The sequence below is a fragment of the Micromys minutus genome, assembly GCF_963924665.1.
Source record: "Micromys minutus genome assembly, chromosome: 23".
Taxonomy (NCBI): Eukaryota; Metazoa; Chordata; class Mammalia; order Rodentia; family Muridae; genus Micromys; species Micromys minutus.
The window spans coordinates 30,719,089-30,791,177 of record NC_137958.1 but is presented as its reverse complement, the minus strand read 5'-3'; the positions used below and the strand labels follow the sequence as shown (position 1 = coordinate 30,791,177).

The window sequence follows — 72,089 nt, the reverse complement described above, 5'->3', positions numbered from 1 at the left end:
ATTAAGAAATGCATTGTAATTTCATAATAATCACGCCCCCCCCCCCAAAGCATCTTCCATTAAGGGTTGTTTTGACATTTCCACTGCTCATTTTCACAGAGCCCTAACCTGTCACCATGAGCTTCAGACTCATGATTGCAATGGACTCGGGTGTGACAAACCTTCAGACTGTTTCATTAAGGCCAGTTTGCCTGGTTTCACATAAAAAAGGGGACTGGGAAATGCCGGTCCCTGCAGATCAGAAAGCAGCCACATGAACCAAGCTAAATGAGACACCTCTGATTTCCCAGGCATGACAGATGACTGAGATGGATGGGGGGGGGGCGCACAGCTGTACCCCAGCTCACGGATAGCAGAGATTCAGAACCATGGAGCTCTGGGGTTACACGACCCACACTTCCCCCAGGAACGCGCCATGTTCTTTTGAACAGGTTTTCTTACCGTTTCTAAGCCTCAGTTTCCTCACGTGTAAAGCAGAGATAATAGCGTCTAGCTCCCTGGGTGAGCTGTAAGGACAGAATTGGCTCATGCATGGGAAGGCACCGGCCAGGGTTGGCGCCAAGTAAACACTGCGAAAGTTAGCCGCTAAGCCCTTCTGCTGGCTACAAGCACCAAAGTTCTTGACTTTAAACTACTAAAGCTCTTGGCACGTGGGAAGTGCATCCTGATGCTCAGTCACGTGGCGTTTCCTTCATCGCTGTGTGCTCACACAATCTTTACGCCTCTAGATGGCTGAATGTGGCTTAAACAGCCCTTGAAAGACTGGAGACAGTGTTAGCGCAGTTCGCAACGAAATTGATTTCTAACCAATATTTACTTAAGCCAGGTCAATATTTTTAAAAGCTCAAAGAATTAGGTCTTTTATTATAACAATAATAACTAAAATTTTTGAGACAGTTTCTCTACACAGCCCTAGATGATCTGGAACTTACTCTATGGACTAGGCTGGCTTCACACATAGAGTTCCGCCTGCCATCGTCTTCCAAGTGACGGGATTAGAAGGCATGTGGCACCACTCCTGCCTAGGTGTTCTATAAACGAAGAAAAATATTCAACTTATGGAAGTCCTTTGTTTGGATGTCGGATGTCATCCTGGAACTTTTCATTTTTATAACGGCACTGTTGCTAAGAGACCACCCAAACTGCATGGTTCTAATGGGAGGGTTTAGATACGCTGTGAGGTGTGCCAGACTGTAGGGATAAAGGCACTGTCAGTCTAGAGCCCCAGTGGTTGCTGTGGTTGAGTCCTTCTTTGAGCCTTTAGATTTCTTCGTGATGCTGAGCATGGGAGACCTGCGGGCTGAACTGAGGGACTTTCTACACCAGTGACCCTGAGTCTTGTAGCTAGGATAAGGTTTTCAATTTCCTTTTTCCAATTTTATCACCTTTGCCATTGTTTTTTTTTTTGTTTGAGGAATTTTTTGGTTTGTTTTGTTTTTCTTAGCCTTGACTCAATTCAGATGGAAGGTATGACTGTCGTTTGGCCAAAGGTTCTACCGAATATTCTGCCAGTGTTCCGTTCTTTTAGCCTCAATAGAAATAAGAGAGACCAACAGTTTGCTCAGCCACAGGGCCAGCTGCTGAGTACTGACTGTGTGGTTGGACACGAAGCCCAGGACTTCATGGAAGATTCGATAAAGTCCCTCTTGGCCCTGCTCTCTGTCTTTCAGTCTACCTTGGCTCTGAGGTTTTAGGTTGTTCAAATGTTAGACATTTAGTTCATTTCAAATGACCAAGCAAGAAAGGGGGTGGTTTATCTACTCACCCGACTAGTGCCCCGAGTCTCTTGTATTCATCTTGAAGACTGAGCATGTAAATATATAGATCAACTTGTCTCTGAAAGTGTCCCTCACTGCTATCTTCTTATGATCTGATGTTTGGTACCGTAGACTTGTGCTCTTAAAAAAAAAAAAAAAAAAAAAAAAAAAAAAAAAAAAAAAAGAAAGAAACAGTTTAATTGGCTCTTTGTTTTTGTTTCTGAAACATATGGAAAGTGGTAATTCACAGTCTTTCTCCAGTCTTGCCCAGGAGGTTGCATCTGTCCTTGTAAGCTGTCTTTTACTCCTACTGCCTTCAACTACAACGCTGGCTACCTCGGGGCCTCACACATCTCCCCACAATTCAAATGTGTGCTTTGCTCCCCACAGTAATCTCCCTCATCACCTTCGTTTTGCTTTTAAGCAACAGTCAAAATTGCATGTGATTTCTTGCAAACTTTCTATTTAGTCCTATCTGAAAAAAATATGTAAGAGTGAGTTTGGGAGCATATGAGATACTCTCTCTCTCTCTCTCTCTCTCTCTCTCTCTCTCTTTCCCTCTCTCCCTCCCTCCCGCCTCTCTCTCCCTCTCTCCCCTAATACAATTACAGCATTTCTTCTTTCTTTTTTCCTCTCTTTAAACCATCCCACATACTTTGCTTCATCTTCCTTTCTCTGTTTCAAGTTCATGGCCACCCTTTTTCATTCATTGTTATTGCATTTTACACACACAAACACATGCAAAGGCACAGATGTGCTATGCGTGCATACACAAATTTCTTTTCAATTGTGTGTGTGTGTGTGTAGAGATGACTCAACCATTAAATGTTAGACTCATAACCAGAGAGAGATGGTTCATTTTGTGGAACCATATTTAATAGGGGCAATTTTGTTGCATGTTACAGGGTGTTTCTGGTTGTGATTAATTCTTCAGGTCTGATCTTTTTGATTTTTTTAATCTCCACTAAAAGGGAATGACAGCCACCAGAGCTGGGCTGTCGACATTGAAAGTCACTTTCTTCCTTGCATGAAGTGGTTCCATTGACAAGATGAAGCTGTGTATGTTGAGGTTGCCACCCACTGGTGGAAGCAGAGCACTTCCATTTTAATGAGCAAGTGGGGTTGGGTGATGGGGGCCTTCTCCCCCCTCCAGTGGGGATTTGCATGCTGAAATTCTTTCAAAGACTGGTTTCAAACAAGGAATTTCACAGTTAGTATCTTGGCTGGAGAAAGAAAACAGTCACTCTTAGGAAACCATTTGAGGAGTTGTGTTTACATCTCCTGGAACTTCTACAAAGCCAGAAAGTGAAGAGTAGTTGCAGAATTAAAAGGGCCCTGCAGTGTTTTATCATTGTTTGCTAGTGAGATCTAAGATGAAAGCCTTTGTAGCTTCCTTGGTCCTTGGTCCCTTTGTTTTTTTTTTTTTTTTTTTTTTTTTTTTGTGTGTGTGTAGGACTGCTATTAGAGGCTAGCGCTACCTTACCAGGAACAGAGCTGCATGTGTGTCTAGAAATCAAACTGTAAGCCTTTAATAATGATGCTTTATGACGTGTAAGAAAAAAGCCCACCCCTTTAAATCATAGCCACATTAAAAAAGACAGGTAGAAAAGGAAGAAAGTTCAGTGAGTTTGCCACAGTTTTCGTCACTCCCCTAGCACAGACCAAAATCCAAATGCACGCTTGAGAATTTATGAAGTGCTAGAGACTCCTTGTCGGTCTGGGTGCAAGGATACCTGCTTACCTCACGTCACATCCCAAACACTTTCCAGATGTGACGAGCTGCACATTATACAAATAGAAATGTATACATGAATGTGTAAGCAAAGCAAAAAATGCCAAGGAAAACATAAAAAAGAAAACTTCTTTGTGTAAAGATCACCCATGAAATAAATAAGAAAATACCCTTTGCAGGCCCAGTGGCCGAGATGAGAAACACATCTCTGCAAAAGGCCTGCCATTTGAAAAACATATCTTACCTCACAGTCAAACTAGGATGTATGACTACTCCCTCCCTCCCTCCCTCCCTCCCTCCCTCCCTCTCTCTCTCTCTCTCCCTCCCTCCCTCCCTCTCTCTCTCTCTCTCCCTCCCTCCCTCCCTCTCTCTCTCTCTCCCCCCCTCTCTCCCCCCCTCTCCCTCCCTCTCTCTCTCTCTCTCTCTCTCTCTCTCTCTCCCTCTTTCTCTCTCTCCTCTCTTAATGTGGCCAGGGCCTTAAACTGTTCCTTACACTAAAGGTTTTATATATATATACATAAAAATATGTGAAAAATAAACCACAATGTACACAGTTGACTTACATTTGATAAAGAATCTCTCACCTACCTTATGTGTATATATAGTTTTAAAGATTGGAAGGGTATATTCAAAGATTTTAATTGATATTTCTGTAGTGTAAGCACAGAGCATTTTTCTTCACTCATTTCTAACTTTTTATTTCAAGACAATAACATTCATAGACATATCAAGACTAAACATCTGGAGTCTGCTGTGTTAGTTAGGTTTTGGTTAAGGTGTCAAAACATAGCACTAGCCAATAGCATATGAATAACTCCTGTCTACTTTCTCTACAAAATGCTGGAAAGTATAGTTTACTATCTTCACACTGATAGACAATTCATTTCCTTTGTAGAATATTCCAGACATTTGAGCATCTCTTTTTGTGGCATTTAGCACAGTAACTTCTTCACACATGCAAGAGTGGTGGGAGGGGATGGAGTGCTTTGAGCATCAGTACTTGTCAAGATATATGAGTCTCCAGTGAGGAATGAACACTATGTTCAAGAAGCCACTGCTTTGTGTAACACCCCATTGGTTTTCGATCACAAGATGGCAATTTCTTGTAAAGGAAAAACTGGAGAAAATAAACAAGAAGGAAATAACCTCATATGTGAGAGTCTCTTATTAACACATCCTGTGCTTTAGCAGCAATTTTACTGATTATGCGAGCTGTTAAATAGTCCATTCGCAACCCAAATGTAATTATAAAATTAATAGAAACAGAAACTAATTCTTCTCAAGCAACCCCAGAACTAAATTAAATAACACCTTTGACCCGAGGAGCCTGCGTTTTCTGATAAAAGCTTTCAAATATCCGGCGTGTTAAAAGTGTTGCCTGGGACGTGAAAGATGATACTAGACAAAGAATGACGCGGTTTCAATCATCTTTTTAATAAAGGAGAACGTACAGCTCTCTGTGCACCTGCACCCTGCTTGGCTTGAGTAGTGGTCAGCACTAATATGTATTCAGAGATGGGAGATGCGTCTGCGGGACACAGAGACTTCTGTACAGATGAGCTTGTGTAATAGCCGGCTGTGTGGCCCGCACTGCTTTCCCTGAGAGGCTCACTCACGCCCTCTAACCAAAGCAGCTAATTGTAAAACACTAATGCCTGGCACGGAGCTCAGGAACACATGGGAGTATTCAACCCCGAGGCGTGTCAGGAGTTGATTATGATAAAAATTGCTTAATTATTTATTAGTGGTTGCTTTATAAATTACTCTGGTTTGGCTGGAGGGTGTAAACTCTGAGGTGAAAAAAAAGAAGAGCTTGGTGGGGGGTGCAGTTAATAGGCAGGGGATTTGGTGATATTGAAGGTTAATTTTTGTTTGGTTTGTTTTTCTCACCTGGAAGCCTTTGAGATGACTGTGTATATATCCCGGCAACAAAAAAAAAAAAAAAAAAAAAAAAAAAAAAACCAAAAACGAAAAAATTCTAAAGGAATGTGAAAGATCAGGTTTGTGTTTTTATGTTTTCTCTGGATGGGCAATGGAAGATGGATTTTTTTTTAGGGAATGGGAAAAACATAAAATCCTTATGGATATCAGAGCCTGAAAGGCATGTTGAACATGGGGTGGTGGCTGGGGGCAGGGAAAAAAGCCACCAAATATTTGTAACAAAGCAGGTAGGAGAGACGGGAGAATTTTCGATTTGATAAGATAAAAGAGCCAGAAGGAGAGGAAAATATTGAATTTTCTGCTCCATAGAAACCCACCGTGCAACAAGCAACCCCTTAACTGATAAGGAAACCCCAGGTGCTGGTGCCAATCTGGTGGGGGAGATCTAAGTGGCAGATTGACCTACTTTCATGATGGATACACATTGTCCCCCCAGAAATTTCCTAAGAGCAGATTTGTGTAGACAAAACACATAATAAGCACTGACCATAAAATGACAGACACAGCAAAAGGCTATGTCCGACGTCATCACAAAAGGCAGGGAGGACCGAAGAACCTTTCCGTGGTGCAGATTCCAGGGGCTGGGACAAAGACGGAAACCATTAGGCGGCACTGATTGTATTCGTCCGGTTGCAACGGGAGAGGTTTTCCTTGCTCCACTAATGAGCGCCGCTGTAATGAAATTCTCCTTTCACCTCGCTTATTCATCCATTCATTAGAATAAGGTTTATTTTTCCCCCCTTTACAGAGTAAATATGCAATAAGATCAAATAAATTTTGATGATTGCCAACAGATGGTGAGGGGCTCAACTCCAGGACCATCTGATCTTTTGCTTTTTGGTTCTTTCCGGCTGTTCTTTCTATTTAATTACCTTCCCCCCACTTCCTAATCCCTTCCATGTAATTCTACACCAAGATCGGGTCTAAGAGTCTGTATTAATTTTCCGCAACCTCCACAGCTTTCTGATAAGATATTCTTTCTTTGTAGCTGGGTTGCTAATGGCCCCAAACAACCTAGTTTCTGCAGAACCTTTCAAACCTACTTGAGCCACGTTTTTTGCTCGATTTATTAATTCGGTTTAATGCTGATAATTTAAAACGCACTCTTACAATTTAATCTTCATGGTGCATCTGACACAATGGCTCAGCCACTAGTAATTTTGCATAATCAAGGAGGAATTTTAACTGACCTCATTTAAATCCTTCTCATATGAGGCATTTATTCCTTCCCATCATGGAATCGGACCTACTAGAGTGACATTTGTATTTCAGTAAGAAATGTCTACTCAAGTGAATGTGTCTTTTCTGAATGGGAGAGAAGGTACTGGAGAGATGTGTGCCTTAATGGTATTTCAGGGACGTATCTAAACAGTAGGGATTTCTGGAAGCCCAGAAAGTCCCCCTGAAGCAATTCTCTAAGGACTCCACAGGTGTATTTACATACATAATCCACACCTAGATAGATTTGTTTGTTTGTTTTTTAAACCGTAACAAGAACATCTTAATGTTCAGTTCCATGAATGGAGATCTTCCTGTTTCCTGCTCAGTTTTCTCTAAAGTTTTTTTTTTTTTTTTGCTAAGGTAGAATAATGCCGTCCTGCGATTCAGGATACAGAAACATCCTCGACCACAGATGTATTCTTGTACTTTACTGAGCAGTAAAATTTTAACTTCATCCTTTGTCTTTTGATGCAGAATCGGTCCACTAAAAACTGCGTATTATGCATTTATAATAAAGTAAGGCTTAATGTTAAAGATACCAATGTTTTGTGAATGCCATTTAAAAATAATCACTTTTCTTCATAATGAAAGTAATATATATTCATTTAATGCTTCTGAAGGCTACAGAGAGATAAAAGGACTCATTGTCTGGCTGAATCTATTGTGTCAGTAATGATGGATATAAATGTTTTTGTACATATGCTTTCTGGGTTTTTATGCACATCTACATCAGACATAATGTTTGAACTTACATTGTGTATAATGAGGTGTGCAGAGAACCACCACACACCATTCACACATATGCTGTGCACAAGAGATGGTTTAGATACATTTTTAAAGTTCTACTTTTAGTTTAAATTTCTTTTTTTATTTATCTAATGAGTGTATGCTCTAGAATAACAAAGAGAATCATTAAAATTTGGTATTTTTAAATCAACTCCACTTTTTGTGTCTGTCATATTATGTATATTTTTGTTCCAGTGACTAGTATTTTGATAGAATATTTATTCTTTACCTATATATTAGATATACATATGATATATAAATACATATGACTTACACTATTTTTAGAAATACAATATTATATAGTTATATAAATTTATATATTTTAAATAATAAAATAAGTATATAATATAAATTTATGTTTTATAAATATATAAAATATAATAATTTTACAAATATATTTGTAATTTAAATAATACCAAAATATATACATATATTTTGCAATGCGGCCTAATTTCAAACCAGGTAGATTCTGATGTTTATTAACAGAGGCAGCTATCCTGTATAAAAAGGGGAATCATGTAGAACACATGGCATTTTGGATCTGGTCTGAGATTTTCTAGTGTAATATTGACTGACTGGGTATGATATTTTTTTTCCTCATTATGTGCTAGTTTCAAAGTGTAACATCTGCACTAGAAGCAATTTCATTGTTCCCTACTTGTTTATTTTAAAGCTTGGGTTATTACTTTTTTCCACATCGTTAACTATACTTTGAGAACATTTAAAATAACTGCCCTGCCATCCATCCTGTGGCTGCCTCACGTTATGTTAACCAGTCCTCTATTATCAGGCATTTGCTTAATTTCCAAGGCTGGTATAAATAAAGCCACGACAACTGGCCTGAGACATGATGTTAGGCCAACTCTTATTTCTGCACATGTACTTAAGGCTGTTGAGAGTCAGTCACTGAGATCCATTTACCCTCTCTATTGCTGAGAACACGTAGTAAGGCAAGTGGTGACCTTATGTCCACCCACTGGAGCTTGTCTTTGACACACACACACAACACACTCTCTCTCTCTCTCTCTCTCTCTCTCTCTCTCTCTCTTTCAGACCTTTGGCATCATATCTGTTCAGATGGTTACATGGGTAGTAGTAACAGCTCAGAGTGTATTTGAATTTTTTTTTTTTTTTTTGAGAACTTGAGCTTTCTTGTTCTTTCTATCAGCTTTGTCACGATATGTCTCAAAGTTAGAAGATGTCTGTGCTTCCTGTGTTGTTTCTGTGGATGTACACAGCTTGCCTTCAGATGTAGGATGCTCTGGATAGCTGTGCTGCCCCTCAGTGGTGTAGGATGCCCCAGATAAGCCATTCCGGCCTTCAGGTGGGAGCTGCTCTGGACCAAGCAGTGGAGAGAAAACTAGAGTTGCACTCCTCTTTGCCAAGACCTTCTTATGGGCCCTGTGAGCAAAATGACTGAGGAAAATCAAAGATTTTTAGTTACCTACGTGTAGGTTGTGAAATAAAATATCATGGAAATATAAACACTTTTAAGCCTTTGGCTCTATACTGGTAAGTTTCTTTCCAAAAAATTTAACCAATTTATACTTAAAATAATTGTATATAATAGGACAAAATGGCAATTAACAGATTTAGAAAAGATCTTTGACACTCCTAAATCTGATAGAGGGCTAATATCCAATATATACAAAGAACTCAAGAAGTTAAGACTCCAGAGAGTCAAATAACCCTATCAAAAATTGGGGGACATAGGTAAACAAAGTATTCTCAACTGAGGAATACCGAATGGCTGAGATACTCCTAAAGAAATGTTCAACATTCTTAGTCATCAAGAAAATGCAAATCAAAACCACCCTGAGATTTCGCCTCACACCAGTCAGAATGGCCAAGATCAAAAACTCAGGCGACAGCAAATGTTGGCCGAAATGTGGAGAGAGAGGAAATCAGTCTGGAGGTTTGTCAGAAAATTGAACATAGTGCTACCTGAGAACACAGCTACACCACTTCTGAGCATATACCCAAAAGATGCTCCAACATATAATAAGGACACACGATCCATTATGTTCACAGAAGCCTTATTTATAATAGCCAGAGTTGGAAAGAACCCAGATGTCCTTCAACAGAGGAATGGAAACAGAAAATGTGGTATATTTACACAATGGAGTACGACGCAGCTATTAAAAACAAACAAACAAACAAACAAACAAACAAACAAACAAAAAACACATGGTAAGCATTCACTGATAAGTGGATATTAGCCCAAAACTCAGATTACCCAAGGTAAAATTCATAGACCACGTGAAGCTCAAGAAGAAGGAAGATCACCAATGTGCAGATGCTTCAGTCCTTCTTAGAAGGGGAAACAAAAATATTCACAGGAGGAAATACGGAGACCAAGTTTGACTGAATGGCAGAGACTGAAACAAAGGCCATCCAGAGACTGCCCCACCTGGAGATCCAACCCATACACAGCCACCAAACCCAGACAATATTGCTGATGCCAAGAAGTGCATGCTGACAGGAGCCTAATTCAGCTGTCTCCTGAGAGGCTCTGCCAGATCATGACAAATACAGAGTTGGATGCTATCAACCAACCATTGGACTGAGAACAGGGTCCCCAATGTCTTTTTCAGTTAGAAAAGGACTGAAGAAGCTGAGGGGTTTTCAACCCCATCAAAAGAACAACAATATAAACCAACCAGATACCCCAGAGCTCCTAGAGACCAACCAAAGAGTACATATGGAGGGACCCATGGCTCAAGCCACATATGCAGCAAAGGATGGCCTTGTAGGACATCAACAAGAGGAGAGGCCCTTACCCTGTAAAGGCTCAATGCCCCAGTGTAGGAGAATGCCAGGACAGGGAGGCAGGAGGGAGTGGGTGGGTAGGGGAACACTCCCATAGAAACGGGGAGGGGAAGAGGGTAGGGGACTTAGGGAGAGAAAACTGGGAAAGGGGGTAACATTTGAAATGCATATAAATATGTCCAATAAAAGAAAAAACCTGTATACGAAAGCACCTTTTGTCCAAATTCTTGCTAGAATTATTTTCTTGAAAGAGAAGTATAGGCATATGAACTGTTGTCTATGTTTTCTGCCCTTCCCTCCTCCCTTCCCTCCTCCCCTTGCCTTTCTCTGTCTTTTCCTTGTATTCTCTTGTCTTCTGTCTGCTTTCTTTTCATCCTTTTTTTTTTTTTTTTGAATTGGTGTCTTTCATTTGGCCAAGGCTGACCTTGAACTTGTCACCCTCCTGCCTCGGTGTACAAGGTGCTGGAATTACAAGTGTTCCCTGATGTCCAGATTTATCCTCTTCCTTCACCAAAGCAGCTGTACCTTCCTTGTTTTCATGTTTCAGTATCTGCTTCCCTATGTTGTAACGTGTTCTTTGGACCTGCCTCACTGAAAGAGTGCTTAAAAAATAGCCATCTAAGACCTGTTTGTATTTTAAGATTTAATGGAAGAATGTTCACATTTGTGAAGACAATTTTTTTTTCAATAAGACACAGGAAACAGGAAGGATACAAGAAGGCCCCACACATAGGTGCTCACATTTAACATATCTGAAATTGGTACTTCTTCTATTTTATCCAGAACACAGTGACTTTTGTACTCTAGCTGGGACCAGTGCAGTTGCTTTCATAGCTTCATCTCCTTAAAGATGAATTTATCTACTGGAATCCAGTGTCCAGGTAGTTATGTTTACTAACCTGTAGATGTTTAGGAAGATACCGATCTGAAGGCTGCTGGGACTCTGTGAGCTGAGACTGAATCCTTTTCCCAGTATTAGAAGGGGGATACGATTTTATAATACCAAATTTTAGAGAGTAAAATACACAGGAGGCAGATGAACCAGATAAAGGGGGGAGCTTGTGGAAGAAAGGGCTGAAAGTCACAAGTTTCTGCTGAGGAGCTTCCACAGGAGAGTTGATCACAGCAGGATGTCCTCTGTTCATTTCCCTAGGCTTGAACTCCCCCAAGCGGGTCTCTCTTATCTACCACTCAATAAACAGATGGGACAGAATGATCCTAAGCAAAAGTTAGCTATGAATTTGAATATCAGTTAATGTATCTCTATGAACATAGCATGGTACAGTCATTTTCACGGCTACTTCTTTCAACTAACAATAGCTCAACATAAAGTCATCAAGCTCCTTAATATCTGTAGAAGTTATTAGGCAGAGAAGAGAGACCAGGCAATCTTCAGAAGCATATGGTTGAGTCACACTTTTCTACATAGCATGGTGACTGCAGATTGTCAGATAGATGGTGACCAGGGAGTTGCTAGGCAACTTGAAAGACAGGGATACAGAGTGGAAGAGGCTTCATTCCAAGATGAATTATTTGAAATGTTTGTAAAAACCGTGAAGGGCCTGAAAATTTTCTAGATTTCTAACACTAAGATATTAGCCTGTCACAGTTCAATAAATGCTGACATTGACGTGTGACTCTTGGGGTCACAGAGATGAAGGGCTTTATTTCAAGAAGGAAGGCATCTGAGCTTTCTCCTCACTTCAGGGGTCTTTGCCCTCATGTCCCATGGGGACTGCGTTGAGTAACCCAAGTGGACGTGTCACAGTTGAGTAACACCTCATCTGGAAGCTAAGTCTTTTACAATGTGCTCTGAGAAAACCTGTCTGGTGTGTCCTGGAGAGGGCCATTATCTTTGATATACTGGACAGTCGCTTGCTCTTTGCTCTGGAGACAAACACTACCTCGGTCTCCCAAGGCTGTTTCTTATCATTATATAAACATCCCTGAGCAGATAGCAAAGGACAAATGTCACCAGTGCCTCCCTGGCTTGCAGCAAATGAATAAATGACAAACATCCATTTTCTCCCCCAAAATGCTCCTTCCCCGGGTGCTTTATCTTTACAACCATTTCAAAGGTGGGTTCTTGTTTCTGCTCGAATATTTTCTTGTAGTCTCTATTCTGTTTATTTTAAAATACTTTGGTTTGATTCAACATCAAGAACCGTTTTTTTTCTTTTGTTTGTTTGTTTTTGTTTTGTTTTGTTTTTCTCACTTACACACAAAGGGACGTTTTAAAGAAACAACACCAAGCCCTGTGCTGCCCAGGGACCCTTGGTTTGGGGCTGATAGTCACTATTCTTTGGTTTGCCTTTTCATCCACTATTCTGGACTATTTTGTGATGGTATCTCCTTCCAGGCTTAAATTCTCACAAGGGAGAAGCTGAGTGAATCAGCCTAGCTAAACTTTCCCCCTTGATCTACTTTTATATCTAGAAGAGGTTTGGTCACCAACACACAGTCCTAGTATATCTTGTCTGTTTCCGTTGGAGGGCTGGTTTCATGAGAGTTTGATGGCCTTCCCAGTTGCTCGCTATTATATCTAGATTCATTTGAATTCATATTTCATTGCCCCTACAAGAAATGAGATTACTGTTTTGAGTTTTGTTTCATTTCATTTCTTAAAATCAGTTGCGCTCTGACCTGCTTTGTGTTTTATTTTCCTGCCTGCCTTGTACCATGCCTCTTCCTAATTTCTCCTTGGAGTCATGTTGTGAGTGGATGTTAGCCGTTTCTAGGGTTTTGGGTGAATTGAAGCGCCCTCTGGAGATGGGAGGGAGATAGGAGTTGTGGCTTTTCACGACGGTCTTGTGTGGGGCAAGTAGAAGAAAAGAGAGGTGATTTTGTTAACTCCAAGTAGCTGTTCACTAACCATGTAGCTTCAAGACCATTGCTTGAGTAATAAAAAAAAAAGTTACTTCTAAATATTTGATGTGTTCCATCCTTGGATGCAAATTTTAGTAACTCTGTTTAAAATGCCAGGGTAGCCATTTCTAAAGCTGTGAGTTTTCCTAATTGGGAGAGTCCCAAGATGACTTAATTAAGCCTGGAGTGAGGACTAATGTTACCTTATCGTTCTCAGGCAACGGACATACACAAAGCTTCCCCAAGAAGGACCCTGAAAGCAAATTAGCAGACAGACAATGTAATAAGCTAAAATTTGGGCACTTAGTCATGCACTCATGCTAATTTTCATACTCCTTTGTAATTAACATTCCTCCTGACTGGATTAATTGGGTTTGCAATAAGTAATCACATTTGTAATACTGCAACTGTTCGAAAATTAATTGCTCACATGTTCAATGAGCTGTTACATGTTCTCTTTTAAAGCTGCTTCGAGAGTCCACAGTCTGAGGGCGACCATACTAAACATTTGAGGAAGAGTGGTGCAGGATCATCTTAGAACACGGAGACAACAACCTGTCCAGATTTTCGGACTACGTGAGAATTACCTTGCTGCTATGATTAACAATTCAGGCATTCTGGTCTCACTCCAGAAATTCTGGTTTGGACAGTATTTGGTAGGGTCTGGGAAAGCCTTGCAGAATGCTACACACTGTCTCTGAGAATGCATATAAACAAACATCCAACTTAGCCAGAGGTGAAGGAGGATTTCAGAGCCCCGTGGCTTTAGATTAATTTTGCTAAGATAGCTTGCCAATTGTAATTTACAAGGGAACTTTTAAAAACAACATTTTGGACCAATTTGATCATAATGTCTGTGATATGAGGCTGCTAAATCATTTGTACTTTTTCCTAGCCTGAAAAAGAAGAGGTCTTTCTTTCTTTCTTTCTTTCTTTCTTTCTTTCTTTCTTTCTTTCTTTCTTTCTTAAGCATCCCCCAAATCAATCTGTTTTATTGAATTAGTCTCAAGTTACAAATTCCTCACAAAGGCGAGAATGAAGAAAGGTCTGGTAACCCTGCAAATCTTACAAAGTATACTGTTTGATTTGTGCATTGGTGAGAAAACACACCTTTTGGGCATCAATTTGCCTTTCTCTCTTCAAAGCTTCAAAGGATTTAGTGGAGTTCTCGGCATTTGTGATAGATAGCCCTCTCCTGCAGAGGCAGGAGAATTGAGGTCCCTCCTTATAATTCACAGTGTTCAATTGATTGTTATTGTGATTGCTTAGCTGAAGGAAAATATCTTAGAAAATGTGTGGGCCTTAAAGTTTTAATATATCACATTGAGCAGTAACTGAAAGTAAATATTCATTGTGAGCAATCTGGAGAAACGTATAAAAGGCAGAAATTTCTAGACATTATATCTGAAGCAATTCTTCTTCTTTTTTTTCTTCTTCTTTCTCCTCTGCCTCTTTCTTTTCTTCTTCTTCTTCTTCTTCTTCTTCTTCTTCTTCTTCTTCTTCTTCTTCTTCTTCTTTTTCTCCTTCTTAATCTTTTAAGATTCATTTAATTAGGAGCAAATCTTAGGCTGATGAGCAAAATAGAAAATGGAAATTTTAATTTAGTTACATTGATAACAGTTTAAAAATTATTCCAGACCTCTGCATTATAAGGGAAAGTAGACATATAATCAGTGGTAGGAAAACCATGATGGAAACAATTATAATCAAATCATCTATGCTTCTTTGAAGTGGATGCATTACAACATCACTCAGATAGCCCGGCAAAGCACCAGTGATGACAGGTGATTTAATGATGTTTAAAGCCCTTGAGTAAATTCATATAAGCCAAGAGAGTTCCCCAAGGACAGGAGTTTAATAATTATGATCATTTTTTGGGCTGATAATACTTGAGTTAGTATTTCTACTGCCAGAGATTTAGAAAAATCAAATTGAAATCTCAAGTGTCAGCCGTTCGGCAGACGTGTGAGTTACAGAGCTCTGTGTGGAAGACGTTCCCAGTCAGTACAAAGGACTGGTTGGTCTAAGTTCAGGAGCCTTCATTTCAAAAACACCTGTGTCTAATGGCCTGTGGCAGCAACCAGTTTACACCGTCATTATTTCTGTAGAAAATTTACCTTACTTTTTTTTTGAAATCGTGAGGATGGGAGTGTATATAAATTTATATATTAAATATTTGAAACTGTTAATATTTTTATTAGGTGGTAGAATAGAACTCAACAGACTTGGGAGGTTTTAGGGATTAGCAGGTCTCTCTACAGTAGCAGAAATTGATGTATAATTGAAATCCAGATATATTATCATTTAATCTCACTATGCCCCGAGAGGATGGTACCCATGGAAGGTGACTGCTAGTTTTGGTGATGGAGGTAAAGGTCTTTAGGTGGAGATTCAGCACTTGTGGGGCTGAGAACACAGGTAGTCCTGATGGTGCCTAATCTTTACCAACCTCACAAGTGATGCTCTGTCTTCCCACAACGCATCACTGGGTAAAACCAGTGGGTTTTACAGGTAAAGATTGCGAAGAGGATTAAAATGCAGATGGCTCAAAGTCTGAAGTCCTTGGTTTTGCTTTGCTTTGTTTTTCTTTTATTTTTTTCCCCAACACTCTCTTGTCTCTCTTCAAAAATAGCCTTTGCAACTCACTCTCCTTCCCCCCCTCCCTTGTTTAAATCTCGGAGGTTGGTTGCTCTCTCCCACTCATCACCATTTGGGACGACTTCTGCAGAATCGGTCAGCTCTACACCCAGATGGTTGTTGTCCTGTGGGACTTGACATCTGCCGTTTTGCGACTACTTGTCAACTCCGCGGGGGATTAACGATCGATAGGGAAGGCTACTGAAAGGGGAAGTAGGCAAAAGTTGGGGGTAAGTGATGCATTTAGGTAGACCAGAAAGGAACTGGGCAAAAGTGGTACATCTAGGGCAGGTAAGGAAGAGGAAAGCTTCTGTTTCCCTTGTATAGTTTCTATTCAAACGCTCTTCACTGGGGTATTCTACTATCCGGCCAGCAGGGGGAGCAGTGGGCTTGAAGTGCCGTCCTGTGGGTAAAGCCCATCGACTCGGTAGGTAGTATATTTGTCCCGGATCTTATCTTGCCTTTCCGTCAACACATTCCATTCCAAAGACACTGCTCCTGTTTTCTTCCTGCCGTTTAATGGTTAATTAAGGTGCCGGTTAAACCCTACACTCCAAAAACAACCCTCAGTTCAGCGATAGACCACATGTTGCCTCTATACATTTATTTTAATACATTGCCAGTTTGAAATGTATTCCTAGATTCCAGCAGGATCATTAATTCTGGCCCAAACTGTCTCTATATCTCAGATTTAGATTACAGTTTAGCCTAGGAGAATTCAGTTGAGAAGACTAGGGTTATAAGACATTTGAGAGTTTCGGGGAAGCAATTACTCTCTTTTTAAAAAACAGGATCTTGGTGCCTTTGCTCCCCACGCCCATTCTCTCTCTCTCTCTCTCTCTCTCTCTCTCTCTCTCTCTCTCTCTCTCTCTCTCTCTCTCTCTCTCTCTCTCTCTCTCTCTCTCTCTCTCTCTCGTTAGGAATGTACAACCAGCCTGTTGTGGTCTTTTGTAGATTAAATGTTTGTTTACGGTTAATTCGCCAACAAACTCTTACTTTATCTAGAGGGGGTGGGACCAATGATTGACCAGTGTTGACACCTTTTGCTCCTTTTTCACAGAGGTTCTAGGGCTAGGCTCCTTTTGATGTGACAGAGCCCAAGGCTGGTTTGGTCAAGCCTGTCTGGAGACACGGGCAAAGGTGTTACGCCAGGCAAGTGGAGGGATGAAAGAGCAACGTCTGCTTTAATTTGGATGTCGCGGGCTGACTGCCTCAGCTCTTAGGTGAGACCTTGTATGATACATGCTCTGAGTAAATGAGCGGTGCTGGTTAAATTTAACGTTCAAGACTCTCCGTAAACCGGAGGGCCAGGAGTTAGATGAAAAATGGAAAGGCTATTGTGAGTGAGTGGCTGGAAGAGAAACGGGACACTCGCGCTTTAACCCGGCGCCTCTGCGCATGCCTACTGGGCTACCCAGGGTTCTGTGCCGTGGGTCGAGCAGACGTGACCAAGAAGTGTGCAAAAGCTAGAATGGAAATTCAACCTTCCCCTAACTTCAGAGGCTTTCCCAAGACCCCCGGGCTATAAGCCCATGCGCCGGACCACAAAGTGCTAGCTCTTTTTCCTGAGCTGCAGGGATAAGACAGGCATCATGGGCGGCAGTTACTGGCGCCCCCTAACGGTACAGAGCTGCTGAACCCCAGGTCAGTTCAGCCATAGGGCAAGTCAGCACTAGTTTTTAATACCGACAGAGAGCTTGGGAATTGTTTAGATATATTCATGTACAAAGAAGATGTACAGTTAGGTAATTAAATGGTCTAATTAAGACGAGCTTAATGAGACGTGCCAACCACCTTCCCCCCATTTTTTCCTAGTGCCACGTTCAAAGGCAAAATCTTGTACATCAGTGGTTCTCAACCTGTGGGTGGCTGGCTACCCTTTGTGGAGGTCAAACGACCCTTCCACAGGATTCACCTAAGAGTATCAAAAAACATTTATGATTCATAACAGTAAAATTACAGTCATGAAGTAGCAACAGAAATAATTTTATGGTTCGGGGTCACCAGAACACGAGGAACTTTAGAAAAGGGTCGAAGCATTAGGAAGGCTGAGAACCACCGTTGTAGATGGAGCATTGTTCTGACCCAGAATAACATTTCCAACTTTTCTTATCTATAACCCAACTTCTGAACTTCCTTGTCAATGATGTTCGGGAGAATAGCATTTTTAGAGGTTTTGTTTTGTTTCGGCGTGAACGACAATGAATGCACCTAGCATTGCTTGGGTGTCTGCTCTTGGCCAGTACATTAACTCCGTTGATTTAGAATTTTAAATGACTTGATTAATGTCCCTTCCCAGGATCCTCCTCTCATGAACCATTTTCTTCTCTCTCACATTCAAGGTAGAGGTGGTGAAACCTTCATTTGGCAAAGGGTCAGAGAAAAGTCCTGTGCAGAATCTGTTAAAGCTGGTCATCGGAGGGTCAAATCTTCTGGACATAAATCTGCAGCTCTTTTCTCAGCCCAAACTCTAGGACTATTCAGTATGGACAAACTGAGTTGGTAAGTACTGGACTGTTCAAATAATATGTCTCTAAAGCAGGAGCCTTTAGCAAGAGAGGGCCAGTAGGAGAAGTAAATTCTGCAGAATATCACTGATTTGTATGAGACTGAGACACTCTAATTGATTATATCTTTGTTATCCTTACATGGAACTTTGTCTAAAATACTATCCATACATAGGTTTATTCTGTCTTAGCAAGTGAGCCATATAAATCTGAAGGATGCTGCTCTCAGATGAGGTGGAGCTAGCTTCAGACATCTTTCCTAGTGTTGCTCAGGGGAACTGGTACATGCTATAGACTAGCTAAGCTTTCCTTGTTCTCTCAGGATGGAGCAGAGACAGTAGACATCTCATTCTTTGAGATGACCACTCTTCTATCGTGATTGTTCCTAATTTCTTTTGAGATAATTTGTTGTAAATGATACAGGTCATAAAAACATATTATAGCAAACTTGGAAAATGTAGAACTAAAAGTCAGTCTTGATATGATTGTCCTGCAAGCACCCACTCTTGGTATTTTTACAAGCCTGCTTATTAGATATGGAAAGATAGGCTTTTCAAAGCAGGTCCTCTTTTGTTTAGCCACACTCATAATTGTTATTACAGTATCAAAACTTGAATTTTTTATTCTATTAGTGTCCTGAACATAACAGATTTCCTTGATGTCATCTATTAAATGTTATTTATTTCCTCCTTTTTATGTAGTGATGCATCAGGGAATGGAGTGATTATTAAGACTGTTAACTTAGAAATGCGTTGGCAGAAGGAGGCTCAGAAGGAACTATTCTAACGTGTACTTGGGTCACAGTTGGTACTATTGAAATGATGGTTCTCTTCCTCATATCACAAGCCAGAAGCCACATTTATATTCAACCCAGAGACTTCTAACCATTTAACCACACACCCTTGCCCTTGCTGTTCCAATGATTAACTGGAGGGAGTCCTAGCGCTTTGATGACAGAGTTTTAGTTTTCTGTATATTGTGCGATCGGGTGTATCTACTGATGTTTGTCAGACATGGAGTGTTAGAACATCAAGGGCGCACAGAGACGTGAGTTTTCTCCTTGGCACCAGGATCATAATTGCAGGGGAAGCACACACCCACTCCACAGGGGATCTGGACTTGTGGGATGGAGGCTGAGGACTTGTATCTTAGCAGGTACCCCAGTGCTCAGATTCTTGTGGGAGGAAGGCCTCAACTTGATATTATCATTTGGTTAGTAGACCTTGCTAACTTTTTAATGTTAAAAAAATTTTTTTTTCCCTCACGTTCGGTCTTTTGCTTTTAAACTAATTGAATCTCGAGATGACTTATAACAGGAGGCAAATATTACAATAACAATCTCGTTCTGCAACAGGAAATAAGTTCTAAATGAATCTTAACATTTGACTTGACACATTACTATGTTTAAGTGTGTTAAGGATGTCATTGAAAGGTGCAGGGGAGGAAAAATGAACGTGATTTGGCAGGTAGGTGTTCTTGGTACTATTATCCTAAACTGTCTGTGCTGACTGACAGCACACATTACCTCTCAACAGCCATTGTACTCCCCTGCAGCACAGTTAAGTGTGTGGCATTTTTACTGACTATTTGAAACTGTTGTAGTTAATAATATTAATTGTGCATAGACCAACTTTCAGCCACAGTTACAAAGTGCTCGCTGGATAAAGAGCTTCTATGGACCTTTGCTTATAGAAATCAGAGATCAACAGTATCTTGGTGCCTAGGGACCATGCCTGCTGAGGAGTCACAGATGGGAAGCAGAAACCCAGGTACGGAGGCTGAAGGTCACTTAGCTCCAAGGAGCACAGCAGAACCTGGAGCTCGGATCTCCCAAATCCTTCCTTGTTCTGAGCTCTTTCTACCTTTTTTTTTTTTTTTTTTTTTTTTGGCATAATTTTCTTCCAAGGAGCTTCACTTCCTCTAATGGGTGGCAGAGACCTAGATTTGCATGAGAAAGAGCAGAGAAGCAAGGACGTCCACTCAGCATTTTCTTTTGGAAAACCAAACATGCTTTATTTTTCACAATTTATTTAAACATCTCACATATACAAAATAGGTACAATTCCATTTTTCTGCTTGCCGGAGAAACAAGACTATTTTGGAACCACGGGGGAGAATGAGAGTGAAGGCTGGTAAAGAAAAGAATGCTGAATCTAGACGAGGGAGAATCTGGGGCCAGCGGTCTGCTTTTCTTTAGTTGGGCCTCTAAGTCAAATGAAAGAGGCCGCACAATACACATGAATATGGAGGGTTATTTCTTCTGTGACTCTTCTAGCACCTTCCACATTCTTCAAGTATCTGAAATACTACTAATTAGCACCTTTGTGTCACAAGCAAAACAAAGCAAGTCCCTCAGTTCATGTCTGTCTGGGTCAACTCCCATTGGGGTGGTCTACACTCACAGGAAAGTGACTTGAGGTAGTTCAAACCTTTGGAAGTTTGGGTTTTAAACTTCCCTCTGTGGAAGACAGTCAGAAGCCACAAGTGGTGCGAATGTTCATGGGTTTCTCTTTATTTTTCAATTCTTATTTGGGCTTTTCTTACAAAGGTTGACAATGTCCACAACAGGTGTCAGAGTGTCAAAAAGAAACACAAACACACACAAAAATAGCACTGCAAACATTTTGGGGAAGGGCCGAGGGAGGGAACTTAGTTGGATCATATTGCACACTGCTCTGACCAGTCCTTCTATTTTGCCCACAGTTTAAGATGGAGGTGCATAGAAGACACAGAGGATTCAGCCTTCAGTTTTGTTTTTGTTTTTGTTTTTTTAAAGAAGAAATGGCAAAGAGGAAGTTTTTTCAGGGGTTTTTGGTTTTTAATTTAGGTTGAGTTCACTTATTTGAAACAGACAGGGCCAACCTCTACACGGAATTCTTGGTCAGCACCACCGATGTCCAGAGGTGCAATGTCAAGGAACGGCAGGCGAGACGGCTTATTTGTTTTGTATTCAATGACTGTCTTGTCCCATTCATTTGTCTTTTTCTGTAGAGTAAAATGGGAAATAAGGAGAATTTAATGTAAGGTCACATTACAGCTGAGTCCGGCCTACATCTAAGCGTCAGAGTCAATGAAAGCCATTTTTTTTCAGCAGGTCCATACTTTTCTGAAGATAGGTGTTCCTTATTAGGAAGCACATTGTCGGCATACAGTGTCAAGGGTGTGTTTCAGGGAACGGTTCTCACTTTGGAACTTGGTTTTTCAAATATGTTTGGATACATATTCTTTTCAGTGTGTGTGTGTGTGTGTGTGTGTGTGTGTGTGTGTGTGTGGTGTATCTTGTGTATGTGTTTGTGTATCTTATGTGTGTATGCACTTTGAGTGCATGTATGTATGTGTGTGCTTGTGTGTGTGCAGAGAGTTGGGTAGGTATGCAATATTTTACATTTAAAATTTTATTCTACTTAATAGCACATCATATAAAACATGCTACACATTTTTATACCGGAAACAATTTCCCTTTTTTTTTTTCCAAGGAATATTGGCCGTACTCTAAGTCTCACAACTGAAGCATTTTAAACCTCAGTAAGATTTGAATTCTGGGTATATGCTAATATCTAGGAACTCTAAATGCTGAGGGGGGAAAGCTAGGGCTGTGTGGGCATTGGACTCATCTCAGTAAGTACGAGCTGCATAGAAGTCAGTATCTAATATGAATTCCTGTAGTTATGAGAGTTGCTGGATGCACTTAAATGTGTTTAAAAAAGGCCAATTAAGTCTCTTATTCATCTCTTCATTTACTAGCCTAAGCTAGAACCGTTTACCCAAAGTAAATGTCCTCCCTCCATTTCCCCATTACTTACGGAGCAGCCATCAGCAAGAACAGTGTAGGTGAACCTGCTGTTGCCCTCAGCAACAAGTTCGACATCGTTGGAACCCTGCAGAACCACAGCCTTATTCAAGCTGCCTGTCCTCTCATCCAGGTATGCAATGCTGTTCTTGCAGTGGTAGGTGATGTTCTGAGAGGCGCGGTTGGCTAGCAGGCGCATGAAGGCAAGCTGAGTGGCCATTTCCTTGGAGGACACCCCTTCAATGTTGTATTCAAACTATGGAGAAGAAGGTGAGAACTCTTACCTAGACGCCTCATACTCAAGAAAACTCAAATAAAAAAAGTCAAATACATAATGAAGACCTAATGAAGACATAATGGAGTTGGGGCTTAGGAAACTTGACACACTTGTTAAAAGCTTCGGTTGCTTTAAGAACCCCAAGATCTACCTGGTGAGGGCAGCGTCAGCAGAAAAGAGCTCAGTTACTCAGCACTGTGAATGCCCCGCCCCTTCCTTAGAATCTGCGACTGTGAGGCAGACTCAGACCTCAGTTCCTTTTTCTGTAATGTACTGGATTCTAGTGTCATTGGGTAACATCAGTGGGAAGGTTTGATTACAAATTCAGAAAATCTGCTCACATTCTGAAAGGCATATGCATGCATAGCTGTGGGGCAGGGGGCAGAGGGCGGGGGGGGGGGGGCGGGGGAGGGCTATCTGCTGGCCGACGCACCTTTACATGAAATGACATTAGCTATTTATCCGGTGACTACCCATTAAGTCAAATTTGAATAATAACGTTGAATTAGATGGATGAGTCCAATCTTTCAACGTGCGATCTAGGATCACATTGGAATTTGTGAAAAGAGCAGTTTCTCGTAATAAGCTCACAAGGGTAAAGGATTAAAGCCCAAGTAATTAAAAAGTAAATGATGCTAGGAAAATCATACTTAGGAAAAGGAGGGATACTTGGAGGATCTGGTACCTGGCTGCCACCATTGATATTCTCTCCTAACCAGATATGCTTGTTGGCCTGGGCGCGGCTGTATGCTTTCTTGGCTGGGGTGTTGACAGGTTGGGCCTGGATGCAGGTTTCACCAGTAGAGAAGTCACAGTACACCTTGATGGCGTCCATAGTGCATCCTTGGTTAGGGTCAATCCAGTAATAATCTTTTTAGGAGAGAAAATCCAGCTGGTAAATTTATTGCACAATGTAGGTCCTCATAATAATAATTTGTCAATAATACTGATTCCCGCACACACAAAATGCATTTTGATGGTGCTGTTACATCACCTATCCCATAGTGAGAAGGGGGTGACTATTTTTAAGAGTCCCCCTTTCTTCATGAAACATCTCATCAGGGTGTTTAGTCCACCTGAGGCAGGAGAATCAAACTTTCAAAGGCCCACAAAGACTAGAGTGAATTCAAGGCAAGGGCAGTGAGATCTGGTATAAAACATGGCCGGGGGATGGAGTTCTGTGTTAGACATTTGCCCAGCATGTCTAAGGTCTGCTATTTAATCCCTAGTGCTGGGAGTAAACAAATAAACACCCCAACAGATTTAAGGCTGGATGTGGGCAGAGGAAGAAGTGATGTTTCATTAACTGGGTGTGAATTTTGACAGTGTAGAGTTTTGGGGGCCCAAATACACATTTGTTCTAAACATCAATGGACGTTGGTTTTGGAAAGGTCGGCCGTATGAGGGTCTAGTATGGCTTGAATGTCGCCACCCACCACTGTTCCATTCTGGGTGGCTGAGTCTTAAGTCCCGGCACGTGCGGGCAGGGTTCTTTCTAGAGCCCTCAGGAGTGAGAAGGGTCTCGATCTGGTTATTGAGAGATTTCAGAGTTGCATCCACTTCATAGTCCTTGGGTCTGAGTGAAGGCTGTGAGCGTGGCTGGTCAGCCCTGTAGAAGTCTCCATCAAAACCAAAGTCATAGCCACCTCCGCTGACACCAGGAGGCCCAGGGGGACCAGGAGGACCAGGGGGACCCTGTGAAGTAAGAGTCAGAGAGACAATTTTAAGTTGACTCATGGTGGGGGAGACAGATAGGACAGGAAAGTTTCAGATGTGCTTGTATCAGTACAGGTTCTAATAGGAGAAAGAGGAACCAGCTATGTAAACAAACAGCTTCATCTCAGTCCCAAAGGGAAGAAGCGCAAGAGCGTATCATAGACACACTGTTTACAAACTTCTCAGAGAGCTACTGAAGTGGAGCTACTCCCAGGTACTATCAAAATCCCATCAGCTTAGTCTCAAGGAAGATTTCCTTTGGTCAGGGAGGTCCTAAGCTATCTTTTCAAATCGTACTTACAGCGGGACCTTGGCTACCCTGAGAACCACGAACACCAGCAGGCCCGACTGGTCCAGGATGTCCAGATCTACCATCTTTGCCAACGGGGCCAGAAGGACCAGCAGGACCCTAAAGAGAAAGAATACCGAGTGCTTATGAGTGGGTAAAATTCCATAGGTAGGAGTAGCCTAGGGCTCACTGCCTGGATAATTCTTTAATTCAAGAGAAGAACCTGAATTTTGATTCACTTACCCTGGGACCAGCAGGACCCACGGGGCCAGGAGCTCCTTGGTCACCATGTAAGCCCTTCAAAGAGAGAACAGAGGGAAAAAAGTACCATCAGAACATGTGTCAGTAGATAGGTTATTTTTTTTCTTCCCAAATTGAATGGAAAACTTTCGTTTCAATGGACTCTGGATTGAGAAAATTGAGAATGTAAAGTGGAGCTCTTTTCTTCCATTATATCTATTATGGTCAATTATTTTTTTTCCACAAGCCATTTGAACGGCGCAATATTAGTCATCCTTCTAATTATGTTTACTTTAAGTGGGGTTGAAGGACACGGTTGCCAGGAGATGTTAATATACGGACGTTTCTGGCTCCTTTAACCCTTACCTCTTTGTGTTAGACTGAAACTGAATCCTCTCTGAGAGAGGTGGAGTTAGCTGGAGGATTGGAATGGATCTAGAAGGTGGGGTGTGCTCCACAGAAACAGTGGGCATCTGAGGAGGGGGCCTGAAGGTTATTCAGGTTAGAACTCATGTCATATTTGCTTACAGCAAGACCAGGAAGACCCTGTAATCCATTGTGTCCTTTTAAGCCAGGAAGACCTCTGGGCCCTTTATCACCAGGCTCTCCCTTGTCACCTCGGATACCTTGAGGACCCTATGAAGAAAGAGAAAGAGATGGGTTTCTACTCTTTCACCATGACACCACTTGTTTCTCTTCGAAGAATATTCTATCCACTCACAAAGAAAAATTGAGACAAGCAAAGGTCTAACTGGGCTGCCATCTTCTCTGGGCATCTCTAACTGAGCAGTGCACAGAAGAGCTACCCCCTTATGACGAACTAGTACAAGCAAGCACAATAGACTTAAAATCAGTAGAGTCATCGGAACCATTTCTCGCCATGCACTAAAGTACCAAAGTCTAGCCTATATAGTATCGATTGTCTAAGTAGATGGTTTAGAATCATTCTTCTTAATTCCTAAATAGTAATCATCACCATGTACTTACACTAGGACCCCTGGGACCAACAGCACCAACAGGGCCAACGGAACCAGCAGGACCCTGTGAATTAGAAAAGAAAAACAGAGTTCAACAGCCAAACTCAAGATCATCCTTCTGATGGCCTGAGTGCTCAAGTATGAGGCCACAGTAAAGTCCACAAGGGTGACAACATTTATATACTTACAGGTTCACCACGGTTGCCATGTTTCCCAGCAGGACCCACAGATCCATGAGGACCGGGAGCACCCGCTGCACCAGCAGGACCAATGTTGCCAGGGTAACCACGCTCTCCCTACCAATGATGAAAGTGAAGCTGAGCGTTAATCTGTCGCTGTTTTGGTTGCTTTTAAATTAGGGAAAGATGAAAAAGTGTGCTGACCTTGTGCCCAGGTTGACCGTCACGACCTGGGGGACCATCACTGCCAGGGTTACCCTATGAGAGAATACCAGGCAAATTAAGACGCCTGCGTGACATTCTGTGATCCGTTAGCCTCGCTGCTTCTGCTACTCTGCCCTCATTATCCCCAGGGCTCAGAGAGTTAAAAATCATGAGCAAGAACCTCCTAATTTAATTCTTTAGAAATCAAATATCGAAACCCTAATTTATAGTCTTCCAGTTAGAGACCATTTCAAACCCAAGCAACCCTCACAGTCTCACTGCAAAGAAAGATCATTATATGGAGCAGTATATTATTTAGTTTAGAAACTCAGAATATGAAACCTCATCTCAACACTAGAAGCTGACACACTAAAAATCTGCTTGGTTTTCGTTTACTCACATCACGGCCAGCTTCACCAGGGGCACCATTAACTCCAGGGCTGCCCACAGCACCAGGGGGACCACGGGCCCCAGGAGGGCCTGCAATGCCCAGAGGCCCAGGTTCACCCTAGAGTATCAGAGAAGATAGAAATAACATCACTATCATAAGACAGAATGCTGATCTCACCTGCCGAAAACAGCTCCCAGAAAGTTCTCGTTAAAAGAGAGAGAGAAGGTAAGTCGGATACAGACAGGTCGCAACATGGTAGGAACCACTGTTGCTGTCAACCATGCTCCACCTTTCCTAAACCTAGAGGATCAGTTGTGTGGATGTGGCTATGTTTGGGTGTAGGAGAAGAGTCTGATGGCATCCAATTCGCCACAAATAAAATTAATTCATAAAGTCGATAGTTTCAGGATGAAAGGTGGTTTCAAGCTGCTGTCATGTATAGGGTTAAATGAAATGATTCACGAACTTCCCATGAACAGTCCCATTCTTCTTTCGGGATAAATGATGCCAGAATCTCACATCCCAGAGAAGGAAATGCAATTAGGGCTTATATCATTCTTCAGCGTGGAGCAAGAACAAAAATCATTCTGCATAATGTTAAGCTGTGTCTTTATAGTGTGTGTCTAAGTAAGGTGGTATTAAAGCTTCCGAGATAGGTGACATGTAATCTGTATAAAGAAAATGCCATGAATAAAAAAAAAAATCTTAAGTGGAGTTATTCAGAGATCAATCTGTCACGTTTGAAGTGGCGGCTTTTAAAAATCTTTTATTATGGTAATGAGAGTCAGAATGGCGGCAAACTCACCAGAGCACCAGCAATACCTGGCAGACCACGTTCACCTCTAGAGCCAGGGAGACCCAGAATACCAGGAGCACCAAGAAGACCCTGAGGACCTGCGGTGCCAGGGGGTCCCTAGATGAGAGAAAAAAATACTGATTATTTCTGGTAAGACCCTATCTCATAATACAGATTAGCTCAAGAATTGTGAAAACGAGGGGTCTTGGGTTTAGGAACAGGCCAGTGACTTCTAATTGGTGACACATTCTTGAATGACTCCCTCTCTCTTTTTTTTCTTCCTGAGGATGACAGTAAATTTACATTTTGGTATATATATATATATATATATATATATATATATATATATATATATATAGTACATATATATATATGTAGTTGAGATTAATAAAGACATTGAGGGTGTGGATTTAATCTTTATAGACTCTATGCAAGAGAAGAAAAATTTGACCTTGATTCGGAAGGTCTAACATGGGCACTTTGCAGAACTGCAGTAACTCTGAGCCAGGGATGCTTAAGGAACCAGCAGCTTCTGAAGCCTGATTAATTTATAGAAGGCTAGCCACAGCAGTAGGATTCTGGACTAATTCCTAGGTCCCCAGAGAGCAGAAAGGGCTGTTACAGTGAAGCTGCATTCTCTCATCCTCTTAGAATGTACTTTCTGGGCATCTGCATCTACCACCACATCTTATTGTGTGCTGGACAGATTTCCTGGCTCAACCGAGCTCAACTCGAGAGCCCGCATCACTCACTAATAGATATAGAACACTTGAGGATTTGCAAAGGGGCTTTATTCTAACTCAACATAAGTATTGAGAAAAAGGAGTTTGAAATCACTTACTGCGCTACCAGGTTCTCCAGAGGGACCCTTTTCACCAGCAAATCCGGGGAGGCCAGATGCACCTGTTTCTCCAGTTCGACCAGCTGGACCTTGGTCACCACGGGGACCACGGATCCCTTCTTTACCAGCAGCACCAGGGGGACCAGGGGGGCCGGTAATACCCTGTGATCAAATGTATAAAGTCATTTGTTTCCTGCTAATTGTTACAGACGCGGAGACGAGTCACTCTGCTCCTACATACTAGGATTTGAACAATGTCACTGTGTAAAATAATAGCCCCACCATTTTTGGAACTTTTAAAATTCTTCTTCCTGCCTGGAATAAAGCTCATTGATGAGGCCGAATCAGTGAGAAATTTTAGTGGCGAAGGCAAGACATGTTATATCACTGGTACACGGGCATATTGGATTCAGAACCAAGAAGGGATGTAAGTCAGCTGATTAAGTCTTAGCTGAAGGGGACTTTGGATTCTTGCAGCCTCTGCCCATTTTTTTTTTTCTTAAGCAATGCCAACCTTGGCATTCTGTTCAAAACTGAGGAGCTCATGTGCTCCTGACTAGATTTAATTAAATGCCTACAAGGAATGAAGATTTTTTTTCTGTTATGAATGTGTAAAAGATTCCAAGAAATCAACATCTTTGCTATTTCTTTTCCCCCTGAAACCTCAAGCGGAATACTTAATCCTTGATAATTAATTAAATTCTCCCGAGTCCTGAGAGGAAGGTCTGAATGAAAATTGAGTTAGAGACCACACTACCTTTAAATTCAGGAGCAATTCTAGCTTTAGAATGGAGGCAGAATGCTAGCTCTAAAGGGTAATTAGGCAGAGAAATATCAGATATGTGACCAAAGCTCTTGTTGCATTTTTCTCTGTAAAATGAGACTATGTATTTCTAAAGGGTGCTGGTATTTGCATGAATAAATTACAGTACTTAAAATTGGTATCTTAAAATGTAACCTGTGATGAATTTTGTCTTAATCATCCATTAAAGATAATTTTAAATTGGGGAAGTACTTGCAAATATTAGTAATTTGTTTTGATAGATGTTTCCTTTCTCTAACTTCCTACCAGAGGCCTGGTCTTCTGGTGAGTGTAAACGGAAGAGAAGGATGTACTCACACTGGGTCCCGGGGGACCTGTCCGTCCAGCAGCACCAGGGAAGCCAGTCATACCCTAAGAACCAAGCACATTCAAACTCAGTCCAGTCGACTCTAGGAACGAGGATAAGATAAGATGTTTTTTCCTTGGAAAATTCCCATGGGACTAAGGATGGGACATGGAGGAGGTAGCATGCAGCTGAAGGTAGGGGGGCATTTAACTGGGGTCCCGAAGGCTCTAATAGCCTACAAGTCTTATCAGTATGCTACTAGATGAAATGCCTGCATTTTACATTAAGATTGTTGGTGCTTCCTGTAATGCCAGCAGGTAATCTGATGGAGAGGTGGGAGAACATAAGGTATCTTCATTAGGATGTGTGAATGTTTATTGACCACTTGGCTGGGTGAGAGGAAGGGGACAGTAGGAAAAGCTGTGTTGGTTAGAGAAGGAAGTATGAAATTGAACCAGAGTACTAAGTACGGCCTAAGGAGGACAAACGTTAGAGGGGCTCATTCCTGGGGACCTCTGGGACTCTAGAGAGTTGGGGTGAAAACCTGAGATGAGGAGGAGACTCCATCAGTTGTTAGAATTGAGACATTAACAAAAGGATATGAGGTACCAAAGAAATCCTGGTTCTATTTCCCAATTAAACCGCCTGAGTTTGACCTTGGTTATTTCCTTGTGAGGCAGCAGCAACCTCTGAGGACCCAAGTTGCTGCTGGGATTGAGTTAATGTCTTTGTAGCTGACTTTAAGCTCAGTACTGTTGAGCTTCCTAATTTTTCCTGATTAGATTCGAATGAACAGGAATAAGCCCCTTCTATTCACAGTTCAAATTTACCAGAATTCTAAAACTTTCAAACTGTTCCTAGTACGTAAGCTAAAAAGGAAAAGTCAATTGTAAATACTTACAGGGGGCCCTCCATCACCACGACCTCCAACAGGACCAGGTGGGCCATTAGGACCCTAAATGGAAGCAAAAAAGGTAGCTTCAGATCACAAGACAAGTAACTCTACAAAGGTTTGTTTACCCATGACTCATTCTCATCTGTCTTCTCTACCCTTGAAGAAAATTTAGAAATGAAACACAGTTATCTACATCACATGAAATAAATGTTCTGTTCCAACTGGTAACACCCCAGGAGTTACTAAAAAATGAAAGCAAGATATTTAAAAAAATTTTACATGGTGTTTAAACGTAAATTCTTAAAAAAAAAATCTTGCAGGGTATGGTGGCCCATGCCTTTAATCCCAGCAGCTAGGAGGCAGAGATAGATAGATCTCTAAGTTTGAGGCCATCCTGGTCTACGTGTGTGTGTGTGTGTGAGACACGTCCATACAACACACTCTTGCATATGTAATCTTTTATCTGGAATGCTCAGTAGACAGTAGGTGCTTAATGGGCACATCCTAGATTATAAAAATGCTTGGGTATGTTGGACAACAGTGAAGTCAACTTACAGATGGGCCGGCAGCCCCAACAGGGCCGGCTGGACCAACGATGCCATTTTCACCCTTAGGCCCTTTGGTTCCTTTCTCTCCTTTAGCACCAGGTTGGCCAGCAGCACCCTGTTGGAAGGAACAGCAGTGAGCTCTGGCTTTCTGACTCTCTGTGATGTCAGATTAATCTCCCTTATGTGATACTCACAGCAGGACCAGCAAATCCATTGGGCCCAGCAGGACCAACTTCACCACGTTCACCCTAGGTGGGAGAGAAACATGTCACATTCCCAGCTTCTCAGATGTCTGTAAACCATAAAATATGACTATGCAGAAAACACTGGTTTCTACTTACAGGACTACCTCGAGGTCCAGCTGGGCCAGCAGGACCGGCAGCACCAGCTTCACCCTGTAATGGCACCAAAGACCAGTGATGAGTTGCTAAATGTGCCTCACACAGATGGGGAGAGGAAGAGAGAAGAGCAGTAGAAAGAGGGTTGTTTTCACATCTTGTAAGAGACTAATGGACATTTCAGAGACTAAAATGAGGTGAATTCTTTCTCTACTTAAGGCTGGCTTCATTTTAAAAGGTGGAATGGTTTCGGTTCTTCACTTTCTGAAACACTATCAATCAGTTCCCATAAGACCAGTAGGAGGACATTTTAATTTTTAGCTGGCTGCAGGGCTGATCTATTTGCTGCAATCTTTGCAATACAATAAATAAGGTCTATTTTAAATGGACTGTTCGATGTGAAATGGGCACACTATGTATTTTATTGATTTTTCCCCCCTTTTTACAATCGAAGGCTTTGAGAAGGCTTAGTGCATTAGGATATTGTTAATGGGCAACAGGGAAAGTCTTTAAAACAAATGATAGGGATTAAGGTATAGATCAGGTAGTTGGCACATCTAAAGGCAGGGAAAGAGAACACCGAACAAGCTGCATTTGTTTTCTGCAACAGCTAGTTGGGTTTTTTTTTTTTTTTTTAAATGAGTGGGCTTTACACCTAGCCATAAAAATGAATTGCCAAGGCTCTTTGGGACTAGCACAAGCAGGGGATTTTACATAGTGCTATCAGCTCAGAGAGTTACAGCTCAATGAAATTGCATACAACTCGTTTCAAGTGCATACTTACCCGGTCACCCGAGGCTCCAGCAGGACCAGGGGCACCTACAGCACCAGGAGCACCCTAGGACCCAAAAGGAAATAGGTCTTACTGAAAACAAAAGACAGCATCCAAAGTGAACTCTGTCCTGCTGCTCAGGACGTCCGTATTGCACATCGAGGTATGACATCAAGAAAGCTCCCGAGGGCCAGCTTGATGATTCAGCAGGTAAAGGTGACGGCAACCAAGCCCGATGACACAAGTTTGATCCTTGGGACCCTTATGAGAGCCACAGAAGGAGTGAAGTAACGCTCATCACCTGTCCTTTGACCTCCACACTTAGTCATGGGACACGGACACACACATACACACACACTTGTAATAATAATGAAAAAAGAAAGTCCCTAATCCATGTTGGAACTTGTTATTAAGTTTCTCAGCAGTCAGTTCAGGAGGAAAGAACTGATGGGAATGGGAAAGGCCAGAGCAGGAGAAGGATTTGCTGTTCTCCATTCCTTCACTTTTGTAAGATTCCCCAGAGGGAAGCAAATGCATGGCCTTATGTGGAACTGTGAGAACCAGGTGACTCAAGGTAAAGGATACCAGGAATGTGTCACAGTGAGTTGTCAGCTTGGAGGGAGAGCAATGGCAGGAAGGTAATCAGACTTCCTTGAGCCAGAGGGGGTGGGGTCATCTGTGACACCTAAGGTAGTCACAGCTAATCTCTGAGGTTGCCCTTAGATCAGATCCTGGGGTGGACAAATGAATAGTAAGACATTGGTGGGGGCTATTGCTTTTGTAAATGAGAAAATTGTTTTTCTGAAAGCTCTGTTATTAATTTGTGGTCTTCTAAACCTGTAGGCTTGTGTGTGTGTGTGTGTGTGTGTGTGTGTGTGTGTGTGTGTGTGTGTGTTTGTGTGTGTGTTTGTGTAGTTTAGTGTTGGCATACTTAGCACTAAAGAAGGTAGGAAAAGTCGAAGTGTGATTTTCAAAGGTGTGGATGCTTCCAGTTTTCTTTTGGCACATGTAAAACCATGTTGTTAGTGATATTGGAAGTAATAGATTGCAACTTTACTCAAATTGAATTCTTTTGTAGGTCTCCTTCCTAAATTTGCTGAATCCAAATGGAATAAGGTACAAACAACAACAACAACAACAACAAAAGAATTTAAGAACAAACAAGCAAACATTAAAAAAACAAGATTCTACTCACACGAGCACCATCTCTACCAGTGTTGCCTATTTCGCCTCTGAGACCAGTCTCACCCTGTAAGTACAAAGCAAGAGCCATGTTTTACTTTCTGGCTAAACAGTATATGAGTTTAATGAACTGCAAAGTGCTTTGGCAAACATTTCTTTTCCCCTTCCCAAAAAAAAAAAAAAAAAAAAAAAAACGTCTATGAGTACACTGTCACTGTCTTCAGACATGCCAGAAGAGGGCATTGGACCCCATTACAGATGGTTGTGAACCACCATGTGGTTGCTGGGAATTGAACTCAGGACCTCTGGAAGAGCAGCTGATGCTCTTAATATCTCCAGCTCCCCAAACTTCTATGATGCTGGCTACCCTTTAAGAATTTCAGTGTTTTTCAATTTCCCACCACTTTGTAGGATATTGATGAGAAAAACAGTAGGAAGCTCATCTTTCCTGGCCCCTTACAGATGATTACTGAATACTAAAGAATAAACATCCCTTTGATTCATCATGAAGCAAGTTTCAAATTGGTGAGGTTGGAAATCACAAGACAACATGGTAACGGGTGGCGCCTGGTCACTCTTCCAACATAACGAATGCCATAGAACGGTTGACAGCTGTTTGATATGGCTTCTTCCATTAATTAGGGCAGGATGAGACATTATTGCTAGTGGCATTAAAATGAGCCTCATGTATTACTCAACACCATCTGCTTGCATGAAATCTCATGGTAGCAAGAAATTTTGCCAGATTAGTGGGTTTAAACAAGCATAGGTGCTGGCTGGATAGAGATGTCAAGATGCTACCAGACCGCCTGCTAAGGACTGTAAACAACCAGGCATCCCTGCACTGCTTTCTTGCCTGGAGTTCCAGAGTATCTTGTACCGAGGCCCAGCACTGAGTGGTACCTTTTCTCCTTTGCCTCCAGGTATGCCTGCAGCTCCTCTCTCTCCTGGAAGCCCACCGGGTCCAGAGGCACCAGCAGTGCCTGGAGCACCGACCGCACCAGCTTCACCCTGGGATGAAAACCATGTGAAATCAATCATTTCAGTAGCAAAGGAAGAAAGCCAAGATGGGAACTCTTGAAGAATTCCAATTTAAACATTGAATAGATGGCATTCTTGGCTGCATAGAGGCACAAAGGAGCGTCACTGAAAGGAGGAAGGATGTAACAGGGGGCCCGCTATTAATGACACCATGGCTAAAGAGAAGAGGGCAGAGAGTGGGTGGCTGCTATTCTTCTACAGCCTGCATCTTGTCCTCTTAAGGAAGACAAGCACAGAGAAGAAGAAGGCAGGACAATGGGAAGGAGAGATTGGAAAATGTTTGCCCACAAACCTCTTCAATGATGAGTCTCTTAGCCCAGGCAAGTGACATAGAAAGAGACCTCATCAACTTGGGAGATGATTGTCTCCATAAGAGTGGAGAATGTAGGTTCCATTTTTATATTAAGCCTCACAATTCTCCACACGTAAAACCTGTTGGCTAGCCAGTGAGATGAATGGATCCCTTTAAAAGCCCCACCAAATGTCATCATATTTCTTTCTTCTCTTCCTTCTTATGATGTTTTCACTACCACCTCTAATACCATCCACATAATGAAATATCTTTTTTAAACCCAGTCTTTACATTTGTTGCCCTCTGAAGGCCAGAATTGGGACTCATATAAGTTGCTTGATTTTCAGAGAGCTGTAATCTTATCTTTCAAAAAAAAAAAAAAAAAGAAAAGAAAAGAAAAAAAACTCAAAAAACAAAAAACAAGAAAACCCCAAAGTAGAAATCTACTTTGGAACACAAGCTTTTAGACTTGTGTCATTGGGGTAAATGTAGTATTTAGTTACTTTAAATCATTATATCATTATAAATTCTACTATTAAAAGCTAGACTATTTTTACAATTTGACTGTATGGGGTTGAATGTTGATACAACAAAAAACTACTTTCTAGCTCTAGATTTCAACAAAAGCACGAACAGTGTTATCAAGAAAAAAAAAAAAAAAAAAAAAAAAAAAAAAAGGCAAAACCATACTAATTCATTCTTGGCATTTAGACAAAGATTTAACTCCTTCAAATTACTTTTTGAAATAGTTCTATTCACAGGAATCATATTGTTTATTACCGAGGTAGAAATCACCACACAATTGGAAATAAATAAGAACTTTAAAAAATGGTCATTCTTCCATTGAATCTATTTATTTTAGAACACATGGGCCCTTTCCCTTGATCTATAAATAATAGTTTTACCTTGTTTCCATCAGGCCCTGGGGCTCCAGAGGGACCTCGGCTTCCAATAGGACCAGAAGGACCAGCAGCTCCGCTTTCACCTGGGGGACCACGTTCTCCCTACAAGGCAGCAATTAGAAGTCAGACACATCCTGACACAGCCTTACGTGCTTAGAGGTTTAGGTCGAGTTCTACCACAGTTTCGAGGGATTAGCATGCATTTTTCATCTCTCATTTCCCTCCTGGTGTACTGGAGGGAAGGCCAGAGAAAATTGCTAAGTGGTCATATGCTTCTAACACGCTGGGACTGCCATTCCACAGTCTGTTGCTCTGGAAACACTATATTCAACCTTTGGAATTTCTTTACTTTCGAGAGGATGGACTTTTCTGTGCCACGGGCCAAGTCAGATGCCAGACACACTTCGTAGTCAAAGGGTAGACAGTGGAGTTTTAGTTGAACAACTATGTCGTGAGAGGCTAGGACTGTATTGTCACATTATTGCTCTCTTTACAACCTCGTGTAGTAATGACATAAAAGGGTATTCAACAGAGGTTGTGTGTGTGTGTGTGTGTGTGTGTGCGTGCGTGCACGTGTGTACATGTGTATTCATTGTGTCTGTTTAGCTGAATACCTCCAAATTTGCCACTAAATCTCACCACCACATTACATTTTATGGCCGAGAGTTCGACGCTGCAATTATATCAAAGGTCCTTGCTCTAACTTTGTTCTACGGAACTCTGGCTTCCTAGGTATGTGGTAACTAACATAATGGAATGCCTTGATTTAAAACAAGTCTTTGTAGCTATGCTAAAGTGCATAGACAAGGTGCAGTTACTCCTTCATAAAACCAGACTCTGAAATCTGAATTTTGCTTCAGATTCTTAATAGAGACACATTCTGTAAATATTCACCTCAGATATTAGGTATTAACTTACTTGGCTCAAAGCCAACAATGACATCACATTTGTTTATATAAATTATTTACTATAACACATACATTTGTTCATTTATGTTTCTTGAACCGGAAGGCTATTGAATAGCAAATATAATCACCTAACCAGAAATTTTTTTACTATTAACTTAGAAACCCAGTGATGTCTATGGAAGAGGTTAAAAGCTAATTTTTAAGGAAGGTGACCAGCGGTGTGAGGGGCAAGCACTCCTTCTTTTAAAAACACATCAAGTGTTAGTGAAATTTAACTAGGTGGCACTTACTCTTGGACCGGCAGGACCAGGGAGACCGAATTCACCAGGAAGACCCTAGGTAAAAACACAACAGTAAACACATCATGGAATCTGTGTGTAGTCGCAACAGTTACTCATGCTTAAGGTATCCAACATAGTCCGATTTAGAAAATAAAGCTGTCCGGGCTCTACTCACATAAATGCTTTGATGTACGGGCTAGGGTGTACAACAAAACCTTGGCTTTATAAAAAGATTCAAAATGAGACTAATGTTGCTATCAAAGATGTGTCTGTGCCAGACACGGTATCAGAAAATTAGGCATTCTTTGGCTTGCTGTCTTTTATAAAACTGACAAAGCAGCCTCTCTTCTCTGATAATGTCATGAGGGTCCCAGACACAACAAGGCCTTGCACATCTTAGCTATATAACCACTGCCTTCTTAATAGGAATTATCATATCCTGTATGTTACCTAGTTAATTGTATACCCGTGTGTATCTCTTTTATTACTGACCAGCTGTCTCTTTAATGTGGCCCACTGTTGACAAAGGAGCCGAGGCTACAGAATGTAACTAAATTGAGGCGCATTCATCACAATTAGAGAAAATGACTCAGAACCCGGGCTCTGACTGTGGATAGCAGCGTCATGTCTGAATGCCAAGAAAAACATTAAAAGCAATTTTTTCCCCTCCAGGCTCTGGTTTGATTGAAAATCGGCACATTTATGTTTCTCACTATGGAGAAGGAAATAATTTGTATTTTAATATAGCAAAGAACAAAACAAAAAGTAAGGCTATTACGTGAAGCAGTCAATAGGTTTTGCTTTCTATTGTGATGTTTCTGTCAATCCACAAAATAAGGCAATTTGAACAAAATATAAATAAGATGTTTCATTATTTTGTTCAATACCAACAAGGTAGACTGCTATCATTAGTGTGTGAAATATGACATTTTTGTATTGTAATTACATGGCAATAGGTCATTTATAAAGGAGGAAATTATTAGATTTAGTCAGGTCTTCCTACTAACCCTTTCTCCTGGCTTGCCAACTTCTCCAGTAGCACCTGAGGGACCAGGGAGACCCTAGATGAAGAGATAGGAAAATTTCAATCTTATGGCTGTATTCAGGGGAGCTGCTAATAATTGGGGCACACAGAAGAAACAGCATCATGAACATTGTTATGTGTTATTAAGTAACTCTGGAAACAGCTCCTTTGACGACTGTGCCTTTTGCTTGAGTTCTGAAGCCATGCTTTGGGTGGTAGTGCTGCTGCTGGTGCTGGGGGTATTGGTGGTGCTGGTAGCGCTGGGGAAGCTGAGAATACTGGGAGTGCTGGGGGTACTGGCGGTGTTACCGTGGGTTGGATAGGAATGGTGTGGTGAAATCAGTCTTGCTTGCTGGCTTACCTGGAAGCCTGGAGGACCAGCAGGACCTTGTTCACCTTTGCCACCTTGAACACCCTGGGAGTGACAGAAGAGATAGCAATAGACGTTAGTGACTGCCCCCTTGACATCATGACATCATGTGTTGTTGTTGACTCCAAAGCCAAATTCGTGCATCCAGTTTTGTGAAGGAAAAACTAGCTATTTGTCTATGTGTTTTAGCCTACCTATAAAGATGGCATAAAAACAAAAAAACAAACAAACAAACAAATAAAAAACCAAAGTATTTCTATTACATTGTTAGTTGCCACATATGTAGGAAGCCAGAGGTTAATTTAAAAACAAAAACACAAACAACAGTCTCGTAGAAGGAAGTGAGAAAGAATTGATGTCAGTGACAGCGGAGGTGGTGGTGATATCAATTTACGGTCTTAACTGTGGAAAGATGGCTGCTCTGAAGAACTAAGCTTATGCTGCTTTGGAAGAGGGCAGGGGAAATAAATACTAACCTGGGGTCCAGGAGGACCCTGAGCACCATTGTTGCCGTCGGGACCTGGAGCTCCCTAAATGATTAATAGAATAGAGAGGCCCGTGGTTATATACAGGTCAGGTAGCCTGAGGAGCTTCAAAGCACCCTGGATGCTAATTCCTCAAAACAAGCTCACCGCTTTAGAATGAAAGAAACTCACTGTGAGTTTCACCAAGTTCTAAATGCTGCCTGTTTACTGCTGATGTAGTTGAGGGGAGGTTTGCAGACAGGAGAATACTAGCACATATTCATATATTCTTACTCATAACAGGAATAGAATAAGGGACCAGATGCATCTGCATCTTTGGATATCTTCGTGCTGATTAGTTATAGCTCAGTATCTTTCTCATGTACTTCAAAATAAAGCCATTTCATCATGGTAAGAGAGCCGTTAGGACGCCGCTTTGGAAAGTAAATGGTGATACCACAAATGAAGAAGGCTCAAAGAAGGTACATTTTTAGAGAAATTTCTCTGTAGAAGTTAACACCTACCCGAGCGCCAGCAAGACCAGGATGGCCTTTCTCACCAGGTTTGCCAGGATCACCCTGTTAAAAGAGTATGTATTGTACAAACATTGAAAAAAGTTATTAAAAACTTTGAAAACCCCACACACATATTAAAGAAAAAGAAGCCATGATACCAAGAGGTAACAAAGTAAGGGCAGATACAATGGAGCGATTGGAGGGAGGTCAGGGAAGGGGAAACTATGTAAGAGACATATTCTACATCCAATTTCCTGTGACAGTTTTGAAATGTTGATTTTGTTGCTTGTTTGCACAATCTACTGCGATTTCTCCACTTTGAGTTTCTTATTCAAGGCATAACCCGCGAGTGAAGCTCTGTACAAAAGGATTCTGTTTGTAGATGAGGGGTGTAACTCAGGTAGGTTTCCAGCAGGGTGTAATGTCACAATGCAGGTAAGGCCTTAAAGGAATAGATGCTCTGCAGCTTTCTTATGATGACAGAACCTGATTTGAGGTAAACTGTGCTGAGGAGCAGGAGAGAAATACTTGACTGTGGCAGAGATTAGCATATAGGTATCGAGAGGGGGTGGAGGGTCATGATTCTTACAGAGGGGCCTTTGGGTCCAGGGAATCCGATGTTGCCAGCTTCACCTCTTGGTCCAGCTGGGCCAATTGGGCCAGGTCTTCCATCAATGCCAGGGAGACCCTGAAACCAGAGTTTCAAGTTTATTCCCTGTCCCCATGGTTTCCAGCTATCAGGATAAGGATTTTGCCAAATGATAAAAAACATGATAGTTTTCTGTATGCACAAAGCTTCCCATATAAACTGTCAATAAATTATGACTCTTTCCCCCTGTTCTAAATAGGATGTCAGTACACAGACAGACAGCGCAATCTCACATGCATGCAATCTGTCCCTCTCCCTTCCTTTTCTGTCCCCTTGTCACCTGCTTCAATTTTCCCAGTCCTGGCTTTCTTATCCCTTCCCCGATTTCAGCCCTGCATCCATTTAGACTCCATAATTACAATCTATTACCTTCTGTTCCCAGATGATGTCGGGGTGGCTGATATTTATTTTCAATGTATTCATGTATAAATAAGCCTCAGAAATAGACTTGAAGAGGGTGCAATAGCATTCTTGAAAATGTAATGGAAAATGAGCAATACTTACCATTGGCCCTTCTTTGCCAGATGGGCCAACATTTCCAGGAGACCCAGGAAGACCCTGTAAAACAAATGAGGGCCCTTTCATATTGGTACGTTAGCTCCTACACTCAAGGCTCAAATTAATTGAAATCTCACACAGCCTTCTTTTCTCACTTTTTGTTTGCTGCTGAGGGGGATTCATTAGAGCTAGCAGCCTTGTTTGAAAGTATGAAAAGAAGTCTGAAATCTTTCTTTTGTGGGGTGTGTGTGTGTGTGTGTGTGTGTGTGTGTGCTTGTGTGCGAGTGCAAGCACCTGTGTGCGCACACGATCCTTTGTATTTATCTTTTTTTTGCAACTGACTCATTTATAGGTATCAGAAGAAACTGTAACACAACCTATTTATTGTATGGACAAAATGTATCATGCTATTTGCTCCATGATAGGAAGGAAAAAATTTGGTAAGCAATTTTCAAGGTGGATTTTTTTATTGCTATATTTGGTGTCCCCTATTACTTGTTTATGGTATAAAATTACAGATGATATTCTCCCATAAGAGATAATGGAAGAAAAAAATGACTCCATTGCTATGGATTTGAGTATCTCTGACTCAAAAGGTCAGTCCTCTATAGCTGGTATGTGGCTGAATGCGTTATAGTGCTTTACAATTGCTGGAAAAATGGTTTCAGTTATGAATCTAATAAACAAATAATGTATAGACTTAATACATACCATGAATACCTTATATAAATCTCATGACTTAAGAAAGACATGCTGAGGAGAGAGCCAAACTAATTTGGATAGTCTAAAATAAATACAATTTTCCAAAGCCCTCCTAGTCATTAATTCAAGTACTACAGGGTACACCTATGAACTAGCCCAATGCATGGAACCTTCGATGGGGTTCCGATAAAGTTGGGTTGAAAAGGCAAACATCAGCAAGTTTACTAAGAAACTTACTTTAGATGTTTTTGTTGGCCCCTCAGTGTTAAGCGGTCCTTTAAAGAAGGCACCAGTAACAGGCAAGACTTTATGAGGACTCCTCTCAAACTTACTCTGGGTCCCATGAGACCAGGTTCCCCAGGGCGACCAGCATCTCCATTAGGACCTCGGGCTCCAGCAGGACCACTGGAACCACGATTGCCAGGAGGGCCCTGTTCATAGGAAAGGGACCAAGTAAGGAGGATGAGGACACGTCCAGCACCAGCATTACCGAGGTCCTTCCTGGGAAGTAAGTGATGGTCGACTTACCATCACACCAGCTCGGCCATCAGCTCCAGGAAGACCACGAGAACCAGGGCTGCCCTGTAGAAAAGGGCAGGAGACAGCAGGGGATTAGAGAAACCTTTAGATCCCCATTGGGTAGAGGTTCCAAAGACAGGGGAAGGTATCGGTGCCCATCAAAGCCAAAACACTTCATCAAAATGCCAAGGGAACGCACAGATGAGCATCCAGAAAAAAAAAGAAAAAGGTCAACATTGTTTCTAGACCAATTTAAGAACATACCAAATAGAGAGTCGCTTAATCTAATAAAACAGATGGAAGGCAGATGCTCTTTCATCAAGGATACACACACAGAAATGCTGACCGGTTCCCAGCCAAGGGGTGGCATCATGGTCTTCTGTGTCTAAAGTATTCAGAACTTACTCTAAGCCCTGGAGGTCCAGAAGGACCAGCAGATCCAGGTTCTCCAGGGGACCCTCTCTTTCCTTCTTCACCGCTGGGACCAGGAGGACCTTGGGCTCCAGCAGATCCCTGTTTTTATTTTAAAAAGAAGAAGAAGAAGAAGAAGAAAAAGAGTAGGAAATATTTTTATATCACATCTAGTTATTGACATTGGATTGAAAATTGACAAGGGTAAGTTAACACAATTGGGATTGTGAAACTACTTACAGGCTCACCCTTGTTGCCGGTTTCTCCTTTGGAACCAGCGGGACCAGGTTCGCCCTAAGAGCCAAAGGAAACGGGTCAGATGACAGAAATGTGTCAAGATTCTCCAGCAGACAGGTCTCTTGGGTAGTTTAAACTCAAGGTCTCTAAAATGGTATTGGTGAAAGGGTAAGACTCAGTTTACCTCATCTATTTTTTTTTCACAAGCTGCTAAGGAAAAACAAAAGCTTGTGTGCACGCCCAGAGGCGGGACTATACAGGCTCATAATGCAGCTGTATAGGGAATATAAACGTTTGCCCAACACCGCAGAAGGAAGACAGGAAATCTTGCAAGGAAAAGTCAAGGTAAAATACAGATAAAATACGTTATGGCGGTGGCCACTTACAACAAGTCCTCTGGCTCCAGTAGCACCAGCGGCACCCACGGGGCCGGGAATACCGCGGGGGCCGGGGAGCCCAGGGGCCCCAGCAACACCAGGCAGTCCCTGTGGGAAGGGAAAATGAAAGGTCTCTCAGGAGGAAGCAGGTTGCAGAGACCGCCTTCTTTGAGCATCAGCAACCAGCCCATAGCGGCTACTTACAGTAGCACCCTTGGCTCCAGTGAGGCCATTGGCTCCAGGGTTGCCCTATGAGGGAAAGGAAAAGGAAAAACTCTCTGAATGAGAATATTTCTTACCTTCTCTGAGCCCATCTTTGGTCTTTCCCCTCAACTGTCTTACGTCAATGACTACTTACAGGAGGTCCAACGGGGCCAGAAAGACCCGGAAGACCCACTTCACCACGGGGACCGGCAGGACCAGCAGGGCCGGGGTTACCAACAGGTCCAAGTTCACCCTGAGAACAGAAGTCACAGGGTAGGGAATCAGCGCTACGTAACCAGACAGCACACTCGGTTATTGACCATAGCACCGACTTTTAAGGAATTCTGTCAGAAGAGCAACCATTTAGCTTCTCTGGCTTATCATCACAAAGTTTGGGCTTGCCTTTCTAATTTGCGAACCTAGATCTGACATTCTAGCATCTCTAAAGTTGCTGTGGTTTGGTCTCTGGGGGAGTGGTTCCTACTCAGCCCAGCGAGCTCGGGAAGCACACATCCTATAGGTTCTCCAGGGAATCAGTCCCTAGGCCAAGGCTGTATCCATACGTAGCGTACAGAGAGATTTACCGCAAACATAGAGAAAACACTTCCATCCTTATTTTAAAGGGTGGGGTTAATTAAGGGAATTGCCCTGCTGGTTGCCTTTCTCCCTGCAAACAGTACTGAAATTTCAGGTGGGACTAAAGGATTTACCGAGGCTGTGATAGCAAACAATGCTTTTTACCTTGGGACCAGGAGCACCTGGGAAACCAGGAGGTCCAGCAGACCCAATGGGACCCTGAAATCAAAGCAGCAGATGTAAGAAATTTCCGCAGAAACCGATTAGGAAAACAAGCACAAAGGTCGATCAAGGAACGACGTGTAAGGTTTCTGACATAGGACGAGTTTTATTCCACGCATCAGTAACTCTAGACAATAGCTGTGCTACTTAGAGAGGGAAACTTCCAAAGACCCCAGGGAAACATTTGGCAAAAGTGTCCAAAACATTGTCCTTTCCTAAGAGTTAACAGAGATAGCCACTGCTCCACAGTCTAAACCCCTTTCTTCTCCCCAGTGTCAGAACTTACAGCAGGGCCAACGGGGCCAACACTTCCATCACTGCCACGGGCACCCTATGAAGGAAGGAAAGGCGGACAGTCAGGTGGACATCAAGCAACTCCCATTAGACAGTGTTTTAAAGCGATTTAAAGGGAAGAAAAAACTGGGCATCTTACAGCTGGACCAGGAGCTCCGACACGTCCTCTTTCACCAGGAAGCCCTCGGGCACCCTAGAAGCAGAAATATTGTTAATAAAGTTCAGAATGCTGATCTTAAAAGAGTCACAGGCAGCACTTTGTCCAATTTTTAACACATGTAGAAGTTCACTAGGAATACAGCTCTTGTTCTAACACTAGGTCAAAGGTGAATACGCAGAGGTATGAGAAAAGTATCAAGAGTCTAATGCCAAGGGAAATGGCAATTATCAAAGACTCTAAAGAAAGTTTCAGGATGCTAAAAATGTGCATTCGGGTTTGTAGTGAATTGACCAATACTCACTGCTTGACCTGGGGTTCCATTCTCTCCGGGGGCACCGGGTTCACCCTATATGCAGAAGAAAAATGGAGTCTCTGTTCATTATATTATAGATGATTATTATATTTTATTTTTCTGATTGTACAATTTTACTCTATTGTGTCAGTTTGAGCTTTTTGTACATTTTAAACATGTTTTTATACTTACAGACTATTTCTCAATAATTTCAGACACATATGTTTTTTTTTAAAAAAACATGATAAGAGTTTTATTTAAATATGCCAAAGGCTAAGGTACTAAAAAGATGTGATTATTTAACTGCCCCTCTCTCCAATTTTCTCTTTATATTTTAGACATTTTGGAATAACTCCATAGATTAGGAATATTATTTTAAAAAAGAAACAAATGATACATGTTTCTCCAGGGCAACAAAAATTACCATCTTCAGAGTTATCTGAATGACTAGTGTTACTTATTTTTTTTTTTAAGATGAATGGAATGTCAAGGCATCATGTGAGCTTTTAGGGCCATCAGGTTTGTTTCTTATTCCGAGAGCTAGGTATTGGTGGTTCCCTTTCTATTTTGGGGGGATATAAAAACACGTTCCTTCAAGGCATTCTAGTTTAGGGAGAGATGCTGAGGAGATGCTTACTTAGCAAGCACTCAACCACTGAGCTCTAGCGCTAGTCTTGAGACTGCGTGAGGAATGCATTTTAAGACTGAGTGGTGTGAGATGGGACCTACAAAGTGCCCGTTAGCTCTAAAATTTTACGAAATTGAGATCTGTGATCTAAGCTACAATACCAGGGCTCACGGGAGACTGGACTTGGTCTTGTTTATTTGTGTGGCAGATGGGAAGTTAGATCAGAGTCTCCATATTCATGCCCATCTCTGGTCCCGCCTGCGTTTGTTACTTACTAATTTGTAATTACATTGGCATTCACATTAATATCACATTATCTCCTTAATAGGAAAGAGAACATTTTATACTTAGAAACACCGTCAGAGAAGAGGCTAGCCAAGAGATAATACACTTCTGAGACTTTAACTACCTAATTAAAAATTTTTTGAGTATGCACAGTTAAGTCATAGGAAAGAGGTTGAAAAGTGCATTGTGACATGAGTGTACCTATCCAATTAGTGCAAGGCAAAGAAGGATTTAAAGGAGCTGTAAAGTAGCACACTTTGTCCTAATATTTGGTTATATGTTTATTTACTTTTATTTTGGCTACAGAGATTTAATGACATTGTAAGAGGAGGAAAGGAGGTGGAGGAAGGATATTTTAACATTATTTTCCACTTGAGTATTTACATTAAGGTAAATCAACATTAATAATTGGTCTTAGGATCTCACTCTTCCACCATTGAGGGGTTTGAAGGCTGGATGAAAAGACAAGATCCTTTTTGAAATGTGGGTTTGCCTTCAGTAAAATAGCCTTTTTGATAGCAATGGAAGATCTAAATGTCCTGGTTACAAACAGCGTTCCAAACTCAGTATTTACCTTTACGCCCTGTGCACCAGGCTGTCCTTTCAATCCATCCGGACCACTGTGTCCCTGAAAGGCAATGGGCACTTTTAAAAATGCTGTCATGTTGTCATCTCAGTCAGACCAGAACCTCCATCTTTGCAATTATTACATCTTCTAGGAGGATCCCATGGTTGCTGAAGAAGACTGCAACCAAGTGTTCTAACTCAGTTAAGCTGGTTCCACTACCACCCCAATCATTTCGCCTTTACGCAGGTCAGAAGGAAAGGGTGCTGGACAAGCTTCCTTACATTCCTCTCACCCTAATGCTGTTCTGGTTTTCGATAGTTCTAAGTACTTAAAGATTTACATAATCTATACATAATCTATAATCTACATAGTGCTTGCATATTAACCTCAGTTTTTCATGAGTGTTGGCTCCACTTTAATTTTCAGCATTTTCAAAATTCCAAGACACAAAAGCTAGGATGCCTCACCCAGGAATTTAAATACACGTGAGTTCTTACCATCCCCATCACCAGCCTTTTTCCTCTTATTTAGATGAAGAAGTCACTCACCCGAACGCCTTTGAAGCCAGGGAGCCCAGGGGTTCCAGGGAAACCACGAGCACCCTAGGGAGAGAGGGGAACCAGAGCAAGGTAAGGAAGTTTTCCTTGGAAGTCAAAACACCATGTTTTCCTCTTTCCAAACCAATACTCCTCAAAACTCAAGTTTGGGATCAAAAGATGTTGTGTTTTTAAAACCTAGAGCCACAAGAGAACAGCTATGATATGAATAAGTAAGATGGCGGCGTTTATAGAAAACATGGTTTGGTTAGTCACAGGCTGCTGTCATAGCCATTATGTTATGAGCATCAGTGAAATCTGTGCATTCTTCCTTTGCTTCTTTCCCTTGTCAGATGCCTTCAGGCAATGTCACCGGTGTGAGTGACATCCGAGCCACCATCAGAGGCATGCTCATAACTAATACAGGACCACATTCTGTTGTCAACAATCTTACCTGTGGTCCAACGACTCCTCTTTCCCCAGGTCTTCCAGGTTTTCCAGGGTGACCCTAAAACAGGAAAGCAGCCAGGGGTCATCCTTCACTTAGTAAGCCATCAGGAGAGAAAGGTATGCATAATTATGTGGGCTGGAATACATGTTTAATTAACAATCTTGTCTCTTGAGCATAAGCAAGTTAATTAGTATTTCAGTAACGTAGTATTTCCCATATGGGGAGACTCAGGCATATTGAGTATTTGGTTTGGAACTTATTTGGCTCTAGATACTCCTGTTGTGGAGGGAATATGTAAAAGGTGTTTTAGGAGAGCTTGGAAGTAAACACTTACATCCTCACCAGCCTTGCCAGGAGGGCCAGCTGGACCACGGGAACCTGCGGGACCCTGTAGGAATGCGAGATGCATTGAGGTTAAGACTGTGTTCACAACGCCCCCCTTCAGAGACTTTCTCTTTTGTTAAACAGAGAGAAAATGTTCTCACCGTTTGACCAGGTTCACCAGGCTCACCAGCAGGTCCTTGGAAACCTTGAGGGCCCTAAGGTAGAGGAGAAGGAACATTTATTGATTTATCTGGATGTTCTGGAGTCAAGTTCAGAACATTAGACGAGTCCTTTGCCTTCCACCAACATCCTCAGAGCATGAGAGTTGTGTTTAATGCTCTCCTTTTATATAAGAGTGACTATAAGATTTTGATACTTACAGGGGCACCAACAGCACCAGGAGGGCCTCTAGGTCCCATTAAGCCCTATAAAGAAATGCACATAGTTAACACCAAGAAGTCATGTCCTTGTTGGGAGACTCATAAGCTGGACTGGATAGACTGGAGTTAGAGATGTCACTGAGCCCCTGGAATTTTTGGATGGACAGATGCACAAATGTCACCCCCACAACCAGGAAGTATTTTAGAACCCACATTTTCTGTACCCTCTCCCGACCTTCAGTTCTTCTGTTTTTCCCAAACAAACCTTCTGAACTCAATGAGAACTGTATGGGGGAAGTCCTAAGTTCCTCCAGATGTGCAAAATTGGGCATCTGGAGATTGTTCTAAGGCAATGAAGAGAACCGCTTTTTGCACAAGAACAGAACACTGAATGGCTGACAAAGAATTTCAGTCGGATTCCCTTTGCCATGGGTCACCTCTCTGTCTCATATGTAGCTAAGAAATAGTCTTTGTTTTTGTTTTAATTGCAACTGGGCCATAAATTGGAAAGGATCAAAAACCCTTCTTAATGATTAAAAGGAGGTTTATTATAACCTAAAAGCTCTTTTCAGGCCGATGACGGATGAAAATGTGCGGTGAAAGTGGATGTAATGAGGGGTGAAGGAGAAATAAATTATCATCGAAGCAACCGATTGGAGGAATCTATCATCGGATATTGAAAACATAACACAAACGACAGGAGTTTTTCTTTCTTCTTCTTAGCGCAACACAGATGGGAAGTAAAACAGAATGCTGTGAGTTTTTGAGCTAAGTGGAGTTTTGTTTTGCTCTGTGGTGATCAAAGCTTGTGTAAGCTCATCTGCTGGGTCCATATCTCAGGCAGCTAGAAACACCGCATGCACAGGCCTTGAGTAATTTGCTTATAATACATCAACCATGAGGATTCTGCTTTTGAGCCTATCCACTTTATTAAATAACTATAGTGAGACACTACATATTTTATTTAAAAAGCACATTATTTTAATTATGAGAACTATCTATTTTGTTTTAGAAATGGCTTCAATGTTAAAAGAGGATGTCACTTTTCAATAAAAATATTTTTTAGGTATCCATTATGTATAATTTTCTTTGACATCATGAATTTTTAATTATATTTATTCATCTTTCCCCATATTTGCAACAACTTCATTTACATAAAGGATATTTTATTTTGTGAAGACTGTGAGATGAACTCTGATTAATTCAGAAAAGAACCCTATGGGGTTTTTTAGTTATTGATTTTTCAACATGGGAAATTATTTAACACTTTATTGTTGCTCATCTTCTCTCTTTGTTAAACACATATCTGTTCCTTATATCTGTCTACGGATGTGGATAGATGTTCAAGCTTAAATTATATTTCACTGATATTTTAAAGTGAATACTTTTTCTGATAATCCCCAGAAAGAAGTTTCAAAGACAGGGGAATCTGAAATCCATACTAATTTCTCAGATGTATGCCCATCATTTTAATGTTTAAAATAAAATGACATCTACTCCTAGTTTATTTTCCACTTTGCCTCTTCTTGAGAAATGGATTCTACTTTTCATCTGAGTAATGTCTGGCATTAGCAGAAACAACTCATTTCAAATGTCTAAGATAAACAAAGCCGAAGGACGGCTTCAATTTTTCACTTCAGATATGAACGTTTTAAATTACCAGGAAAAAAAATCAGGAAATTGGAAATCATCAATTAAAGCTACATTATTTTACAAGTGAGAGTTTTAATTTACAGAAAATATTGTCTTGCCCTTACAGTATATTAGTTTACCTCGGCCCATTAGCTTCAGAATAATGTCCCATGCAGATAGAGCAATGATACAGAGCCCAGGTAAAAGTTGTGTTTAAAGACCATGGTAACTATCAGATAAATGCCTTTGGAAGCAGATAATTAGAACCACCAAATTGTGTGCATGTGTATTAAATGTGTGCAGTGCTTATCAATCTAATGTTTTTACTTCTGGGACATTTTCATCCTTTTCTATAAACTATGGTGCATTTTTTATAATTATGTCTTTCCTCTTTATCACATCTCAGTAATGTTTGGGAGAAGCTTCATTTGTGAGTCAGAGCATCGTCCTGATACACAGGGAAGCTTTATAAATTGTCACCCAAATGGCAGGATGTGTGCTGAGTGACACAAATGATAAATTTGACTCCTTCTCTTTTCTACTGGCTTTTAATAAATAGACAAGAAAAGGAATTTTCATTAGCACGGAGAGAAAAGAAACATTCCTTAGATCGTCAGGTCCCTGAAGGTGACTCAGAACTGCTGTCATTTGCAGCTAGTTGGGTAAATCCAGTGTAGTTCTAAACCTGTTGGGGGCACCTGGTAAATTCTGTGACTGAGAAAGTATTCTGTTCAAGGACTAAATACATGAACCACTTGAGTGATTTGGGGGTGGGGGAAAAATAAAGCCCCAGACTCTTCTATTACGTGATGAAGGAAGAGGCTGAACTAGAAGTTCTTGGTCCTGTCCAACAGGTTGAGTGAGCAATGGAAATTCTTGTGTTTCCCAGTGCTGCTTCATACTTTAAGGAATGTGGAAAGACATAGAGAAAGGCATAGATGTTAATTTGCTTGAGTTAAATTCATCTGCTCGAGTTATGGTCTGTATTTTCAGGGATTATTGTTCGGACATAAATATCGAACCTTCTTTTTATGAGGCATGTTTGTAGAGGAAATTGAAACTCCTAACCTGGACTCCAGTTTTGATATTTATTGGAATGTAAAAAAAGGAGTTGTTTTTCATTTGACCTAACCATGTAATGTTAACTTAATTAGGATTGTGGGGGTTAACAGAAATCGCCTTACAGAAGCTGCTTTTTTTCCCCCTCTAGGATAATAGGAGACAAGCATACCATTGGTCCAGGGCCAGGTGAAACTCCTTTGTCTGAATACTGAGCCGCGAAGTTCTGGAGAGAATAAAACACACCGCAGCATATAGGTCAATGGTCATACACTTACATCTCCCATTCTTCTTTCAACCAATCAGTTAATTAATTTCCTGATACTATTTAATATTTTAATTAATTGATTAATTCCCTGATACAATTTAAAAGAGAGCCGAGTTTCAATAGAAATGACTTAGAATTCAGTGCTGGGTCCCCCTCCTTATTCTTCAGACTTATCTGCCTTGAGAAATCTGTTCCTATGCACAGATCAACTACCTCTAGACTGAGGGAAGATGGCTCTCTATACCTTTACAGTCTCTCAGAACCCTCACAAGTACAACAGAGCCCAGGAGAACATGCTGTATAAGCAACTTCTGCGCTCACCCACAAGTCACTAAGATACTTCTTTGTTCTGGCTGGAGTTTCCAAAAAGGGACATAAAGAATTTTCAGGTTATAGGGAAATGAAAATGCCCCTTAGAAGATTAAACTTTTAAAAAAATAGTTCACAGTAATAACTTCCCTGTTAAAGATCTCTCTTCGAGTAGTAACTGTATTAAAGAAGGTGCTTTTAATACACTCAGTAGATAAGCAATCATAATAGGATCTTTAGGAGAGAAAGGTCTTATTTTACAGCATAAAGTTGGGTATTAGAATTAGGAATCTGATTCATAGTGCTAACCAATTAGGCAAATATGTTTTTCTTCCTGCAGTGAGGCCATTGGCACCCCTGCCATTGTCAAAGACATAAAGCTAAAAGAAGATATTAATGAAAAAGGGAAATGTACTTTTCTCAATTTAGTTTCAAGCAAATTAAACCTAAAACTGCTTTGAATGTTGGTTCAGCAGTCTCCACGCCAAGGAGAATAGAGAGGGTCGGATGTTTGTGAAATTGCTTAAGACCAGGGGCTTCACTTATGTGATTTAATCTAATCAAACTCTTTAATAATGCAACACCTCTTATTTGTGCTGAAATGATAAAAGATATTAAATCCCCAAATTAAATAATGGCATTGAAGGCTGCAGCTACCTTCTGTGAACACAGAGACTAGGCCTGTAATTGACAAGGCCCTAAAGAAGAGAGGCAAGGCAGAACCCTAAACGAAGAAACTAAAGAAATGAAATACTGATTTCTAATTTCCAAATAGAAGTCTTCTCCTTAGCTGCTAAAATTAAGTTTCACAGTGAGTATTTTTTTTCCAACAGAGCAAGACACTAAAGTCAGATCTAAGTTAAGAATATGTAAGACATCTTACCCCACCAAGACCAGGAGAGGCAGGGGGACCAGGAGGACCAGGGGCACCAGGGGGACCAGGAGGACCAGGGATACCGTCAACACCATCTCTGCCTCGGGGACCTGCTGGGCCCTGTTATAAGAAAAAGGGAGGTATTAGGACAGGGCTAGAGCTGCTTTGTGGAACCCTGTATAGCATGTGGAAAGAGACCCAAGAACACACATGCTAAGGTCAGTTTTTTAGACTTGTTGCTGTGAAAGGCTAGGAACATAATATGCTATATCTGTCACTGATTGACATGCACCTGTGATACAGGCTTAATTTAGGAGGGTATTTAAGGCCTGATGTGTGCAGATAACAAATTGTAGCTAAGCCAGTGTAGACCCTGAGTATTAATTCATGACGGAGCTGATTCGCTGAACTTTACAAGGACACTATGCACATTGAAGCTGGCTCCTGACTTTGGTAAGGGTGTTCAATTGTCTCGGTAGTGATGTGTGAGGAGTGACCTAACCGGTTAGATCGTTAACTATCCGTGTGGTTAGGATAATTAAAAAATACAATTATACGACTAATACATTGAGTAGAATACACAGCGCAGTTATTTATTATATAATGCAAATCACGCAAAAAACCAGTTAGGTTAGTGATATACATCAGTGAAATGTAGCAGGAACATAGCAAATAGACTAGCAACCTAGTGTGTAACATGTATGGATGAAGATAAAGAAGCATGTTACTGCTTCACAATTATTTTCAATCTATACAAAGATTTTCTTTTTTTCCAAGGAAACAAAACACGTGACAAAGAGGATTCTGCGGCAAGGGACACATTTCCATTACACCTGTGTTGGGCAGGCCAAACTAAAACAAAGGAAGAAAGACCCTGCAAAGAATGTGGCTGCCTGCAATCGTGTTTCTTTTCATGAAAGAGTAATTGTGACTGAAAAGGGATATTGACTATATATAATAATGCTCATTTACCTCTTCTTCGGGACATTATTTACTTAAAAGGTAGTGTAATTATCTGAATACAAAATAATCTTACACATTGTCAGTCTTCTGTAGCTTCTAATATGTAGTTATTTAAATATGGGCCAAAGTCCTTGAATGGTCTAGAAATCACATACCCTTTGTCCACGTGGTCCTCTGTCTCCAGTGGGGCCCTAACGAAAGACAAAAAAGGCAAAGAGCTACATCTAAGTAATTGATGCTGAACAAGCAAACCAATTTTGAAGATAATTAGTTGTTAAGACTGATCTGACTAAAATATTATTAAACAGCAGCCAGAAGACTGGTACAAGGCAATAGAAGACAGAGTATTGATTTTGTTGAAACTGTGTGTAATTTTTTTTTCTTCTCAAGCTGCAGGACTTGAGGATGCTATAGTTTTTGTGCTCAAACTAATACTATTCATTATACTTTTAATAAGATGATAGCTACAGATAAAAACCATTTATTACATCTTTACAGCACATTTATAGAGTCAGCCCTCAAAAATAAACTTGGATTTACTATCCATAATTAATATAATATGCATCCCTTATAAGAATATAAACGGATATTTAGAAAGTCTTTTAATATGTAAATAATTAATCTGTATAACACAAATATAATTAGAAATGATTTTGGAAGATAATAAACCTTTGTTACATCAAACATTAATAGTACACTGTTTTATAGGTTGGTAAAATTATAGTATAATTTTATTCATATTTGTATGGGTAAAATCTTGACAAAATATTTCCTTCTTGTAGTTCACATTAGATTTTGTCAAACTAAAATTATTCTGGTAACTTCAGATATTTATGGAGAAACATAACCTCTTACCTTTCGTACAGATTCCTAGAAAAGAAAAGAAAAATAATCATTATGAGAAATATATACACATCTATATATTAAAATGGCTTTATTTTGATATTATATACAAATATATCTATAGATATAACTGAATCGTTTTTTCCTATTATCTTAATCTAATACTTTGAAGTAAAATGTAAGATTTTACCAATAAGCAATATTATCTGCAAACCAAATGTATATACTTATCTGTAACTATGTTGTAAGTTTAATCCATGAGCTAAGAATTCATTCACCATTCGTTGCAAATGGATTCTAGTAAATTATTAAAATCTCTCAAAATCAGCACCTTGTGCTAAAACCCAAACATTTAACTGACCCATTTGCTCTCTCTTTCCTATGGGTGTTTTATGAGGCCAGCCTCACTTAGCACCACCTACTTCAGAAAATGGGGTGGGTCCTTTCAGTAGAAGCCAGAAGTTTTGGACTACTACTATACCCCGTCCCAATTTCCTTGGGAAGCCTAACTGGCCAACTGCCCTCCCCAGAAAGGACACTGCTGTGATCAAAGCAAAGTACAAGCATCTTATTTCTTCCAAAAGTAGTTTTACTCACCGCTTGTAAAGCTGTTGAGAAAAGGAGAGAATGAGGAAATAGTTATTGGTATCATTTCATCAATGGGTATCATTGTATACATCAATAACAGTGATTCACAAATGATACTCAGGTTCACACCGTTCATTTACCAACTCTGTTTCCCCTTTAGAATATTCTAATAACTTCCAAATTATTCAGGTAAAAAAAAACATAGCCGAAATCAGCAGGTGACCTGTTTACAGTTTTAATATGTAAATATATTTTAAAATTACATAGCTAATTATTTACTATTTTTAAAATGCGGTGAAACATGACTGTTTCTGGAGGACATCTCAAGTGCTCAGCAAAGTAGCAAAGGTGAGTCACTGGCTCTCACCAATTGACCGATGAAAAAATTATGCATAAGAATTTGGGAGATCATGCACCCTTAAGCAGAGCTTGTTTTTCACCAAACAGTGAAGTAACTTTAGCCCTTTTCCAGGTCTGATTTGCATACATGGAAGTAAATGGTTCAGGAGTCTGATTTTTGCTATAAATAGTTTGGTAAGGTCATTTGACTAACGGGCATTCCATTGGTCCCCTAAGAAGGCCTGCTTCATATTTGTCACAATTACCCCAAGACTTTAGAGGCTGAGTTTCATGCCTCTACTATAATAATTAAAGGATAATGTGGTCTATAATTGCGGTCAGATTTGCTCCAGGATGATTCACCCCTAAAAATTGCTTGGATTTGGTGGTCACAATGCGTGTCCTTTGGAAGGAGAACATCTGTCGCGATGGTCACCACTCAGAATAGTGGAGCACGTGTTGCATTCACACTTAAGGGCAAGTGATGAAGATCACTGTTAAATTAGATCAATGGTGTGTTTCGTTGACTGTGTTCACTGGAGGAAGAACAGTTTGTCTGAATTAAGAGATGCCTTCCAGGATTTGGAGACTTGCCTTTTAGTTACTCAGTTTGTGAGCCATTTCGAACAATGTGTGTTGGATAACCTCTATTCTACACAGTGCTTGGATGCTGAAGAGAATGTATGTTGACCTTCAAGTCTCTACTTCCCTGGGTCTACTCTATTTCTCTTTAACTCTGGTTTTATAGAAAGTTAACTTGTAACATTAATTTGTACAGTGCAATCACTTCTTCGTATCCTTGGGGAGTACGTACAAGTCGATGAAGGGAACATAGAACACATTAGAAATTAGGCATGTGGCTGGGGACAGCTTCTGAAGGGCTGGGGGGTGGCCACGCCCTCCATAACCCTCATCAAGACAACATCTTTGTCTAGTTAAATTAGGCAGCCATTTTCAGATGAGACCCAATCGGTTTTCTTCATTCTTTCGTCAGGGAAGTCTAGTTCTACAACCTAGAAATGGACAATGGCCTTGAGTCTGGCACACTTACGTTGTTCGCCACACTTTAGAAAAAGGCCCAATTGATTTGAAGCCACACGGCAAACGAATAAGAGACTCATGGGGAGAATTCCAGGCTCTTCAATCTCAGGGCAAGGTTGATATTTCTCACATTTGTTGTTTTGGTGTCTGATTACAGGTGGGAACTTTAAAAGTTACTCTCTCCATGAGCAGGTGATGGATTGGGATGCTGCTTTAACTATTCAGAAGGTAAAAGCAGAAGCCGAAGCAGCCCGCTTCTCAGGATACATCGGCTGGGTTCTTTACACAGGGTCCAGAAATGTAAATCACTCTATGGACCTGGTAGGTCTCTAACTGGAATTCATGCGCTTTGGGCCTGGCCCCTGTTCTTGCACTTTACCCCCTCCAGGGGGAGCATTTTCATCATTCTCTTCGTCAACGTCATCCAGACCAACTCTGCCGCCCACAAGAAAATGGAGTCCGGAGAGTTTTGTATTGTTCTATTAAAGGACTTTCTAAACTAGGCCTCAAGTTTCACAAGGTGATCACGAGCATAATTCTGGGGAGTGGAGCCCTCTGACTCCTTCATCCTGTCAGTCGGGTTTATACCTGGAGGCAACATTCTTTGCCTCCTTGTGGACTTTACCAACCTGGGAACCAGACTAACCGTCCTGATTTAAGAAAGAAAGAAAGAAAGAAAGAAAAAAAAACTTCCCCAACTCTTGGTCAAGGCTTCCGTATTTCCTTGTATCTCATGAACCCGAGTGTTTTCCCCCCACAGATCAGAGAGCGACCTCACACGCTGTATGTGGAGTGAAGGCTGAAGTTTCCTTCTAAGGAGAGCAGGGTGCCCACCTCTCCAGCCTCTCTCCTCCATCTCCCCCAAACAAGCAGAAGACACTTACATTGACATGTTGCTAGGCACGAAGTTACTGCAAGCAGCAACAGAGTCCGCGTATCCACAAAGCTGAGCATGTCTACCACTTAGACATGCAGACTCCTTGTGTCGCAGAGCCCCTGGGTCACCAGCGGAGGTATCACCTGGCGGGCGCAGGCATGCAATCTTGACCGTTCCCTCCAACTCAGTCGAAACCTCCCGCTGCCGTGGTGCTAAAATAATAAAGCCCAGACCTGCCCTATTTATATGGGAAAAGTTTCCCCAGCCGGAGGGTGCCTCCAAAAACGTCTGCACCAATGGGAGGGCTGGGGCCAGGGGCCCCAGCCTCAGTTCTGGGAGGAGACTGCGGGGGCGCAGGGGAGGGAGCCGAGAAGGGAGGGACGTGGCTACAGGGCTTCTTAAATTGGTTCCATTCTTTTTGAGGACGTGGACACTTTTGAGGCTTTCGAGGGGAAACTCTGACTCCCTGTCTGCATACCTCCGCCCTCCCCAGCCACCCGCCCTCTCCGGCCCTTGCCAAGTTTGGAACCACTTTAGGACACCTACGTGGGCACTTTTCAGAGCAGCGGGGCAGGTGTTGAGGGACCTGGAGGCCGAAGATGAAAAGGCAGGAGCTGTCCAGTCCTGCTTCACTTTGTGCCCCGCGGGCCACCTGCAGCCTTTAGGGAGCCGGGGTGTGAGAGGTGGAGGGTGACAACGTGGCGAGCTTTAGAGCTGCCCACCCGGGTCGGCTTCGCCCTGCCCCCACCCCCCAACTAATTTCTCCAGCTTTGGGGCTTGTGTGCCCTCATTCTCTCCCCCTCCCTCTCTGACTCTCTCTGTCTCTCTTTGAGGAGGGGAGCAGAGGCACCGAGGAATAAACTTAGCATCATTGCATATACTTTGGTTAAGCCCCATTTCCAGCCCCATGGAAGACCCCCGGCATTATTACCAGCCAGACCCAGACGCTGAGCCTGGACCAGATAACAGATTAGTGAACACTCAGCCTATTTGTGACCCCCTTCACTGCCAAACACCTCTACCTTCTTCCTCACACCTCCGGTCACCCTGCTTAGGAGAAAATGTGAGAATGGTTCCTAAAACTTTTTATTTCTCACCCGGGTCATACACAACCTCTTCCTTAACATGCCAAAGCTGCTCCCCCCAGAACAGATGAGACTTCTCTTCACTCTCCCCTCCCCCACCCTTTGCCTTCACACTGGGCTCTACTCCCCCACACCTTGGAATGAGACTTGGACGAAGACATACTGAGTGCTCCTTCCCAAAGCTTCTTGGAATGTCTTCCAAATTCTGGGGGAGGGAGGGGTAGGGAGGAGGGTGTAGGGGCCGAACAGCCTCCTTTCAGTCTGCCAAACACTGTGAGGCTGCAGAGACCTATTCAGGGTCTCTCTCATTCTGTCCCCAAAGTCAAAGCAAATACGGCATCTTTAGGCCACTTTTATGTTCACGAAGCAGGAATGGATGAACTCCTTGGGAATCTTCTCCTTTCTCCCCACCCCCACTCCACCCCCACCCTTTCTACTTCCTGGTGAGGAAGAATTTCTGACTAAATAGGTTAGTTCCATCAGCAACTGCTGTAAACAAATGGGACTGGATATTGCTAACTGACTTCTGTTTGGGAATTTAAAGAAAATGCAAATGCCAAAAGCAGAAGAGAAGAAACATTTCAGGAAAGTTATTTTAATCCTGTTAAAAACAAAGCTTTGAGAGACAAGTTAGGACGCATTTTTAAAAATTAATTATTAATTTACTTTTATTATTCACTTTACATTCTGCTTACTGCCTTCCTCCTGATCACCCCCTCCCACAATCCTTCCCCCTTCATCCCTTCCCTTCTCCTCTGAGTGAGACACCCCCTTGGTATTTCCCCCCACACCGGCACTTTAAGTCTCTTCAGAGGCTAGGTAAGAAAATGTTGGGTTTTGTTTTGTTTTTTATATGTATATATAAAAAACATTTTTGAAAATGTTTTGTGCAAAAAAAAAATCTAAGACTACACATCTGTTTTTTATATATGTATATATAAATATATAATATATTATATATATTAATCAGAAGCACACGTTATCGTTTCTGTTGAGGTGCTGGCTTGCCTTTGGAGAGTGTCATTTGTGTCTTTGTTTTAGGTTCCTGAAAGACAGGTATTAATTCTGAACAAAAGAGTAGGTAAGAAAACAGGGTTATGAAAGAACCCCCCAAATGTCCTTCAGGACAGTTATTGGGTAACTCTCCTTGGGGACAACTTACTAAACACACTTGCTTTGCAATAGATACTCAACATCTTAGACATCTCACTTTGCTCAGTGGACTTTCTGTGATTGTCAAAATAGTCTCAAGCCTAGAGCAGCCTTTGAAAGCATGATTCTTTCCTTTTTAAAAGAAACAATAAAGTAAAAGAAAGAAAGACAAACCTACTTGGTTGACTTTTGAGAATTAGAGAAACCGAGTTTCAAACACAAGTCCCCTGGTGGAGAGTGAGCTGATAAAGTTGCAAAGTTCCTGGGAACTGAGGCACACACCAAGTACTGCAGCACTCCCTCCCTGCTGATGTGGCACGGTTTGCAGCCCGCAGAGTCAGCACTTGGTGGAAAGCCCTAGACAGAGGAGTGAGGTCAGGGGAAGAGCAAAGTGCTCTGCTTTCTCTCTCTCTCTCTCTCTCTCTCTCTCTCTCTCTCTCTCTCTCTCTCTCTCTCTCTGTCTCTCTCTCTCTCTCTCTCTGTCTGTCTCTCTCTCTGTCTGTCTCTCTCTTTCTCTCTCTTTCTGTCTCATCCCTCCCTCTGCCTGATTCTATCTTTGTCTGTCTGTCTCTATCTGTGTCTATCTTGTCTCCTCTCTCTCCCTCTCTTCTCACCCCTCCCTCTGTGTCTCTGTCTCTTTCTGTGTCTCTGTTTTCTCTCACCTTCCTTCATCCTTTCCTTCCTTCCTTTCTCTGTCTGTCTCTTTGTCTCTGTCTCTGTCTCTTTCTGTGTCTTTCTCTCCTCTTTTTCTCTTCCTCTCTTCTCACCCCATGACTCTCTGTCTCCTTTGTCTTTCTGTGTGTCTGTCTTCTTTCTCCCTCTCTTCTCACCCCTCCCTCTGTCTGTCAGTCTGTCTCTGTCTCTTTTTCTGTCTCTATTTCATCTCTCTCCCTACCCCCATCTTTCTGTCTTTGCCTTCTTCCTCTGTCTTTCCCTGTTTCTTTCTGTCTCTCTGTCATTTCTCCCTCCCTCCCTCCCACATGTGTTGTGTGTGTGTGTGTGTGTGTGTGAGAGAGAGAGAGAGAGAGAGAGAGAGAGAGAGACAGAGAGAGAGACAGAGAGAGAGAGAGACAGAGAGAAAGAGAGATGGGGGAAGGGGAGTAGAGAGGGGGGAGACAGAGGCCTGAATATCAGCCATTTATAGATAATAATTTCGACGGTCTTTTTGTCACCTACTGGGGCAGGCACTCTCTAGCATTCTCTAATACTTGCCTCTAGATATTGGCTAAATATTTTATGTGCACTGAATCATTCTGAGTTGACTGGAGACCTAGATTTAGATAGCAGAATCAAGTCAGGCTGCAACATGTTTATTCAAGTCTTTATATAAAGATTTTATAAGGAGGATAGAGAACCAGTATGGTAATTAATTCCTATAATCTTAGCTCTTGCAAAGCTTAGGTAGGCACATCACAAGTTCAAGACCAGCCTGGGATATGTAGTAAGACCCTACTTAAAAACAGCAAAAACACAAAACAAAACAGAAGCACCAGCAACAACAAAAAGGCCAAAGAAGCTCTAAATATTTTCAGTCTGAGATACTTTATTCTGACTAAATTGTGAAGGCAACAGGTATGACCAGGAGAAAAGTTAGAGCTAAAAAAAAAAAAAAAATGGTAGTTTTAACAGAGACAATCTTAAAATGGAACTTTAAGATGTTTTTGGTGGTCACGTTTTTTCTAAGCCTTGAGAGGGTGTGTGGACGGATGGTTTTGAGTGGAGATAACGCGCCATCAAAGGATGTTTGAAAAACCCGGAGCTATGGCCACATCCTGGAAGAATGATCAGGAGAGCACAGCAGAGGTGGGGAAACCAGTGAGGAGTAATTCAAAGGAAACTGGGGAGTCTGGTATAGGACAGTGCTGCTGGAATTGAGAGCAGATCGTGGGAAAACTTTAGAGGTGGAAGAAAACTGTTCTGATGTTTGATTGTGGAATCTGAGTTGGGAGGAGGGTGCTGGGAGCAGCATCAGGTTTCTCTGGCTTTAGCAACTGGCCAGAACTAGAGCCCATTTAATCAGGACCATTTGAAAGGAGGGTGGCTATGGTGAGAAAGAAGACAAGGAGCTCCTGTACAGACTCAGCCTGCAGACAGATAGGCTTCATAGTCAATGCCTACCTATGTCGGAAGTACATGCTTCCTGTTGGTCTTGATTTATAGGTAACGGAGCCCACTTCATTCCTGATGTCATCATGTGAAATCCTGTAGGCTGCATTTGTGTGTTGGAATAGGAGAATAATCAGAAAAAAAAGAACAACTAAAATAAACCATCAAATATGCTGACAAGCACTAGCATCTAAAGAAAGGAGGGAAGAGGACACAGGATTGGAGGGGATATGAGGAGAGGTTATGTGGTGCTGACAGTTTTCATATTTATCTGAGAGGCCAAGTCAAGATTCAGAAAGCATATACATCACCTCAGGGGTTTTGGTGACAGAGCTTTCCTGGAGTGGGACCTAAGATAGACAAAGTGAAAGGTAAGGCAATGAACCATGGGCTACAGAGTTTTAATTACGCCAGTGGCTGGAAGGAGCCAGGTGTAGTTTAAGGAATTAAGGTGCAGTTAAATGACTATGCAGGGGGATTATCTTCACAGAGAATAAGATCATCTGGAGTAGCTGTGTAATTCTGATGCTAAACCCCACTTAAAAGTCTTCCAGGGAAACCTTAGGCTCCCACACATAATCTCATTTGCTTTCAAGCATTGAGGCAAGGGACATTTAAGTGCATATGGATTTTTTCCCCCCAAGTTGGCACTGAATGAATAATCAAGTGTTTCTCACGAAATCTCTTCCAAATGAGTAGACAGGAAATTTATCTCACCCCTTCTAAATTCCGGTTTCATCTGCGGTGCCCCATTTTTCAAGCTTATAAATACGGACTAGACACTCCTCTTTTATTTACGCCTACGTCAGAGGGTGCTTGTGCACTGATGCTGTAGAAATAGTTGTCTTGCAGTATCTTGCTATTGATTATATTCAGCCCCATAGCTCAGAGGAATGTACTGGGGCTCACAAATTTCAGCTTTCAATTAAGCCCACCTCTTTTTTGAGAAGATACTGATTGCTTTTCTTCAGACAGTTCCTCAGCCATTCTTCAGTTGCAGAATCCCAGAATGCTGGTGCATTCTGGGTGCCCTCTCTGACCTATAAAAGCTTTGGTTGTCTTGCTTTCCAGGTTCTTAATTTTAAAATTCTTTTCAAGTGGCTGGGGGAAAAATGAGACATTTAGTGCACTTGCAAGAAAGAATTTTAGATGTTAATAGTTGATTGACTTAAGTATGAAGTTGAGCAAAAATATATATCCTGGGGTTACTACTTTATATGTAGAAAAGAATTATGATGATTTGATTTTATGAACTGTCACACATTACATATTGGCATAACCATATTTCATTGAAAATAAATAGCAAATTAGATTAATGATAATAGCAATAAACTCGTTAAAATCTAAAAATTCTAATTTATTAATGGATGCACACTACCTAGTATATTGTATGCTAAGTATTATACTATGGCAAATATAATTTTAGAAGGATTATAAATTCTTTGTCTCACAGGGGTGACAGGAACTTCCCTAAGACTTCCTTGATGTACAACAATGGGTCAACTCCCCAGAACTCTACATGTTTCTAAGACTCCTTATTCCTCCAATATTTAATACTTACTATATACCATAAGCCTGATTGACTGATTATTTGAAAGAATAAATTGTTTCTTGGTTGGCTTCATTTGTTTTACCAATACTTGCCCATTTAATTCATTCATCTACTCTTAGCTCTCCCAAAGTGCTTAATAAGTTAAAGATTCTCAACTAGCATTTGCCCAAAAATGAGAATAACTTTGTACCACACAACTGGAGAAGGAGTTAAATCTAAATACTAGCTGTTTTGTGTCAGTGATTTTGTTTTTACTATTTAACTCACTCATTAAAACAGCAATTGACTGGGAGCTAGTGAAGCTAGTTCACGGAGTCTAGTTATTTCCTAATATTTTATTTTGTTAAGACAAATGTATAAGGAACAGATGCGTAAAGGGTTGTAGGGTAACCCAAACATCTTCCAAAATCCTTGTAGGTATGGTATACGCAATCACGATTTACCTCTGCCATATCTCTAAGGAGAGTCTCTAGTGTGGCAGTCATCTGACAAATCTCAGTCAATAACTGATACATTTTATAATGAGGAATCAGGAAAGGAAAGGGATTTGCTAGTTCATGGTAGATCTATTGACCAAATGGCTGATCACTTACTGTAATCTTGGGCTTTTTCCTTTAAACTAAAACAACACTGAACATTTACAAAGGGTGTTTTGAAATGTTTAACCTTCACAGCAACTTGAATACCTATTCCTTTATAAAGAGAAAAATGAGTTCCGCGAAAGATAAGTGGTCCCTGAAACCCGCGTTATTGGCAGCCTCTTAGAATTTGTTAAAAAACATGAATTTTCATGTCCCCTGTCAGACCCAACAAATTAGGAATTCCGGGTCATCAATAATCTATGCTTTTACAAATCTAGCAGGCGATTACGATCAGGCTCCATGGTGAGAGTTGCTGGTACTGAAGAACGGCTTTACCGTTAAACTGGGATCGAGACAAATCATTCTGATAGCATCATCAGAGTAGTACAAGAGAAACACGGGAGAAGCCAGTCAAGAGGGGGATTCGTTTTCTCTGTGCCTATTAACTCTGCAGATCACCTTCACACGTAGCTCTGTTCACTTTGAATGTATCTACTGACTTACGCTTTTTTTAAAAAAAAACTTTTATTTTGTTTCTAAAAATAAAAAAGTTTAGATTTTTTAAAATTATTTGAAATAAGTTTGAAAAAATATTAGATTTTTTTTTTAAAAAAAATCTGATAATATGGATGTGGCAAATAGAAGACATGTCAGGTATGTGCTTAGGATGCCTGCGGTCCTGGGCTTCCCAGCATGCCCTGCACTGTATGTAATAATGGCACATGGTGTTTAAAATATGTTTTAATATGGGTGTTTACTATGAAATGATCAATCAAGTTAACATAGACGTCTAAGGGGAATGAGAAGCTAGCTCAGTCATACAGTGTCGGCCTTGCAGAAGTGTTGGAGTTTGGTCTCCAGAATTCACATACAACATCTGGAGAATGGGGGTACTTGTTTGTAATCCTTGTGCTTGGGTGGTGAGGCAGGCATATCCCCAAGGCCAGCCAGCCAGCCTGAGTCTAGTTGGGTCATTGAAAGATCCTGTCTCCAAAATAAAACATTGTTTGGTACCCAAAGAATGACTCCATTCTGCTCTCTACAGACACATACATTAGTGTGTGTGTGTATACATTAGTATGTATACATACACATAGAACACATTTCAGACCTTCTCTTTTAGTTATGCTGACATATAGGATACACTATAAAAATAAAATCTAAATATGTAATTACAGCCACCGTGACCATCCCCATCCCTCTTAGCTACACTTCCTGCTCTTGAAAACGTTGATAATGTTTTCCTCTTTGCCCAAGCCCTTACCACTTTTTCCCATTCTTGATTCTCTTTGGTTTCATAGACAACAAGCTGAATATCTCAGAGCTCTATTAATTGTTCCTTACTGGCGGTATTTATAGTGTGAAAGAGTCAGTTTTAGTAAAGTTTTCTTGATTCCAAGCCTGTTTGGATTCATTTGGAGAGTAAGGTTTAGATGGGAAGTGAATACCTATGGACATGCCTTTTCTCTTCAAGTGACAGCCAAAGCTGGTGCTGAGTCTGGTGACAGCCTCAGCACCTTCCCTTACCTTTTGACTAACCCCTGGCACAGTCTGTCACATCACAGGACACTGCAGACTTGGTGTGTCATCCCTCCTCATTAAGTAGACCAGTTAAGGGAAAAAAGACTCCTGGTTAATGCCAAACCCACTATTTACTCTACAAGAGCCCAGGACATGTGCCTTTATTCTGTTGTTTCTATGACCTGTGTCAAGACTTGAATAGAACCAGCACTTCAGAGGCTTTAAAAAGTTGGGATTTTCTTCCAAATCACCCAAAAGATCCAAAACTTGTAAAGATACTGGGTTAAAATAGTCACCAAAATTATTACTTGTGCTTGTGAGCCCATGATATGGCCATTTATATGCATCTAGAGACACTTTTGCCCAGACAGTAAGCAGGCCGACTTCTTGTACAGAAAGATCAATGGTCCAGCATTTTCAATGTTGATTGCATTGACTTTGTTTTCTGTCTGAGCCAAATAATGCACCCAGTCTCTATAACTCACCTTCCAATTTGTCTGTTTAATATACATATGTGTGTGTACATATACCATGCATATACATGATACAAACACATATACATACACACAGAGACACATACACATGATGTACCTAGTCCCCTATGACTGATAAAACCAATTAAATCGTTCATTCACTTATCTATTCTGTCAGTAATATTATGATAGGCCCTTCAAGACAGTGTGAGATACTGGCTCCAAGACATGTTCGTGGCAACATTTCTAACCTCATCCTTTCCTTCTGCCCTAGATGGTGGGATCCCCTAAGCTTTGGTGGCATTGTCACATGTTCAGTCCCTGGATATGGTGGACTTGCTTGCCTGGGTTACTGACAAACTTCCCCAGGGCTGTTCCAGCACATATGCTGACACCTTCAGACCCCTTGCAGGGCCCTTTCCAGTGACAGTCCTGGCCTATTGTCTCTATGTGTTGCCTGCTTCTAACTCCAGCTGCAGCTGTTTCTGTTGCGACAGATCCTAGTCTCCACTTTTCTCTCAGAATCTCCATCCGAGATAAGGGGATGAGTCTCCGCGCTCCCACCTGCCATCTTGTTTGAACCACGTGGTCAACAGTCAACTGTGGGGGTCTCATTGTGTAGTTGGTGTGAGTGTGGAGACAGAGATAAGACAGAATTTCCAATCTCAGGAGAATGTCATGTGCACAGTAGATCTTCTCCAATTGTGAGGATAGGAAATTTCTTTTCGAAGTTTGAGGTACTAAAGATTTTTGGGAGGCAAATCAAATTAGGAAGGGATTAAATGCAAACTCTTATAATTCTTTCTTGCAATGGAATGGCCACTAAAAAGCAAGCACCACTAGCTTCCTGCGCATCTTCAGTTACTAACGATGGCTGTGGGGCACGGTCTTTCCATTCCATTTGTCGTCAAGCACAGATCTGTCTGGGTCTTTCTTCCCTTCCCATATAAAGGGAATGCCTATAGACTTGCTGAATTTTACTGAAGACAATATTCATGTGAAGACATCTTGCCAGTATCTAGTCCCCCATCCCTGGGGGACTGATTGTGCTCCTGATTTAATCATTCAGAGTGATTGATTCCTGCATACTCACCCCCACAGATAAGCCCCCCCCAAAGCTCATGTCAACAGGTCCTTCTCCCACAAATATCACTTCCGTCCTTTCTCACAGCTGTGCCAGTGCCATTTTGAGGTACTGGTTTGCGTCTCCTTCGATTCCTTTATTTCCTAAAGCCCCGAGGCGAACCTGTCTGTTTTTGTCACACCATCTGCTTTACTCTATGTGTTTATACCCAACACCCAATTTCCCTTTTTCCCTCTAATTATCCCCAACAGGAGTGACTCATAATTCTTATATACTGGAGTGAAAGTCCTCGTGCCTGGGAGAAAGCATATACAACTCCATTTGCATCTCCCGATATCCCTTGTTCCCTAAAGTGTAAAGCGAAGGTAAATTCACTAATGGGGACAGATTCGTTTACCTAACTGAGAAAAACAATGCACCCTCTCTCTTAAAGCTAAGGTACTTTGTATTTGTGCAGTGAGCAATGTGTTCAAAGGGCTTGAAGGAATCCAAAAGGAGGGACAGAGTCAGAAGGAACTGCTTCTGTTTGAGGAAGTCGAGGAAGCTTCTAGGAGGAGGAAATACCAGAAGTGAGCCTTGAAAGACTTCAAAAGGTTGAAGCCATCCATTTCTTGGGGTATGTCGCAATGTGCGCTGAAGGAGCTGACATTTATAGTAAGGCACACCTAAATAACCATTGCTGTAATGATTTCCCACTAGAACAGTGGCTCTCAGCTTAAGGTCACTTTTTTCCCCATCCATGGGAATCTTTTGGCAATATCTGGAGCTATTCTCAATGGTCATGATGAGGAGGCGTGTATGTAACTGGCACCTAGGAAAAAGGCCAGGATGTTGTTCATCCTTCAGTTCATAGGGAATGGACCCACACAAAGAGTTTTCTACATCTCTGTCAGCACTGACACCCCTGAGTAAGGCTGGGACTATCCTCGCCCTTTTCATTCCTCACTACTTCTGTGAGCTCTAGCATGTTTAGTATCATTGACACGCGGGTGACATTTGTTGAGAGATCAGAGACAGTAGATATTTAAAGTTAGTAGAAGAGGCCTAATTGAAGGGTATTTGGGAAATCAGGCAGTTAGTGAGCTAGAGAGGAATAAGAAACGGCATCTTGTCTTATAGTCAGGAGTCCTTTTCGAATGTTGAGTCCCTGGACGATCACCAGAGGATTTTGTGCTGGACGTTGGTACTACCTGACTTATGCTTTAGTAAGCAATGAGGCAGCAGCAGGAAGAACCCCACTGCTCTTTCCTTAGTACTGTAGACAGATCTCCCACCAGAACTGTGGCTCTCAGCTTAAGGTGATGTTCATTGTGAAATATTTACTTAGTAAGGGACTGGGCACTTATGTAGTAAGGAACTACTATAATCCTAATAGGAGATGGTCTAGTTCCTTCTCTTTTTTCTTTTCCTTTTGGCAGCTCTGCAACTTAATTTGATATTCAGCAGGTTAGTTCTCATCCACATTGACTGTAGATCTTTGAATGTGGTAACAGGCACCTAAGTTACCAGTGTGTGGAGCTTGTTTGGTGAATCCCCATCCTTGTTATGTGTTCTGAAGAAGCGTATTCATCTGTGACATGGAACATTACTTATCCCCTTGGCCCAGACACCTTTATTGAGCCTGGTGTACGTGCACACATCTGGATTCCCTGTTTCCATCATGGCAAATTTATGAATTTCTTTGACTGCCCGAAGCACACGCTTCTTGAAGCCCACTCCACAGATGAGCTTGTGAATGTTGATGGTGTGTTCTAAGGTCGCTACTTCGTTGATGGCAGAGCGGCCCTTCTTCTCGCCGCCCTTCTTTGCGGGAGCCATTCTGTCTGGCCCGAGTTGGACAGGAAGAGCGCGAGGCATTGTGGGATGGAAAGTCGCATAGTCGTACACAGCTCCTTTCCTTATATTGTGATCAAAACAGAACAGAAACAAGCAACAACCCTTAAAACGCCAACCACAAGCAACTTCGGGAAGACAGGCTGTATTTGGCTTACACTTGTAGGTCAGTTTATCAAGGAGGAGAGTCAAAGGAGAAGCAGGTACCATGGAGGAAGTCTGCTGGCTGAGTCACTTTCTGGCTCACGCAACCCCGCTTTCTTCTATGGCACATAACACATCCTTAGAGATGGTGATGCCTATAGTAATCTGGCTTCTCCGACATTCGTTAACAATTAATCCCTCGTAGGTGTGCTCATAAACCAACCTGATAAATACAGCTTCTCAGCTGTGATTCCGTTTTCAGACAATGTCCGCTGTGGTAAGTTGACACTAACCAGGACATAGCCGAGATGGTGAGGATCTAGTCTAAGTGGAGCTCAGCAGTGGAGGCAGAGAAAAGAGGACACATCCGACACATGACAAAGAATCGATAGGACCTTGTTAATTGAATGTGGAACAAGTGACGATATTTGTGATCTGGGTGTGGGTGTTATTACACAGAATGAAAAGAATGGAGGGAAATCAGGGCTTGAATGCTCACATTTATGAGTTTGTCTTTGAGCCTTTGTCAAAGCATTCATTTAGGTCCTCGTAGTCAATGGATATTTGATTAACCAATAACCTAAGCTTTGAGGATATTGACATAAATAGTCCTAATTCTTACAGTGTTGCCACGTTCATTGTCTAGTTCCCAGTAGACAAAGACAGACACAACTCCTGTCTGTTGAGAGATGCCTTGGTAAGCCAAATGCTGTGTGTTCATACAGGAGAGGACAGCTTTATGAAGTCGCTGGAGAGAATGATGTGAACACAGACTGAACAATGAAAATATGCCAAGTGTTGAAAATTAGACACAAAAGGTGAGATATTTAATGACGTTCTCTCAGGAAATATCTGGATGAGATAAAGCCATAGGGATAGAACCCGCTAAGGATGGGCAGAAACCAAGGATGGAAGACAATAGGGAATGATTCCTTGCTAGGCACGGCTCTGCTTTTGGGATGCTAAAAATACTCTGGCTCTAGGTGGTGGGTGAGTCACCGTGCTGGAGGACACTGGACCTTACTCATGGAAGTAGTTAACTATCCTTTGAGTTAGTTCATACAACAAAAAGCACTTTGGAGTTTCAGTTGAACACATCTCCCCTTTTATTATTACAGGAAGCACTCCCTCCTGTGAGAAGGACTAGTGAAAATGTAGTGAATCGAAGGGGACAATGTATAATGGTCTCTGGTAATACAGAGTGTTCTTCAAACTGAGAAATTATCTGGATAAAGCCCCAGCAACAATGAAAGTCCACGGCAGGAGCAGCGAGAGAAGCAAGTGAAGGAACCATTTTCTCTATTTTTATGGTCCTGATTGCTACCCTTTACTTGAGGCACAATAGAGTTATTCCAGAGATATAAGTGGCTCCACCAGGGTCATGTGACCCCTCAAGTGCACAAACCAGAACTTAAATCTTTTATAGCATCAATACCCAAGGCATTGGCACAAAGTAAAGGCGAATAAAGTCAGCAGTAGGTGGAATTACAGAATCTGAAAAAGAATGCTTAAAAACAAGTTGTGAGACTTAAGATACCACTGACATTTCCTTTAATGTTTCTGATGCTTTCTGAACTGAATTCTCAAATATCCAACTTGTTTTCAAAAAGTAAGGAAGGGAGAGGAGGAGGCTCTGGATATGGGGAATAGGTAAAGTGTGGTGTAACCTGAGTTCAGATATCCAGCACCCACATCAAATAAAAAGAAAATGGGGAAAAAAAGTTATGGGGGGATTAGTAAGGAAGGGGCAGAGTAGTTGCCACAGTTCACTAAAGAAAAAAATACCCAGTGCAAAATGATATTTGTACCCTTTTAAATTCTGTTCTTTAAAAGACAAAAATGTTGATTTTTTTATGTTTATAAATCTTTCCTATATGTAAACAAATACCTAGACGCAGTTATATAGTTAGGATAACTTCACCCTTAGGGGGAAAAATAGATAGGAGCCTAATCTGCCTAGTGAGTGAATCATTCATTCTCTCCTCTAGCAGGATGGGGACGGATTATGGACACTGACAGAGAATACACTGATGAGAGCTGCTTTCAAGTTGTTCCATAATTAAGTGACAATGTGTGGCAGAGAAACAGTGTGTGCAGATTAGTATTAAAGGTCTCTGTGTCAGAAAACAGAAAGATCTAACTTGTCCAGAGGAGATTAAGGTCATCCCCCAAGGGATAAGGATAAGTCTTGATAGGCCAAGATCTGCTGGGTTTGCATTCCAGGAAATAAGCAAGAAAATTAAAAAGCACAGTAATATGGTACAATCAAGTTTTTCCCTCATTCCTCCATTAAATACGCATTTTATGCTCTTTTGACTCAGACACCAGGTTGAGAACTGGGAAATTAGGCAGAAGGTCACCTGCTCTTATCATCTTACAGTCTATCAAAAAACAAAAAACAAAACAAACAAAAAACAAATCCCACCACCAACAATAAAAAAGAACAATCCCATACGTTAAACAGCCTGCACACTAAATGCTGATGACCTATCTTTCAGCAAGCACACAGGATGGTATGGGGACATGTGACAAAGTAATGACACACTGAGAGAATCTATAACAAAATGACAATCTCAGGGTCATCTCCTGCCTCTTAAACACCAGACACTTCCTTCTTTGTGCTGTGGATTCTGAGAAGTTAAGGTGCTGATGAAGGTCCTCCTCCTGGCTTATAGAGTAGGAATGGAGGAAGAGAATTAGTTAGCTTTGGGATGTGGGAATCAAGACAAAGGATAGATCAGAATTGACTCTTGGGTTTCTGCCTTTTTATAGTAACCTTTTGGAAACAAAACATACTGGTAGTAAGAGAAGAAGATATGGGGTCTTGAAAAACAGTGATGAGTTATCTTGCCAGGCACATTTTGTTTGAAATGTTTCATGTAATTTCCCATGGTTGGAATGTGGGTCATCAAGGTGGGCCTTCTATACCTAATTTTCTCTGTACATTATTATTTGGATTTTGTACCACTTTCTCAATTTGACATAGACTCATCTTAACTTTTCTAAATTATTTCATAATGCTTATAAACCCATTAATTTTTCTGGGTCTTTTAATGCATTTTCTAGATGCTCACACCTGAACCCTCACTTCCACTTCTTCCATGGCCTTAGCGCCTCATATGCCAATGTTAAAGTCATTTTCTGTTGATTTATGAGGCCTCCATTTCACCCTGGTTGTGTTGCCACTCCTATATAACTAACTAGAGAGGAAAAAATTTATTAAGACCCTACAATGTACCAGGTATTGGAAAGTAATCAATTCAAAAGTACAGGGATTAATGAAATGACAAATATGAAACTACACAGAGAGACTGTGAGGTGCAGTGGTTATCTCTATCAAAGCGTAACCAATTAGAGTCAGGAAAGTCAAGGAAAGGTTTAAAGAGAAGCAGATGCCAGCTAAGTCTTAATGGGGAATGGGAATAGGATGGCAGAGACGAAAGCAGAGAAGGGAGAAAGAGCCAGGAGGCCTGTGTGGCAACTGGAGTCTCCACAGTAACCATAGAAACTGCAATGGAAAAGTGCAAATAAGGCTCCATCCGAAGTGAATCTGCACCCCAGGACAGGAGTGCATTGCACCACCTCAAAACTGACACTCCAACTTGATAGCTACTCTGGCTGCTTCTAGGCTAGCTTTCAAGTTTGACAAGAGTTTACTTTCCATAGTGTTTAGAATGATCTTTCAAAGCAGGGTGTATGCATTATCCATTCAGCCATGACAATGCTCCTTTGGGAAGCACTTGACAATTTTGTCAATAACAACAAGCAGCCAGGTTGATGCCCTGTGTCTTCTAAATCAACTTACCAAGGTCTCATCACTCATTCATCCACTGTATGCATTTCTGTCAAAGTCACTATGTTACAGACGCCCCACAAACTTTCATTGGCTCTATATGTTTCACATCAGCAAGAAGAGCATCTTTGCTTGACATTGTAGAGGTTATCTATAACAAGTAGAACCAATAGCCTATTTAACCTTATCTTAGACTACTTAACAAAATGCTCTGTTTTATCTATTGCTGCCAGAAGGATTGTCCTACAGTTAAGTGGCTTACAAGAGCCGCATTCTAGTGTTTTGGCTTATGGAATTCAAGGAAGTACATCCATAGTGATCCACTTTGCACTGGCTGTGCTTGGGTAGGAGTTATCTGGCGACTTGTCTGTTGTAAAGCATCCAGAATGGCTTGTTCACCTGGATGACAATTAGCAAAGCTAACCAGAAGGCTAAAATGTCTGTATCTGGCTCCCAAGACAAGAATGAGATTCTCTGCCACTGGCTTCTAGAGAGAATATTGTCATTTCTGCTGTGTTTTATGATAAGGAAATATATAGTGCCAACTGAAACACAAGAAGACAGGTTATAATGGTGTGATTACCTTTGAAGATTAATGAACACACTTGACTGTATTCAAACACATTTTCTTTCTTTCTTTTTAGAGACCGACTTTTTTTTTTTTCCTGTGTGGTTCTGGCTGTCCATGAGCTTGCTCTCTAGAACAGGCTAGCCATGAACTTAAAGGCCCACCTGTCTCTGCCTGGGATCAAAGGCCTGCACCACCACTGCCTGCTCAAACAAACGTTCATTGCATTCACTGAGCTGCATCTGCATCTATACTGGTTCTTATTTTTCCACCAGACTCTATCCTAACCCTCGAGGATTAGTCAAGTTTCTCAGTGAACCATTTAAATCCTTCAGTGGATTTTTGTGGTCTTCAAATCTGCTTTCCTCATTTTTGAGACAATGTCATTTTTTTATACAGTCTTATAATGGGAATAGAAAGATGAAGGGTGAGTTGAGGCATTTATGTGGAATAATTCACAGCTTTGGATGTCGGTTTGGGGGGGGGTGACGGCTAGCAATATGAACCAGAGATGACATGACCACTTTGTCCTCAA

General features: G+C 41.4%; 1 protein-coding gene across 1 annotated transcript; it reads right to left on the bottom strand.

Moving 5' to 3' along the window:
• Nucleotides 1–20,700: 20,700 nt before the first annotated feature.
• On the bottom strand, nt 20,701–55,857 carry COL1A2 (collagen type I alpha 2 chain). Its single transcript, XM_080936573.1, has 50 exons — nt 55,620–55,857; nt 52,130–52,165; nt 51,021–51,131; nt 49,733–49,786; nt 46,870–46,914; nt 46,651–46,704; nt 46,500–46,553; nt 46,169–46,222; nt 45,727–45,780; nt 45,185–45,238; nt 43,707–43,751; nt 43,385–43,438; nt 43,238–43,282; nt 42,895–42,948; nt 42,308–42,406; nt 42,154–42,198; nt 41,959–42,057; nt 41,576–41,629; nt 41,330–41,437; nt 40,934–40,987; nt 40,738–40,836; nt 39,710–39,763; nt 39,146–39,244; nt 38,566–38,619; nt 38,054–38,107; nt 37,569–37,622; nt 37,191–37,244; nt 36,193–36,237; nt 34,998–35,096; nt 33,663–33,770; nt 32,773–32,826; nt 31,590–31,643; nt 30,809–30,862; nt 30,662–30,715; nt 30,475–30,582; nt 29,926–29,979; nt 29,036–29,089; nt 27,916–28,077; nt 27,084–27,191; nt 26,288–26,395; nt 25,888–25,941; nt 25,693–25,800; nt 25,515–25,568; nt 25,056–25,163; nt 24,531–24,584; nt 24,300–24,407; nt 23,719–23,977; nt 22,968–23,152; nt 22,019–22,261; nt 20,701–21,200 (listed from the first exon to the last, which is right to left on the bottom strand). The coding sequence occupies exons 1-50, from the start codon at nt 55,737–55,739 to the stop codon at nt 21,054–21,056; spliced, it is 4,143 nt and encodes a 1,380-aa protein (XP_080792699.1). The 5' UTR covers nt 55,740–55,857; the 3' UTR covers nt 20,701–21,053.
• Nucleotides 55,858–72,089: the final 16,232 nt, after the last annotated feature.

What these genes read in the sequence shown, in the direction of transcription:
- COL1A2 (XM_080936573.1), bottom strand. Translation starts at nt 55,739, where the DNA reads ATGCTCAGCTTTGTGGATACGCGGACTCTGTTGCTGCTTGCAGTAACT. An exon ending in CTGGTCCTCCAGGCTTCCAG is followed by an intron (nt 37,245 to 37,568) that starts GTAAGCCAGCAA and finishes CTCTTCATCTAG; the next exon opens with GGTCTCCCTGGTCCCTCAGG. An exon ending in ATGGCAACCGTGGTGAACCT is followed by an intron (nt 25,569 to 25,692) that starts GTAAGTATATAA and finishes TCTAATTCACAG; the next exon opens with GGTCCTGCTGGTTCCGTTGG.